The sequence below is a fragment of the Phallusia mammillata genome, chromosome 2 (assembly GCF_965637545.1).
Source record: "Phallusia mammillata chromosome 2, kaPhaMamm4.hap1.1, whole genome shotgun sequence".
Lineage (NCBI taxonomy): Eukaryota > Metazoa > Chordata > Ascidiacea > Phlebobranchia > Ascidiidae > Phallusia > Phallusia mammillata.
Window position 1 is genome coordinate 7037224 of NC_137253.1, and position 51977 is coordinate 7089200.

General features: G+C 37.4%; 5 protein-coding genes and 2 long non-coding RNA genes across 8 annotated transcripts; 2 read left to right on the forward strand and 5 right to left on the reverse strand.

The window, feature by feature from the left end:
* The first annotated feature begins 675 nt into the window (after window positions 1-675).
* LOC145215295 (uncharacterized) lies at window positions 676-1822 on the forward strand. 2 transcript variants are annotated; one of them, XM_080083988.1, is made up of 4 exons: window positions 676-777; window positions 1007-1090; window positions 1247-1407; window positions 1651-1822. In XM_080083988.1, the coding sequence occupies exons 2-4, from the start codon at window positions 1023-1025 to the stop codon at window positions 1728-1730; spliced, it is 309 nt and encodes a 102-aa protein (XP_079940114.1). In that variant the 5' UTR covers window positions 676-777; window positions 1007-1022; the 3' UTR covers window positions 1731-1822. The 2 variants fall into 2 exon arrangements, with proteins under 2 accessions (XP_079940114.1, XP_079940115.1); XM_080083989.1 differs by having other exon boundaries at window positions 1256-1407.
* A 1361-nt stretch (window positions 1823-3183) lies between these two features.
* LOC145212889 (uncharacterized) lies at window positions 3184-4244 on the reverse strand. The gene is made up of 3 exons (XM_080081136.1): window positions 4174-4244; window positions 3646-3797; window positions 3184-3279 (listed from the first exon to the last, which is right to left on the reverse strand). Exons 1-3 carry the CDS (start codon window positions 4242-4244, stop codon window positions 3200-3202), a joined length of 303 nt encoding a protein of 100 aa, XP_079937262.1. The 3' UTR covers window positions 3184-3199.
* A 1632-nt stretch (window positions 4245-5876) lies between these two features.
* LOC145215291 (uncharacterized) lies at window positions 5877-7523 on the reverse strand. Its single transcript, XM_080083983.1, has 4 exons — window positions 7501-7523; window positions 7231-7318; window positions 6575-6729; window positions 5877-6204 (listed from the first exon to the last, which is right to left on the reverse strand). Exons 2-4 carry the CDS (start codon window positions 7299-7301, stop codon window positions 5951-5953), a joined length of 480 nt encoding a protein of 159 aa, XP_079940109.1. The 5' UTR covers window positions 7302-7318; window positions 7501-7523; the 3' UTR covers window positions 5877-5950.
* Window positions 7524-10275: 2752 nt separating this feature from the next.
* Window positions 10276-10872, reverse strand: LOC145215307 (uncharacterized). The gene is made up of 2 exons (XR_013857256.1): window positions 10425-10872; window positions 10276-10361 (listed from the first exon to the last, which is right to left on the reverse strand). It is a non-coding gene; the product is annotated as an uncharacterized LOC145215307 (long non-coding RNA).
* A 4842-nt stretch (window positions 10873-15714) lies between these two features.
* Window positions 15715-18008, forward strand: LOC145215269 (uncharacterized). The gene has a single exon (XM_080083960.1). The coding sequence runs from the start codon at window positions 15802-15804 to the stop codon at window positions 17251-17253; it is 1452 nt and encodes a 483-aa protein (XP_079940086.1). The 5' UTR covers window positions 15715-15801; the 3' UTR covers window positions 17254-18008.
* Window positions 18009-19487: 1479 nt separating this feature from the next.
* LOC145215280 (coagulation factor XIII B chain-like) lies at window positions 19488-23738 on the reverse strand. Its single transcript, XM_080083973.1, has 7 exons — window positions 23166-23738; window positions 22654-22770; window positions 22143-22331; window positions 21825-22010; window positions 21489-21668; window positions 21016-21129; window positions 19488-20192 (listed from the first exon to the last, which is right to left on the reverse strand). The coding sequence occupies exons 1-7, from the start codon at window positions 23260-23262 to the stop codon at window positions 20005-20007; spliced, it is 1071 nt and encodes a 356-aa protein (XP_079940099.1). The 5' UTR covers window positions 23263-23738; the 3' UTR covers window positions 19488-20004.
* A 161-nt stretch (window positions 23739-23899) lies between these two features.
* Window positions 23900-28448, reverse strand: LOC145215299 (uncharacterized). The gene is made up of 3 exons (XR_013857250.1): window positions 26468-28448; window positions 26171-26255; window positions 23900-25930 (listed from the first exon to the last, which is right to left on the reverse strand). It is a non-coding gene; the product is annotated as an uncharacterized LOC145215299 (long non-coding RNA).
* Between the last annotated feature and the right edge of the window lie 23529 nt (window positions 28449-51977).

Sequence of the window (51977 nt, forward strand, 5' to 3'; positions counted from 1 at the left end):
GAACTCGTTGAATGGCTACACTAGCCAATGCGGTCGATCTCTCGTCACCAGCTGCACTGATGATACCTTATAAGTCGAAACAGTGTGCACTGTCTGGTGCAAAGAATTTTTTGCAAAAAATTTGAATATTGGCGCATGCAGAAAAGGTAAAAAAATTACTATACTGAACTTAAGTCTAAGTGCGCGAAAAAAGGGCAACAGCTAATGTATCATAAAACACAATGCATGGCATCTAATCTTCATGAGCTTTACAACGCTACCATGTTTGTTTAAAGTCTTTGTTCAAAAAAGTATAGGTGCTTTGGTTCACAGATCACGGTTTTAAATATTCACATTAAGACGATGCAAGTTTGTATCTTATATCTTCTTGCAGAAAATATAGATGCTCTTTTCAAGGCGCTCTCTTTCTTGGTAAATCCGGGTTTATTTTGAACTGTTAAGTGACAATAAGTTTGATCCAGCTGTTTTCCAGCATAGAATATTTGATATTTCATAATTGTGTGAGATAAGGCGTCGGATGCTAGCTTGGGATACGCCACTCAAAATCCCAAATCTGATAATTAAAACAATAACTTTGATGCGACAGATCCCAAAAGCGCGCACTGCTTATTGGCGAAAAACGCTTGACGGATTTTTCCTCATGTCATGCCAAGAACGATAGTTTGATTGCGTTCTGAAGGCATTTGTCGCCTATTGTCTGCTTCGCCATATGACTTGGTGAAATAAATAAGGATCAATTTTCTGCCATGGCACATTGCTTTCATTGCAAGCTACTGGGTGAGTCAGTAACTTGGTTTCTGGTATTTTGCCGTACCAAGCTTACGTTACTTAAAGTGTGGTTAAATGTTTTCTATTTGAGAATCGTAAACAGTAAGTTAAAAAACGTGATGGGGTGGGTATGTTCTGTTTTCAATGTGTTAACAAACCCCAATGTGTATGTGCTTTTATCCTGGCGTGTGGTGTTTTGCTTTATGCAATGCCTTATTTTTATTATATATATATTTAGATTGCAAGCAAGAAAGATGAAGAGTTCAGTGCTGTTGCTGCTTCTTCTGGCAATTTGCCTTTTGGTCCCTGATACCGAAGCTTGGTAAGTTTTTGTTCATATTGTGGTATTCCAGGCTCAGATGTGTTAAAACCTTTGTTAATTTTACATTTCGTTCTAGCAACTGATTGCACTTTGTATGAACTAATTGGGTGTCAGGCAAAAAATAAGCAAGCCCGCAATAATCTCAATTTGTCGCAGGCGCCGCAGGCGCCGCAGGCGCCGCCGATATTATTCGCGACGCCGATACTATTACCGACGCCGACGATACTACTACAGACGTCGCCGATATTACTGCGGCGATTCTGCTGAACCCGAGGAAGAGAACAATGAAGAAGGAAATGAAGGCGAAGGAGAGGGAGGTTAGACAAGCGTCTTATACTGTAATGATCTTTAAAGGATTCGACTCTGATATCTTACATGCAAGCTGCATAATCAACGCGTAATTTGAGGCCATGCGTCATAGAGCCCTTACATAGGCCAACGTTTACATGTCTACTTTAATTACAGTTTGGGTTATAGTAGTTGATCGTTTAAACTTAAATGATCCATGCGCTTTGTACATGAATGTGTATTTTAACGACTCTTTCTTCTCTCACATATAGACATGAACGCACCAGACATGAATGACCAGATGACCCAGGATTTCATGCGTGACTTGAATGAACCAAATACTGAAGAGTAAACTCTTATTGTTGATTATGCCGATTTGAAAAATAAATTCTTGTTGGTGCATTTGTTGTTTCGTTTATTTTGACTTCTCTAAACGTCTTGAAACAGTCTGAGTGATTTCATTATTACGGGAGGCTTTTAAGTCACTTTAACGGTGTGATTTGTATATCACCGACTTGTGTATTTGAGGGGATAACGCGTGAGAAAAAAAGGTTAAAAAACATCGATCGAAACATCTTTGACAGAAATTTTGGAAAATAACGTTTTTTTTAATAGACTTCCTTGATTTAAAAAAACAAAATTGCGTTACACAAGTCGTTTCTAAACTTGTCATACCGTCCTTAAAGCACAAAACAAAGCAAAAAACGTAACGCCTCCTTTCATGTCTTGCATGGAGTTAAATGAACTGTTGAAAAATGTTTTTTTATCCAGTTAATTGTGGTTACCTAAATGGTACACTATATAACATATCTCAGGTGCTTAAAATGTTAAAATAAACGAGTCAAGTCATAATCAAAATATGTACATATGTTTTTAGGTGATGCAAGGCACTTGTGCCATAATTACTCCTACTGTTGCATGTAGCCTATATTCTCGATATAAGATGTTTCCGGATATATTATCTGAATCTAGAAGGTACACGAACCATACTCAAAACCCCATAGTTGCGCGAGAGTAATAACAAATAAGAATCACTATAGGCTATTTCACAAGTTTATTTGGTCTGAAACTGTGGTTTTCAATTTTATACTGATCGCTTCTGACAACGTATTCTATCGCGGCTTCAACATGAACCTGTTTGGATGGATAGACCATGGGCTATAGGGCTAAACTAGCAAGGTTAGCAATACGAAAAGAATGTGCAAGTCTTGAGTTTGCCCAAACCTGAACTGATCAGTTAAATCATTTAAAATGCATTGTATGATTTGACTTGAAACAAGTTTATGTCAGATAGCTAGTCGCGTTGCACATTAAATCTCCGGCGTACCACAGTTTGAAAACCACTGCTCTATAACATTTGATTTTTCATAATTGTGTAAGATAAGTATAGGCGTCCGATGCTAGGGATACGCCACTCAAAATACCGGCTCTGACAATTAAAACAACACCTTTGATGCGACAGTTCCCAAAAGCGTGCATTGCCTATTGGCGAAAAACTCTTGACGCATTTTTCCTCGTGTCACGCCAAGAACGATAGCTTGATTGCATTCTGAAGTCATTTGTCGGCTATTGTCTGCTTCGCCATATGACTTGGGTAAATAAATAAGGACGATTTTTCTGCCACGCCACAATTCTTTCATTAGACATATGTCCGTTGGATTTGGAATTACAAGCCCAAAACCTGACCCAAAAAGCGCGTCCCGACTTACGACCCCGATTAAATAACTGCTTGTTTTCAAAATTTTGCAATACAAGTAAACAAAACTTTAAATGCATAAAGAAGAATTTATTTTTCGAATCCGCGCCACAAACAACGAATGTCTACTCGTCATGGTTGGGTTCATCCATGTCACGGTTGAAATCCTGCATCATTTGAATTTCCATGTCAGGTTCGTTCATGTCTGGTTTAGAAGAAAACAAGTCAAAATATTAAATCTTATATAACTGCATTTAATACGACAATACAATTAATACAATTTAATACAATATATCGTTACTTGTATCGGCCCTGAAGCGTTAAAACAGACCAGGTACACTTGCATGCAAATTATACTTCACCAGGCCTGTTTCAGACATTTTGTCGAGTCAATTTGCTAGTGCCAAAACTTATTTACAAGTTAATATTATAAATGTTGTTCAAAAACTTGTGACTCGTTTCAAAGTGTGTTAAACCGCGTTTGAATTCAATTAACAACTGAAACCAACGGGTTTGAAATGCCCATTAAACGTTACCTATCTTAAACATAACAAAAACACTTAACTCTTACCCATTTCTTCTTGGCCCTCACTTCCCTCTTCGTTGTTTTCATCTTCTGCGGGAGCCGAGTCGCCGTAGTAATAGTGACGACGTCTGGCATAATAATGTCGGCGTCGATGGTAGTATCGGCGACGTCGGGCGTAGTAACGGCGCCTGCGAAACCTGTGACAAAAGAGCATTTTACCGAGCTGAAATACAAATCACCCAAAAGGTAAAATTGATAAAGATATAATAAACAGTATGTACAGGTTTTTGGAACATGGCTTATATAAACCGTAATCACTTTAGATTTGTTTCATGTAGGCTTAACATCGGTTGCTAAACCCGAAAGTACAAACTCAATATCCGTTCCAAACCAGAAATATATTTTTAAAAGCCCACACGATTTTTTTAAATCTTAGCCCAAACCAAGCCCGTTTTCATATTGAAGCTCGAACCCGACTCGGAAAGTCCGGCCCACTTGCAACTCTGAGCTACCTCCACCAAACATCTTGAAATGCAATAAATGTTTCGAACTAAATTAAAAAACGAGACTTACAATCCGGCTTCGCTTTCGGTGAACAAAAGGCAAATTGCCAGAAGAAGCAACAACAGCACAGCGCTTTTCATCTTTCTTGCTTGTAATCTAAAATTAAAAAAACACACATCGAACTTACACATCATAAGCGTATGCGTTCTAAAATTCATCGGACCAAAATGCGTTCTAAGTTATTCCACATTACAGTAAGTTACGTTAATCAAAGCGAAAATCTCACACACCAAACACGCGAAATAAATTCAATCCACCAAGTCCTTAACTTACCCAGTAGATTGCAAATAAAGCAATGGGTGTAATGACAGCAAATTTGTCTGTATTTATGTGCACAATCATATGGGTAACAGACAATTACCGGTTACTGCCCTGAAATAGATTGACAAACGCTTTTTGGTGAATCGAATACTCTTTGTCGGAGAACAGCTGGTGTCCCGTAAAAACGGCCATTCGACATTTCAATTTGCACAGAAAAAGTTAAAAATATTATGTGCAATGTAAAAGTTCTAATAGCCAAAAAAGGCCGCATGTTTTGTTCTGTTACATTTCGGGAAATGCACATGTCATCATCGGTGATATATTATACGGCTAAATCAGTCACACTTTTTTATTCACCTTGGTCGCTAAAAACTTGCTAAAATGTGCGAAATGAAAAAGATTTGCTGAATTGTAGTAAATCGTTTAGGCTCACCTGATTCGTGCGTTTGTACATGAAGCAGTTATTTTGAAAAGATTTTTTGGTCTTGTTTTGAAACACTAGACACGAATTCATATTGAATAAAAACAGGAACAAAACTTTTTTCATGAAGCCTGTGTAAACAAATTAAGAACACCAATTGTGGAAACGCATGCAATTTGACGTATTACTTGTACATAAGCTGCCTGACAGTTTTGCTTTTGATTGAGCTACAGGTTTGGCTTAATACGCTGATATAGTTTTGTTGTTAAAAAAATGTGCAGTTCCTACTCATTCTTTGAACTTGCCTCATTTGTACGGTAGAACTACTAACACTGAGCTTGGGCTGGCCCCCGCTCTGAGAATTTCTGGTAGGTGGCGCTAAGGAGCATAGGCGTTTATGGTGCTGACTCAGCAATTATTCTTACCATAAACCCAAACTGCTGTAACAGCACCATAAACGCCTATGCTCCTTAGCGCCACCTACCAGAAATTCCCAGAGCGGGGGCCAGCCCAAGCTCAGTGTTAGTAGCTCTACCCATTTGTACAGCTGGAACAGCACTTACAAAATTTGTAAGCAAACCAAAAAAGCATAATATTTGATATTTCGGGTATTCTTAATTGCGACACTGACATCCATTAGCAAGATACGTCATCTGTATTATTATGCAGCATAATCATTTCTCAGTTAAAGATAATCTTGCGAAATGGATATCGAATTCAAATCGTAGCAAAATCATTTGAAATCTGTATGAGTACAACACATTTTCTATTACCGTATTTAAAAATATTTCCTCGACACTTGTTTGAACGCCGCCGTTGATTTAATAAATGCATTTTATGTACATTTTAAATTACCGTTTTTCAGTTGTAATTAACTTTTGTAATTAGCTTCTGGCATTGGGTACGCTAAAGGTTTGCTTAACTTTTCAAGATTTAAAAACTTGCTTCTCTAAGGTATACTGGACAAAAGTTATGTCGTTTAGATAGATGTTGTGAGTTTTTATGACCTAAATCAAAAATGAAACACCAATAGCATCAACAAAAATTTATTTCAAAATAACGTCATGGACAACAATGGGATCATTCACATCATGTAAGTTGCGTCTACTGGTCGCCCCAATCTTCTTGGCCCCAGTCGTTCTTTCCCCAATCGTTTTTACCCCAATCTTCTTTACCCCAGTCGTTTTTACCCCAGTCGTCCTTGCCCCAATCGTTTTCACCCCAATCTTTGCCCCAATCACTTTTACCCCAATCTTCTTTGCCCCAATCGTTTTTACCCCAATCTGGATTGCCCCAATCGCTTTTACCCCAGTCGTCCTTGCCCCAGTCGTTTTTACCCCAATCTGGCACTTTCATATCTGTAAAAACATTTAAAGTATAGTTAAAAGATCCATCTCTGTTAAAAAACATAAATATTTAATCCAACATATTAATTGACTTTCATACAAATAATGTACAACTATAATGAAATTGGATTCAATCTATTTAATTTTGTTTTCTTGCCCAAAGATATAGACATAAAAAAGGTCCAAAGATATAAATTCCCTCAATGAAACACATATCTCTAATGAGTTTTACGTATTAAAGTATAAAAGTGAATAAAATATGTTGTTAGGTGTTGAACGTATTTTCCTCATGAAAGAGTGTCGCTAAAACCTACCAGATGTCAGCTTATGATTAAAACATGCATGTTGACTCGACTTAAACAACATAAAACATATTTCTTACCCGTTTCTTTATCGTCTGGTTTTCCCTCTTCGTTATTTTCATCTTCTGCAGGAGCCGAGTCGCCGTAGTAATAATGCCGGCGTCTCGCATAATAATGTCGGCGTCGGCGATGGTAGTATCGGCGACGTCGGGCATAGTAACGGCGCCTACGGGACCTGTAACAAATAATATCATGGGTTTGAACTAAATTCTGTAACGCAACGAGATAGAAGACGGGACACGTGATGACCCGTTTATTATATAAATCTGAAATGGTTTGTTGCACGTAGAATTGTAAGCCAGGCTTGTCTTTGTCGGGTAGAAAAAAATTGCATAGGCTCTTTTGCAATATTGTTAAATCTAAAATTTAACGATCTGTCTTGTTACAGGAAAAAAAATAGGCAAACAAATGCAAACTGTTAAACATTTCCTAACACATGTAATCTTTAATTATTTTCTTTGAGAGGTTAAAATTGTAAAAAGTTTGCAATAAACGGGACTGATTTAAGCATGAATTACCATTTGGCCACTTGTGTGGCTAAATTTCTGATGGTAAATCAAAACTTTCTAGTTCCGTTTCGGACTTTTAAAAAATGAAGGAATAGGGTCGGACTTTCGACGTGTCCGTTGGGTTCGGGCCACATATTTAAACCATACTGCAAGCTGCTGGGACTTACCAGCCGGCTTCGGTTTCAGTGAGCAACAGGCAAATTGCCAGAAGAAGCAATAGCAGCATATAACTCTTCATCTTTCTTGCCTTGCAATCTGTAAGTACAAAAAAACTACCCATTGCATTAAGCAAAACAGCAAACCCGACCAGTGTTGCAGAAAATTTTCGCTTAAGCGATTTTCAGTATAGCTATTTAACATTCCTCATATTCCTAAAATTACATAACGTTGAAACAAAATCGTTGTAATTAATTGCTTAAATACAACCCACCACTTACCCAGTAGCTTGCAAGAAAAGCAATGTGTGAGATTGCCGCAAATTTTCTTGTATTTATCTGCCTAGTCATATGGGCGAGCAGACAATAGCCGCTTACTCCCCTTTGGTCAATCGGCTGTTCGAAGAACAAATCGATTCCCGAGAAATCGGCCATTCGATACATCAGCCTGCACCGAAGAATTCTAAATCTCGTGTGGTGTATAATGACCAAAAAAATCCCGTGTGGAGTATAATGACTCGCAAAAATGCGACATGCTGTATTTTGAAACATTTCGAAAATGCATATGCCATAATGCATGATACAGAATGCCGCTTTTGTTGGTCTGGTCATGGACTACATGATAGAAAGAAGAGGTCCCAAAGATTAATTAAAATACCTAATTGTTTAAAAGTAAATTGATTGAAAATGCATTTGTCTTTTTTACATCATACACCTTACAGGTCATCATCTGACGTTGTCATCAATCTTGCAATCCTGCACCATTGCCCATTGCTCACAACATGTCAACACGCATGACAAGCTCTACTACGCATAAATTTTATCTAACATGAACGATAAACTAATTGGAATTGATTTTTAAATAAAGTATTTGGCCAATTGACTCGTTTGTATAAAACTAATGCAGAATGGATTAATTCAAAGTTATGGACTGGTGTGAAACTGGTGTGCATCTACAGCTTACACGTCTAATGTTGGTTACAGTGGTCCTCGGTTCACAAAGTTTGAGCAACTGAGCTTGTCACTTATATGATTTTACGCTAAATTCGCAATAGAGTATTGTTTCAAGTCGAACAACTCCGGTTTATTTAAGGTCTTGGCATATTTTCGACTAAAGATACTGCTGGCTTCGTGATTGACGCGCTAGAATAAATCCACAATGTTAATATCCTTAAGACGTCAATCATCAATGCGCTAGCCTCAAATCAACTCAAATCGGTTCATAACAAAGACTGACACATTACGGAGAACCCGAAAACAGCCTGGTGCTTGCAATATGTTTTGACGCCTTTTATTGAATTGATTTGTCAATAAATCATTTAACAACGGATAGCAGTGATAACAAGCCGACAGTCGACCATATTTGATTCGAAATTCGACAACTGATTTTGGCAAACTTCAGGAAGCTTTTGAATGACAACTTCCGTTCTAAAGTTTTCAAATCATAATTCCTACTGACAGTTGATTCGCTCATTGTTCGTTATTCATGTGTACCAAAGTTGTCAATTCCATACAACAGGCTAAATATGTGACGCTTTTTAGAGCAAGGGGCATTGTTTTTAAACCTTCTGAAGGGCGACATTTTGAGGTCTCAATAAATTAACGATTTTAGAGACACTTTTGTTTGAAATAATTTCACTGCAAAGCTCATTGTTCATGGAATCTTATGCACTACAGCTGCCAATCACCTACACAAAGTTATAAGCACATAAATTATCAGAGTTGAATGAGGACTTTTATGCCCAACCCGATATTTAAAAAACATAAGGCCCGAATGCTGTTCTGAAGTGAGATTGTCCAAAAGGAAATTCACAAATGTGGTCAAGTGTAAAGTTAGACCTGAACCAAGCCCGTTATTTTCAATTTAAAGCCCAGACCTGATCCGCCTTAAAAAACTCACTAAAACTCACTAAAACTCACTAAAACTCACTAAAACTCACTGTACACTGTGGAAGTCATTGCGTAACAAAATTATTTTTAGAAATATACTTTTGAATTCCTACAAACATAATTTTACATTGTAAGGGAATTGGACGAAACAACAGCTTTTAAAACACCTAGGTGTCACCATAGTGAAAGTAATTTGTATGTGTGAAAAAAAACGTTTTTAATATGTTTCCTAATTTTTTACATTGAATATAATTTAAGCTTAGCCCCTGTTAGCTTATTTATTCATGCCACGTAAGGCAGCCTAATATCAGCGCAATAGTACAATATCTTTAGTATATTATATTTTCAGATGTTAATTCTCTTTGCCTGATTAATTGGGAAACGAATTCCATCTGCTTCCTGCTATTTAAGTGGGTGCCTTTTTTCGCGTTTTTGTATTTAGACTGTTAAGCTGTCAACTTCCAATTGAGACAAATTTATTTCCTAAAATTTAGAAATAATTGGTGTACATTGGGTTTGAGTTGAGTTGAGTTGAGTTGAGTTTATTTCGCTTGGTGAAAGACAACATAGCAACACAATTGCACTAAAACAATCACCAAGCCGGAAATAGCTGCGCAACGTTGAAACGTTATGAAGCGCAAAAAACTGTCGGGCACAATTGGTGGATAGTGGTACAACGCGCTGCAGCTACACCGTATTATAAGGCGTTATGTGTTGGGTGCTCACAAGAAAGTGAGTCTGGCGCAGAGTGAGTATAACACTACTGGGGGGAAACGATGGTGGGACCAGTCGCGGGGGCCCTAGAATCTAACCACCCGTGTTAGGGAAAGAGGGTGGCTTTACTATAATGCTTTTGAATTTTGCATACTCATGCTGGTTTGTGGGCAAGCGTGGCCAATGGAACTTCAGTCCACGATGCTAAATAATTTGTTTGTGTGGCTCGCAATTTGATTTAGGAACGTCTACAAAATAACGGACAACAAAAATTCGGCATTTATTTTGCTGCAATTGGCAAATACAATCACGTGATTATTCGTCACGAATGGGTGTGTAACGTCTACTTCAGTGCTCCTGGTGGGCACGGACGTCCACTCTGGTACTTCTATTTGATTCCAAAACGCGCCTGCCAAATCCCAACTACAGGCTTCTTCCCGCTAACACTCCACACAAGGTTGTAACAGTTTATTTGAAACAAAGCCTTTGATGGCTTCAATTAGCAGGATGCAGTTACTTCTAGACTGGCGGACGGTTTTCTAAAGTAAATATCATGGCATAAACACAATGAAAAACGCCGGTTTACAGTATAACACTCTTACCGAAACGTTTTTGACCAGGACTCTTAACAGTTTAACAGTTATTGTCGACGATCAAATCAAGTCAAACTGTAAATAACAGAGTACACTTTAGACCAGGCACATTGTCACAACAAAGGCTTAACAATACAACACAATGGCTATTGGCATAATGTTGACCAAGATAAACAAGCAAATAAAACAACACTTACCAAAAACAACTTATTGGTCACGAATTACTGGCAGACTTTATGTGCGCAGCAACACGAAACAAGTTACTTCAGATTTTACAGATAATTTACTTAATATTCCTGAAAAACAAACTACAGTAGTTTCCTAGACACAAGAAACGAACTACTGACGTTTCCAGCAAATTTGTCGAACACGAGGCGCGAAACTATCCACATGATAGCGCTATTTACACTGAAATTTACAATATGGGAACACGGTAGACAAAACAGTAATTTGCGATGTAACAGGGTGTATCCATATCATGATCGAAATCCCTCACAATGGCATCGGGAGTGTTCAAATTGATTTCTAAAAAACAATAGTAGATTTAGCAAAACAACAGAAATTTTCTGTATGTTGTGATAGACAAAACATTTTAACCATGCATATATACTTATGCAATGGACTTCGCTCAACATTTCCTACAAGAAAAAAATTTTCTAGTTTGTGACAGGAATTACCTTCCAGTGGTTCTCAACCTGTGGTGCGAAAAATTCATCAGATGGTACGCGATCAGTGCACGAGAACCACTGCCTTAAACTAACTTACAAACCAAGATTTCACGTTATTGGTTTGTTTAACTTTTTTGGCTAAGCATGTGCTTGTATTGTAATGCGCTTTGCCCATTGTGTTGCTTGTTTGTGAAGAACTATTTGTTATGTTGGATTTTAGTTATACGATGTCAAAAACGCCTAAAATTTTAATCTAATTATTCCCTGCAAAATTTCAAATTATTTCTTTGGAAATTGTAAAGATTATGATTTCTGTGTTTACGTTTTGGAGTCGAGATTACGTGAGGTTGTCGCCCGTTTGTCTCGTGGTGTGGCTAGATTGCTGTGTGTGTTTTGTATCTGTAATTATCGTGTTTAATCGTTGGATTCTATTTGAATAAGATCGTACAGGCAAACTAAGGTAATAATAAAACTGATTTGGTGACCTACAAAAAGTGTGGAACGTTACAGAAATCAAATCCAATAACCCTATGAATAAGAATCACTGAGCTAGAAGTTAAAGTTTTATTTCACGATTCCTATATTGAACCACAGCTCTAGTTTACTCCTAAGAAACCCACAATGGGCGACATTTTAAGGAGACAAACCAAATACGTTAAAACAATACCCCAGAAAAAAATCTAGGGAAAACCCAATCTAATTTGACAATCTTGACCACAACTGCATGTAAACTTCGGAAAATCTACTGATGCAAGAACTTACACCAGACAAGTTTGCTAAATAAAGCATTCGCAAAAATTTCAAAATCAATATGTTAAAAAAATGATAAAAATGCCGACTGTAACAGCGAGAACATGTTCCGCTTGGCCGATTTAAGCTCTCCTTATTCGTGACGTATGTAAATATTCATTCGTTAGAGAGCATGTGCTTTGAACGCCACGTTTTTGTGAGCTGCATTATTTGCTAGTTTTGCGTCAAGTTAAGTGAATTTACCCTAATTGATTGTGTCTATTTTGTTTATAGTGAAACTGTAAATGCTAACAGCAATAGCTAAAATGCTGAATTGTTAGTTGTGGAACCTCTAGCCTCGTGCAAGTAAAGCCCTGGTTACCCAACAGTTGGTATGTTTTATGTTTTCATATTATTTAATTAATGTGTACTTAAACTATAACAGGTTTTAAAAGTGATTGGAAGAATTTTGAATGTAAAATGTGACTGATTAATGTGGATTTAATTTAAGACCTGTGTGTACTGTTCAAACTGCTTATTGTCCGATTATCGTTATGACGTCATAATGTATACGTATGGCTTATCTGTGTTATGTATGGTTCTCGACTCTCGTTACGCATGAGTTAGTCTGACGCGATACCACGCTTTATTTCAGGACTTTGTAGTCTGTTTTGTCTGGAAAAGATCGAAATAATCATGGCAGTAGGCATTGCAGTGTGCCCGAGTGTATTTCAGGCAATAGAAATTTTAAAATTAGCAACGAACGCGAAATTTCTACTGTTTGTGTTCGGAAAACTAGCTCTTGCCAAAACCCTAATTGAAAAAACACGCAGAGAGCAGTCAACAAGGATACAAAAAAAACGTAAATTGCCGTAAATATGCTTAAAATCTTAATATCACTAAATGACATGCTTTTTTCTATACAGTGCAGCAGCCAGTTTGTACTTAATGCCCGCAGATATTGTTGTACATAGCAGATCTAAGACATCTTTGGCCATGGTGCTAAACCACGTTTGAATAAATGGATGAATATTTTGTGATGTCAGAATAACATGTTGACTCAACTAGTTGCTTGTATCAGGTAAAAATTAAGTCATGTTTGTCAAAAAAAATGTAATGACTAATCAGAATTCATTTTTTGCAATGTTGTTTTGAAAGCAAAAAATGCAGAGTATGTTGATTGGAAATGGTATCTGTGCCTGATGCTCAACAAAATGCACTATGTCAAATACTGGGTAAAATTCCAGTTTTTGCTTTGGTCATTTTATTAGTGTTTCTGAAAAGTGAACAATATCAATCTGTGTTGTTACTAGCTGCACTGTGAGACCTTGCTGGTTAAAAAGTGTGTACAGTCTATAAACAACTTATTATCAGGAACAAACTGTAGATTAATTGCTAAATGTATGTTTGCTAAATGTTGTCTTGTATGTTTTATCAAGATGTTGTGTTATGATTGTAGCTTGCAAAAAAACACGACATGCCCTGAGTACAAGTATGTTGAAATTCAAAACAATTTGAATATGTGATCCTTCGCACATTTTCATAGGATGTGTTGGATGATTTTTTTGAGACAGTGTAAGTTGATTTATTGCTTGTGGGTGTATATGTTTGTATGAATAACAAAACAAATAGTCACACAGTTTGTAATTTTATGTGAAGACAACTGGAATATCGATATTAAAAAATATAAGAAGGAAACACCACATTTGGAAATGAAAATACCTAGACAGAATTGTCGGATAAACCACTCCTAAAGTTGCTGACATAGTGGGAAAGACAAAAAACTATCACAGAATCAAAATTAAAAGTGCCATGTTTCTTGTTACGTTCCTTGCTAAATTTAGGTACAAATAGCCTGTGAAGAATGTAAACTGTTCTGATGCCTGTTTAAACAATCGCCATTTCAAGCAGAGGAATGATGAGTTTATGTCATTGACATCGTATAAATGTTGAATAATGGTTTGTAGATGTTAATTTTTTTCTTCTTTGTGTGACGCACAATTTTTTTCTGTCCTGATGGCGCACAATGACGTCTGCAACCTTCAGTTGTTTTGCTGCTTCCAACTATGACATATTTATTTGAAAATAAACCATGAGCGTAATTGCGGATACTCATTGATGATTTTGTTGGGATGGTTGCATTTGGTATCCACGCCTAATCATACTTTAACTTCGTTAGGTAAAATTCGTTTTACAAAATCGAGAGTCTTGTCGCTTGTGGACTGCATGGCAAGTTCTGTGTCAAGTCGTCCTGGAATGTCAAACAGTTCACTAAGCAACTTATCAGTAATTTTACTGCCCGACATACTTTGTAAGGTAAACCTCCTGCTGGGAAATAAAAAAATGTTATAAAACGAAACGACATCACAGTAAAAATCACAGTAGCCTATTTGTCGCCTGCCGCTGTTGATATTTTTCCTCATCGTGTCAGTGTTACTCAAGCGTGACGAAGCCTATTGGTTCTATGTTGTTTAGAATTTTATGGTTACAGGCTTACAGCTATTAGGGTTGGGGTGAGGTTTCAGGTATAATCCACTGCTAATAAAAAAAATGCGTTTGTTCCGCTGTTTACCGTCATTAAGCAAACTTTTTTGTTGTGTGTTGTTGTGTTAGTACTGAGTAGCTTTGTCAAAAACGTGTTGAACCAAATCTCATCGACGAGAAAAAGGCAAGTCACGTGGTCGTCGTCACGCTTCATGTCAGTCGCGTGTCAGACTTTGTTTCCTGAACTTTCAAGAGAAAGGGTCTGTCTGAATACTGGGTAAATATTTGACTTTGTGGAGCCAGCTGGCTGGTTATACAGTTGTTGTATTGAGGTACAAGCCTAATGGACAGATTCAGTGCTACACAAGGGAAATTTAACGTGTCAGGCTGTTAACTGCTAGTAAGTGTATTGTTAGTTGGAACTTTTGGGAAGTAAATAGTTAAGTTTTGCTTTAGCTGCATGATGTAGGTTCTCAGTTGTAACAAATATGTTCTGGGCTACTTGACTTGGAGGCAGAAAGTGAAATATAATAAGATAACCGTTTGCTTGTTTGTGCTTAAGCAATAACTTTATGAGGAATGTAATAGCCTTTAAAATACTATGTTAGCAAAGGCTTATGCTATTACCATCATGACGCACTTCCTGTGTTTGTTTGTTTAGTTTGAAACTTGTTACTTCAGCATGTGATTTGGGCCTCAAATTAAATTGTTTGTGTTGCTTTTTTATGCAACGTTGGTCGTCTTACTAAGTCTTATTTGCATCTTAATTAGAGATAACTAATGCATAGGTACGTTCCAAAGGCGGTTTGTAACGTCACAGACAAGAACAAAGAATAGTATTTGTTCACGAACAATTCCCTTCTTTTGTTACTTGTAATAGAGCAAAGGGGCATTAGTTGGTAGTGGACGCACTCATCAGTCATCATAAGGCGCCGAGTTTTGCAAAAAAGCAAGTTGGGAAACTAAGTGTCACATTAAGTGACGAAAACTCAAACCCCAATAAAAGTCCAATAGAATGCAACGTTCGTCAAAAGAAAAGAATTGAAATGTTTAAAAAATATTTAGTTTCAAAATAGTTGCTGTAACGATTTTAATTGGTTTATTAACGTTCAAAAATGTTTCGTCAAGTTGTTGTTGCTTTATATCACCTAAGATAACCAATTATTACAGATCATTATTGTACATCGTACACTTTAATGGCAAAACATGCTTTACGTCACAAAGTACTAACGAAAACAGGCTGTTTTCCAGTTTGGGGAAATGCTGCGTCAGGGCTTGTAAGGCATGTGGCCCTCGCACGTGATTATTAAGATTATCCGGCCTCAAAAAGTTTGGTGACCCCAGATCTAAATGATAATTTGATACGCCGGTCCTATTTATGTATTTGTTATCTTGAAAGACAACCTATAAACTTAAAAATTCAACGTGTTTATCACAGGTATGTGTATCAGTATGTATGGGTAATTTTGGTCAATTTTTACTACAAACTACCCTAGACCTAAAAAATGGATAGTAACCTGTTGATACACAACAACCCAAGCACAGAGCATGGAGATACGTTAATACGAGAAACAGACCTTGGACAAAAAGCTGTCTTTGTAAGTTTAACGAGTCTGTCTGCAAGCACTTTGGAAAGAGAAAATTTCTTGAGCTCTGTTTGTGTGCGATCGGAAATTTTAAGTTTTCTGGAAAAAGAAACTTTCCTTGTCTCGGAAGATGATCAAGAAAATGGGTTTGAACTTCGTCAGATTGGTTCCCGAAAAAGTACAAACAAAACCAATAATGAAATTTTGCTTAAGCCTGTGTTTGTACGACTCGAAAGACTAACTAAAGGCACTCTCGAAAAAGGAAACTTTCTTTTACCTCATTCTCATCACGATGGTAAGGACAAATGTTTAGCTACGAATATTTCCGAGAAAGGTATCAACATTTCCAGCAGTTTGAAAATCTTTACATGTGATGTTTGTGAAAAAGCATATCATCAACCAGGCCTATTAAACGTTCATATGAGAATACATACTCGTGAAAAGCCTCACCAATGCCAAATTTGCAACAAAACATTTAGGACAAAAAGTATGTTAACGGCTCATATAAAACTTCACAGCGACGCAAAACCCTTTAAATGTGAATTCTGCGGCAAGACGTTTAAACAGGCATCAAACTGCAAAATTCATAAGCTGATTCACAAGGAAAAACAGTTTAAATGTGAACTTTGTAATAAATCGTTTCGCCATAAACAGTACCTACACACTCATTCGTTAATTCATACCGGGATTAAACCCTTTGAGTGCGATTTATGTGACAAACGCTTTAGTACAAGGTGCAATTTGAAAATTCACCAGTCGGTTCACACCGAAGAGAAGCCGTTCCAGTGTGATTTATGTGGAAAAACTTTTAGCTCAAAGCCGGGCAAAAAACATCACATGATGATACATACTGGAGACCGGCCTCACAAATGTGATGTGTGTGACAAAAGATTCGTTTTGGCCGGAGCTCTCAAGCAACACCGACTGATCCACACTGGTGAAAAACCATTTAAGTGTCATGTTTGTGGAAGACAATTTCGTAACAAACACCATCTAAAACGCCACTCTCTGACCCATTCCGGTGAAAAACCGTTTGAATGTCATATTTGTAAGAAGAGACTAACAACGAAGATCGTTTTAAGAGACCATCTCAACATTCACGCTGGTGAAAAACCTTACGCCTGTCATATTTGTGAAAAACGTTTTAGAACGAGAGCCAACCTTCGTGTACATTACGTGGTTCACAGCGACCAGATGCCCTTTATGTGCGAGATTTGTAAAAAGCGTTTCAAAACGAAAAAAGAATTGAAACGACATGCAGCTACACACAACGAACAGAAGAATTACAAATGTAGTGTTTGTAACAAACGCTTCAAAACTCCTGGATATGTGAGCAAGCATATGATTGTACACACCGGCAAGAAACCTTAGTCCTAAGTGTAATGTGTGTGAAAAACGTCTACGTACTCCCCTCTCAACTCGCGAATGACAAATGATTCTGACCAGAAACAATTGAAGTGTAATTTTTTTAAAAAGCGATTCAAACGAAATAAGATGACAAAACTGCACATTATTGTATCTCATAGGAAAATGAATCACAAATGTGATGTATGTGAAAAACGGTTTATTACTGCTGGACTTCTAAAGCTAGATATCATGGGAAGGACAAACTGTATTAATGTGATGTATGTGAAAGAATGTTTCTTAAAAAAAGGTGCATGTTAGGCCACAAGCAAAAGTCACTTGAACCACTTAGTTCGTTAGATAAAGCTGCCAGGCCCTCTTATTATTTTTTGCATCCTTCTGTCTTTATAGTTTTGGTTTCACGATTCGGGTTTAATGCCCTTTTTTTCTTTTAATGCCATGATCCCTCTTTCCAACACACCAAAACCACCTGACGACGTGGTCGCACTGTCAGTGTGTCTAAGAAGAAGTAAACAATTTTCTTCTTTAACTGAAAAATTGCTGCAACTTTACAAATGATGCAGCAAACTTTTAGTTTTCTCCATTGCACAAGATTAGGGGCCATGCATGTATAACCTGCTGTAACCTCTTTGACCATATGGCACGAAAAAATCCAATCCAGACAAAACAATTGAAAAACAATTAATGATTTTGTTTTATCTTGTGTATGTCGATAAATTTGTCATAATTGATGTTCGAAATATAATTTAAGCAGAAGTGTGCTTTTGTCGTGTAACAGAATTGTGTTTTTTGACAAACCTGTATGTATGTTGCTATAAAACAGCTGTTCTCAAACTGGGGTCCGTAAGGCAGTTTTGGGGGGACCGCGAAACGGTTGAAGTAATTCTATAATCTTATTTAGCGTTAGTTTGTGCCACTGAATAAGTGTAAATTAAAATTAGAATTGAGAATCGACTGTCTCCATTGCTAAACAATAGCCTAAAAACATTCCAGCTAAAGGACCGCGAGCCCTCGAAATAATGGCAAAGGGACCGTTTTGAAAAAATAATGAACAAGTTTGAGAACCACTGCTATAAAACGTCCTGAGAATATTCTTTGTGATTTTCGTACTGTCTACGAGATAAACGCCAATACCGTTACACTTTTTTTGTGCCAAGTTCAGTTACTTTTTTCTGTTCGTTTTTAATTTTAAGTTTATCACACGTTTTTCTTTATTTGTTTTAACCAGGAGACGACATGGTAATCGTTTATCGGTCGGTCGACACAGTACAAGAATACGGATCGATTACAGTCAATAATGTTGTTTAAAAAAAGGTTTTAATGTTAAAGCAGGTATTTTGTTTAATTAATTTTAAAAGAAGTAGCGGCACTTAGTGGTAGGCTGTTATGATTTTTGCATCCGCGTTGTTTCGCAGCATATGGAGCCGCTAAATCTGTCGGGCACGTGAAAAGAGAGCTTACTTGCAATCATCCGACAAAACTAGACAATAGTCTAAGCCAGTGGCTCTCAACTTGTGGTCCATAGGACGTTAATCATATTTTGTGCTGAATTGAAAATAGGGGATAGTTGCATATAATTTAATGAATATTAATGAAAAAAAACTTATTCAAGTTACAACTTGTTGTCATCTGTTGTCCCTCCTTAAAGCTGAATTATGTATTGAAATGAGCTTGGCCGAATGATCCGGCGTGCCACACCCATACGCATACATAAAAAAACCTGATCGGGATTCGTCCCCGGGAGCATCCCAGGTTCAAACACCGTGAAAAAGAAAATATTTAAGCAACATGCTTGTGGTGGACGCTTTTTTATTCAACAATGGATACGTCCACGAATTAGTCTGATGGTTCATGGCCTGAAACGAGTTGAAAACAACTAGTCTAAGTTATAATGCTTTTCAAATGTTGGGAGTGACAATTTTCTAGAAGTCTTATCTATTGAAAGTTCCTCGAATAATGCAAATAGATCCGAACAGTTTGTTAAACTTCCGTCGCCTACTTGCATGTTGCTAGCATCAAATGAAGATCCTTAATGAGTAGGCCTACATAGTCAAAATTATTTCGTGTATGTTATGAAAAAGAACCGAAACATACGTTCTTATCCTTTTTCTCGCGTTTGCTTCTTGGTTAATAACAGAATAATATTTTTCTTACAATGCATTTTTACAAATCTGTATGCAAAACAAAATTCGAAATAAATTCCTGTTTACTCTAACAGCTGCTGAAAACGCAAACTCACATTTCACTTCGGATAAATATATTTTTTCGCCAAACTCACCAAAAACAATGACAATTATATGATGAAATCATCCAACAGTATACACCCAAAATGTGTTATTATGCTCATGTTGTACGTAACTTTGTTGACAACATAGTACTGACGAGTGAGCTTAATATTGTTCAAAACACTATGGATTAAATAACACAGTAGATATACTAAAAATACCTCATGTTGGTCCCACATTTAGCTAATTCCTATAGGTGGCGCAAAGAGCTAAAATATTGATTATGCATCTTGAAAAGCTTTATTTGGTTTAGCCTACATGGAAACTTATTTTTATAGTTAATTTTAATTTTAAACAAAGAAAATACCTCACCCACACCCACGTAGTTCTAACCGTCAGGATTTTTAAAGATATACCGTTTTCAATAGATATTCGTGCCTTTGCGCCACCTTTTGAAATTAATCTGAATGTTCGGCTTACGTGAGGTATGGTGTTAGTAGAATAACCCAAGCCTTTATTTATCTTGGTGTACTCAGGAAAAAATAAAGGAACACAAGCAAGTTGGACTTTCATTCGACCACTCGTTTTGGCCAACACATATATTGGAGCTTTGTCCGCTTAGTTTTCCTTCTGCGCAAGTGTAATCCACATTACTGCCTTGCTCGAACGGACCAGCAGGGGCTGAGGTGGCAGATGGATGCTCTGGAGCTTCATCGCATGCTGCACACGAAAACATTATGAGTTAAGATCAATGCGTCAATGTTAATCTTACAAACAAATTCGTGTGGTAAACGCACGAATATAGCAAAAACACGGGAAAGTTGAATGAAAACGTACTAACACCATACCTGTCGGCAACCTCACTTTAAGCTAAATACCGATGGGTGGCGTAAAGAGCACAAATCCGAATTAAATCAATATACAGTAAACTTCGGTTAAATCGGATTCGGTTAATCCGAAACTTCGCCTAATTCGGACAAAATCTGAGGTGCAAATGATTTGTAATGTGGTAAGGCTTTAACTAATCGACATTTATTAATTTGGATCTTTGCCTAATTCATTATTTTTGCTTCGATTAGAATTTTTGTGGGTTGGGATAAGGTAAATAAATCAAAACAAACTTTAAAACTTAGTTCATAAAATAATTTTTCAAAAACTTTCTGACCCTACCTTCTTTAGCTGCGAAATAAGTTAACCTTTTGCGCCACTTATCGGAGTTAAGTTAAATGTGGATATACCCTGGGGTGTGGCGTTATTAGCTCTACCGCAGTTAAAGACATGATTAAATAGCAGAACACATGATTTTCAACCTTTTAACTGCTGAATTTATTTTGATAAAAAATTAACGTTTGGACATTGTCTTGCTCTTTGAGGTTTTGATAAAGATGGGAAAAATTGTCTGGGAAAGTTGTTAAGTATAAATTTTTCTACAATTTAAAAGTTAAGATTTAATGGAGTTCCATTATGAAATCAAATTTATTCAGGTATTACGTAGGACCTTTTTTGTGTTTTAGCTATTAACATCACACTTGTTTAGACTTACTGCCACACAAGTTGCAAGATTTGAGGCAAAATTCCATACTGGTATATGTGTAGCTCGGGTTAGTGCAGTATCTAAAATCCACATTATCCGTACAGTCTTGGTGGTCAACACAATCTGAAACCGAAACAACTAGATAAGTCATGTGGTATTGACAGCTACTTGCTAAGAGGTTACATACCCACAAAATAGCTTATGAATTCGGTTTACTAAATTGCGAACGCAATTGTGGAGCTTCAGTCGTTTTTAGATTGTAGTAGAGACGTTTCGTTTCAAATGTGTCATACAGTTATCTCCTATAGGACGTCAAAAGTTTGGTTGCTTGGCAATAAAAATCTACTGTGACTGCAATTATTGCTGAAGTTATTGAAAGATCATTTCATAATGAGCAACATGACAAAAACTTTGGATGCGTCAAGGATTTTGTAAGTCGAATAGTAATTAGTCGAATAATATAATCTGCTTAATGGAGATACCTTGGTAGCAGACGGGTGCTGGATTACACCACACATTATTGGTGCACAGGTTAGTCATAGATCCACCGAGAACACGTCGCGGGTTGCACTGATATGTCACATTGCTCCCTGTGGCGTAGTCTCTGTTTTCTGGGTTGATACCGTCGCTTACAATCATGGGAGGTGGACCGCATGCATTAGCTGCAACCAAATTAGATTAGTTATGTATTTATCATACAAGAAGCTTACGCACAACGAAAAAAAAGCATTTGATTTGCGTTCGTTCAAGATCACGCTAGCCTTTAACTAGTACGTAGTTTTTTGATCACTATAGTAATGATTTACAAATTCACTTACATGTGTTGCATGCAGGAAGAACAGTCAAATTCCAGTAAGGGCTTCCGTTTGTCATGCAAGTGCTCACTTTATCGCCTATCTCCTCAGCAGATTGGTCGACGCATTCGTACGTGATCGTGTCACCCACCTTGTAAGGACCATCCGGGGTGATAGAAAGAGAGGGATCAGAAATTGGATCAGGACATTCTAACAAAAAACCGTAGGTCAGCTATTAAACACATCTATTTTACGAAATTATACGACCAATGTGCCATGCAGTAGGTTTGAATTTGATAATCATATTTGATAAAATCGGAGAATTATGGTTTATAAAGCTACCTTGTATGCATGTAGGTGCAGTATCTACAGCCCAGGAGCCGTCCACCTGACAAGTATTGAATTCGGCACCATCCAGAATGTAGTTTATATCACACGCATACGTCACAGTGACACCTGCTTGATGGGTCGTTCCGCTTGGGTCGTTTCCACCATTAGAGGCAATCGTGGGCATTCCAGTGCAGGGGGTGTCTGGGCAGAAACAATAATTAACGTAAGGTGACATTAAGTTCCAAAGAAATCAGGAAACGTATTTGCAACCTTGTTAAGTTGATTGCTCCACAAAAGTTGTGTTAACGTTGTTATAATTATTAGATTTCAACGACATATCTTGGGGCCCATGCCCAATATTACACTTATATTTAATACTTGATTACCGTATTATGGTAAGTCCAAATTGCGTGCCAACATACTTAAAGAGTGTAACAAACTGCATAAACACGCCCTGAAATCCGGCTATGTGGCATAAAATTATTACTCATCGAGGGAAAAGGAAAAATCACATTTTACTTACCATCACAAGATACTGGATTACATGTTTTGTAGCAAACACTCATAATGTTAGCTTGGACGCACCATCCTTGGTTTGAGTAAGCTGCGCAAACGGCCGCTGAATTTGTATCCACACACTCTGATAAAAATTATTAATTATGTCACAGCGTCACACAATTTGTAAAAAAAGAAACAAGACATATATTCTTAATTTTAACTTATCATGTAATTGACTGAAAGCAAACAAACTTGTACAATTTGTCCTCTGCATGTTAAAAACTACTATAAATCTTTTTGACAGATCAACTGAAGTATAATTATCTATAAATTATCACACCCCACAAAATATTAGCCTTGTTGACCACAACGACGAAGTGATATTTAAAAACGTGGTGATATTTAATCCAACTTATACAAAAAAGCCAAATCAAGTTAGTTTAAACTATAATTTCATGTGCACATTCAAACGTTTGTTTGCGATACTTTAATGTTTAACCTCATCAGTGACTGTATGTTAGACATTGTGATACATACCGTTACATTGACTAACACTAAAGAAAGTCAGGAGCACGAAAACAATGATCTTCATAGTGAGATTGTAAGCAATTGACTTCACCAACAAGTTAAACATATACACATTCAGAAGTACGTTGACAAAATGCTATTGTTTTGGCAAATAAAGATTGTATTAGCGTTTTTAAATGGCACTCAAAATATATAGTCCAAATTTATGACCATAAAAAGACGAGCAGCAGTATTCTAGTTTTTAACAAAGCCTGTCATTTCATATATTATTCCACAAACACTCAAGGGCGCAATGAAGCTTATAAATAACGAATCTATGTTATTGCTATAAACCTTAGCTTACATTTGTTGTTTAGTCAAGCTCACATGTTCTATACATTCTTAATATTCCCGTAGCTTATAGCAGCTCACAACCAAGCAATCACACAATGCATAACACTAAACATCGGCTCTACAGTGACGATTTGCATTGGAGGTATCTGATTGGTTAAAATCCTTTGCAGTGCGGAACATTGCTTCCTCGGAACAATCACAGGACGTTGTTTGTCCGCATTAATCCAGTTAGCGTCGGTATGCCGTGTACATCTAATTACGATTATTCATTAATGTGACGATTGCATCAGAACGGTTGTGGGCGCCACTAGGGTGTGTCAAAGCAAAATGTGGCAACCGCATTCTAATTATGAAAACAACAATTTTGGTTTGACCAAAAACTGAAAATATTAATTTCTATTTAATAAGTTTGGTTGGCTAAAACGACAACCAATTTTAACATCAGAAGACTTTCTTCGTAATTCTCTTAGCTGTTTAAGTTCGACTATGATCGTTTTCACTATCACTGTCTTGTCACTAGCAGCTCTGATTGGACCTTATACTCTGAAAATTTGTACATTGTCTGCAGCTTACTTATTATTGTACCGGTACATTGAACACTAAAGTTTTTATTACTTTGATGGAAAAAGCTATTATATTTGAAACGTCTACTTTAGTGCTCCTGGTAGATACAGACGTCCACTCTAGTACCTCTTTTTAGATTTAAAAACGCGCCTGAATATGCTAGTGGCAGTCAATTCTGGGTCCCTCTTTGAACCCTATAGTCAGGCTTAGAATAGTTTATTTAGTTACGCTGTAGTTGATACGCTGATGATTTAATGTACAAGCATAAAAGCAAGTTGGCCATAGGAACTTTTATGAAACTTATTTTTAATAACGACAACACACAAAGCATTTAAAATGTCACATGTCTATGAAGACTAATTGACAGGACTGGGTCACCAGTCCTATTAGTCGAGTCTCAAGTTAAGTCAGTGGAGGTTCGAGTCTCAAGTCAAGTCATTAGTGGTTCAAGTCAAGGCAAGTCTTAAAAAGTTCTTAAAGCGATGTTTTCAAAGGTTTGCATAGCCATTCTCTTGGAATGGTACAGCGCGAATTTTTACCACAAAACTTACACTTCTTCATTACAGCGAACATAACCCAAAAAATTTGATCCAAAGGCAGTTTGTTACGTAACAGACCTTACTAAAACTATCAATGCCTTCATTATTGTGAGCGAACAAACGCCTTTTTAAATGCGTTTTGCCTTTAGACTTTGCTTGAAATTCTAACCTTGTTGATTCCAACTATTTTGAGCATCAGTAATCACTTCAAACGATTGGCTACGCGATATTAGCCCTTATTTTATAATTTTAGGTTTAGACCAGGGTTTCCCAAACTGGGGATCGCGACCCCGGAAGGGGTCGCTTAACAAACTTGAGGGGTCGCAGAGAGCTGTATTAATTTTCCATACACTGGCTTATAGCCTTAGAGTACGGGGTGCCGCACACCCCCGGCCTTGACCTTTGTATAACGTCACAATGTCATCTTTGTTCAAGTTACGTCGGTTTTATAACGTTTCCAGCTAAGAGCAAACGGGCTCGTAGTGGAACCATTGATCAAACAGACATCGGTTGAAACGCAACAATTGCAATTGTTTTGAAATACACAGGCATTTAATGCAACATAAACATGACATATAGAATTATAGACTAAGAGCAGGGGTGGAGAAACTTTTTGTTTAAAAAGGCCACCAAACGGTTTATCGACACTCGTTTAGGCCGCACAGACTATTTCCTAGACAAAGTACAGTGGTGTTCAAACTTTTAGACTTACATATAATGGTCGTTTTCCTAGAGTTGTAGGACCTACGGTCTAAGCTAAATAAAATTCCTCACTACATTTCCACCATAACTACAACATTCAGTATTTATTATTTAACCTAGAAACTCGCTTGTTTACAAATATCAATGATAAAAGAGCAGCTTGTGACATCACAGACGACTTTAAGAAATTTGATTATGCGCAAACACTTTTTTTTACAACACAAGTAAGATTGTAGAACCTTGGGTTCTTGGTAGCCCTACGGAAATCGCTATGGGACCATTTGACTTTAGTTTGAAAAGCGCTACCCTAGAACTAATCAAGTAGTAATGGAAAATAAAGTTTAAAAAATACGTTTCTGTCTATTTTTCAGCGCCTTGCGCAGTCCGTTATATCAACATCTTTAAGATTTAAAATTAAGATTTAGGTTTTTAGAATTAAGATTGAAAAATGTAATACATTCATGCATGTGATCATAATACAATCACGTTGTACATGAACCACGTTCGATTGTAACGTCATCAATCGCTATGTCACCCTCGAAAGACACGTTAAGACCGGATGTGCTAAATCCAACTGTTCCCTCGAACACAACCTGGAATTGTTCCGTCGAAGCAATGGTTGCATTTCCCAACAACCTGATAATATTTTTAGTTAAACATGTAACACATATATAATTTGCAAGACCTAGTCCTATATCACTAGTGAGCAACTGGTTGGTCATGAGACGTTGCTAAGTGTGGTGTAACTACCTATAACTGGACAAACCTTCTATGACAAATTGTTGCAACGGAACAGTTGAACAAATCCACTATAATATTGTACATTATTCTGGGGTGAATAGGGTGAGCATTTATTATAACAGTCTCTTTCCTTACCTTGTTCTCCGCTCAGGCTCCATACTACTTCGTTTGGAAGAGTTGTTTTCTTTAAATAGATTTCCAAGGTCCCAATGCTGCTCCCCTATGAAAATAACATGAAAATAACAATTTTTTGACTTATTTTAAAGCCAACAGTTTTTGAAAGATGGCAATTTACTATTGCATTGTCATTACAAAACAAATAAAAACACGATTTGTTTTTCAAACAAACTCGTAGATTTGTCGGTCTCTAAAAAGCCCCAAATGTTACTTGTAATAACCTAAAGTTTTGTTCGTCACCCCTGAAGTATTTACATGCATATGGTAGTAAAACTGAAGGCATTCACCTACAAATAAAAAAATAGTTTAAAAAACATACATTTATTCCCATTTAAGCACTTAGATAACTTAAGACGCTGCAGTAGATATAAGCTACGTAAAAGCCATTTTTGTCTTAAGTTCCAAGCAGCGCTATTTAAACATATTGGCTAATAGTTTACATTTCACCATCCTCTCCACCAAAAGAGAGCTGTGGTAAAAGCGCTAATTATTTTAGCGGCTAATAGATAAAGCTCGACGTTTAACCACAGAATTCGGAAGGCTCCAAACGGAATTGCGAAGTGTACACCAGGCTCTGCGCTTAGATGGTTACCCGAACTGGTTCCTCCGTAACCGAAAAACCACGGGTGCACGGAAAAAGATTAAGCCCAAAGAGCGTGCTTTTGTCACTTTGCCATACATTCCCAAGTTAACTGACATAATCCGTCGCATGTTAACCGATTTTGGGGTCTCGGTAGGGATTAAACCAGTAAACACCCTACGTCAGATGCTGTCGCATTCCAAAACCCCATAGATACAAACGCGGCAAGGGGGGTGGTGTACGCAATCCCATGTGAACAGAGCAACGAGATTTACATCGGCGAAAATGGGAGGTCTTTGAATACGAAAAAAAAATCGGCATGAGCACAACATGCTACTGTCCTCAATCACACCATTAACGTTTCTGCTGCCAAGGTGTTAGCGAGAGAAACCGACTTTCACAAGCGAGGTTTCCTGGAGTGGAACATACATACTCACACCAACACGATGAACGTTAAAGCGGACGTTCTACTGCCGATTATTTATCGTTCGCTTTTGCACCATTGAGCTAGGTGCAGTGGCGGCTCGTGCCCAACATTTGTGGGGGTACTGCTCCAAATTTTAGCCTTTATTGAACATATATAAGTTGGCAATATATCGAAAAGCTACATTTCTAGTTTTCTAGCCATTGTTTTGTGTAGAAAAAAAAGTCATACAAATCTTAATTAGCTACTCCAGTGTGACGTAATTTTTGTTACGCAATAATGTACACGAGTGTAAACAGCTGACGGTATCATTTGTGTATTTTGTTTACTTGCACAGCCACGGGTCAAACACCATGACATGCAGTAATAATGTGGAACAAAAACACACGTGACACAGACTTGAAACGAAGCGGTTGTAAATACGGTAAAACACAACAAGAATATAGAAAAAAAAAAGTAATGAGTCGAAAAATGTCGAAGTATTTCAGTTAGACAACATTTAAAAAAATGGTCATGTTTCTTATAAGTAACTTATAGTCACAGTCAGCGTTTTCAACATATTCTATGACATTACACAGATTATTGTCATAAAAAAACTAGCTATACAGCTGTTTCTTGGTATCATAACTGACAAATTTAACAACTACAACCATATTATTAAACCTTGTGCTTCCTTTTTACAACCAAAATGAATCATAAAGTTATAGTTTGGGCATGATAATTGATAGCTTCTTCCTTGATTCCAAATGACAACTTAGAAACTGTTTTTCCCTTTAGTAATAGCACTGCAAGTGCAAGTCTTTGGAAATAATGGTGTTCCTAACAAAGATTTGCATCCTTTTCAGCGTTAAAAAGAACTGTTTTGCCTTTGAAGGACTCATGGAAACAGTAAAAAGGATTTTTCATCCTAGTAATTTCACTTGTCAAAACATCATCTAGATTTTCAAAGTAATCATGAACATTAGATCTACAGAAACATTTTCATTTCAGTAACTAGCTTTTCTTTGTCAACAATAGAATGTGCTTGGTGGTCACTACTATCTTGTCTGTAGAATGTTCATTCTTAAGAAACACTTCCTGTGAATCAATTTAGCAGCTACTGTTTAGACAAACAGTACATGTCCATTATATCAATACACATGACTGCACTTAATTGCAAAGGCATTTCAAAAAACCTGTTGCTTCTGCAATTGTTTGTTCTGCATTTTATATTGCCTGAATTTCAGTGAGGCATTTAACTTTACAGTCACAAATTATTTTTTTCTTTAGTAGCATTAAGAACTAAAACTGAGTATTTTTTGTTGTTGCTTATTTCTGCATGACATTGGAGTAGCAGATGTTTTATCCCATAATTACTTAAAATCCAGTTATTTATTGTAAAGGTTAATCGTGACTTATCAAGGTGTTAAATGACCCTTTTTTCTTTTTCAAGGTGTTAGATACATTTATTTAATTTAATGATAACAGCAAAAACTGAAACCTACTTACAGTCATTTTAAAAAGTCACGACTAACCTTCAAACGAATAAGTTATAAGATGGCAAAATAATTGTTTAACTGTACTCACTGCCGAACTTAAGAATATAGTACACGGGTGTGGCTTTGGAGCTCACTGACGCGAAGCAGACAACACAACTAGCGCTACGTCACGGGAGGTGCTGCGCGAGCCACAGTCCCCTGTCGCCTATTTCTCCCGGCATGCAGCTTTCCCAAGTGCGCATGCGCACAACTGCAAAACGTCATGAAACGTCACGAAACTGAAGCTGCAGCTCCACCATAGATAGCATATTAATGCAATACTTTTTTTAAAAGGAAAAAATGTCGATCAGGGTGAAAATTATACTTATTATATATTGCTGAAGAATCAAAAAAGAATGTAATGAAAGTTGTCTGTAATATTGTGGTAGGAATATTAGGTAAAACTATCTATGGGGTGCTGCAGCTCCGCAGCCCCCTCGCACGAGCCGCCCCTGGCTAGGTGTTGTCACTCGACCAATGGTGCACAATGCGTTTTTTACCACCGCCCCTTCTTTGTGTTTGTGTGTGTGTGTGTGTTTCGCCACCCTTTCGCTTCATAATAACTTGTGTTTGCAATTTATGTCATTACCCTAATAAAGGTGTCATCGCATCATATATTTGTTACTTGCCCAATATCTTTATTTGTCAAAGTATGTCATGTTAATTTTTTTGTGCTTTTGTGCTTCAACTTTCTAAACTAATATGCTACTTTGTTAAGATATAAAATTGAATCAGTTTTTACCAACGGTTGGTGGCAATGTTGGAGAAACAAGTCTTGCTTTGTCATTCAGCTCTCGAGGAGTGCTGTTTTCTATGTACATGTAGTGACCTATGAAATAATATGTATTAATTAAATTAACAGTTCTGTACGTTTCTGGTACCTTTGTTCGTTAATTTTCAAAACTTATTTCCGTTGTTTGTTTTGTTTGAAGTATCAAGCTAATTTGAAAAGTGTTTAATTATTCTATTTTATCCTGCCACGTGTAAAATGTAATAAGACTCTTTGTATGCATCTGGCTATGTAAGTACTAAATTTTGACTTGAATTTTGAAGTTCGTTAGGATTATTGTTTTGATGAATAGTTTTAATTTTCTGACATGATACTTGAGTTCTAACCTTCATGAGTTCCCAGTGTATGATCTGCACTTGGACCTGTAGCATGTGAAGGCGTGGACCCGTTATTTAATGTCCAATTGAACTCAGCGCTCAAATCATCAGTAAAGTCACATAAACCACTTTCGAAGTCACAACTCAAAGATAGCGGTACTGAAAACCAAGTACAGACGAATCCGGTTAATCGCATACCGGTTAATCGCATAATCCGTTTAATTGCATCACAATTAAAAATCCCAAACCGTCGCCCATCGTTTGTTAATAAAATCGTCCGGTTAATCGCATACCGGTTTATCGCATAAACCGGATATTCGCATCGATTTTCAACGAAATATGCGATTAACCGGATTGATAATCTCTATGTGAAAGTCGAACAGACCGAGTTTTTCCAATAAAAAACGACGATATGATAGTAAAATCCTCCGGAGATAATGTACGCGAAAAAGACGTAGATGCGCGTTTGCATTCTACACCAAATAAAGCAACTAATTTCAACGTTGAAAATTACACGTCTCGATCATAAAATATTTTGGAAAAGTTATTAGGAGATTAAATCGGCGTTCCGTGTACCGCTGTGCGATAACAAGGAGTCGTTATCTCAAAGCCGTGCATATTGTTCCTTTTTCTTGGCTTATCTAATCGCCAATAATGATATAACAAGCGTTTAAATAAAGAGTTCAACGTGTTAAAATTATTAAACTGGTGTTCCGGCTAAGACGCTGATTGTAAAATTTTCTATTTAAACAATGTTAAATATAAAACAAATGTTTAAAAATGCTTTCTGTTATATTGTTCATGACCCGCCAAACACGTAATGGTTGTAAAAAATGTTAGATCGCAAGTAATCACTCTATGTTGTTTAGATTCACGTAATTGGTAACGTGCCAATGATTACCATATTTTATATCTTCTATTCGTGACCTTGCGCAACTTATCAGGTAGAACACCGATTAAGAAAGACATTGATTCCTCTAGTATTTGTTGCTGCTTTAAATTTTCGAAGCAACGATCACACGTTGATCACGTGACAGTCACGCTAGTCCAGCAGCTGCAGTTTTGCTGAGTAAGCTATATTTCTATAGAAAGTAGCGCCACAATCCGAGCCTTTGAAGTTTTGCTAAAATCAATTATTCTTTTTGTCAATAGGATAACGGGTTATAATAGAAACTGATGCAGCTCGCCTTAGCGCCCTTGCGCTGTAGAATGTGCCAAAGTTATAAGTTTGACCCGGTTTCGGTCGTGTACTTTCGGGTTTGGGCTTACTTACAAACATGCACCTGGCACTTCGCCGCTTAACGCGTTGGTTTGAACTAGAAAACGAAATAGGTTAGAAACAACAGGCCATTTTACGTGTATATTAAGCGGGAGGCTTAGTACATTTACAAGGGAAACTACCCAAAACAAGACTAAAACGTCATAAACCGTCTTCATAGGGAAGTTTCCAAATTTAAATGTTGGGCCCCTTGGCTACGATGCGATGTAACATATCTTTTCAAATAAACCTGACTGCAAGAGAAAGCACAAATCAAGCGAACTGTGGCGTGTGCGCCAATTAAGTGTGTGTGTGCGCGTTTCTACTGTTTCACACTTAGGCGATTGCACCATAGCCGCGACAGTTAGGAAGCATGACGTCATGCGTTGCGCTGAGAGAAATAAATCTAGTTTTGACTTGAGAGTACTTTTTTCAATTCTCGGCAACCAAAGGGAGAAAATACTGCTCCCTTGCCATAGTTGAGCGTCACTGCAACTCTATTTTAGCTGGGGAAGTGAAAGCAAGCACTTTTGTTAACGGCGTGTTCTGTTTACATAGCAACCGGATTATCGCATAATCCGGTTAATCGCATCAAATACCCTTGGCAAATCAATGATGCGATTAACCGGATTCGTCTGTACAAGAAACCTTGGTATACAAGAAACCAAGATCTGTTAGTGTAGTCTAATTTATTTTAAAGCTTATATTAACCTATACCTTGGTAGCAGACTGGAGCCGGGTTAGACCAAACATTATTAGTGCACAAGTTAGTCATTGATCCACCGAGAACACGTCGCGGGTTGCATTGATATGTCACAGTGCTTCCTGTGGCATAGTCTCTGCTTTCCGGATTGATGCCGTCGGTGGCAATCATGGGAGGTGGGCCGCATGCATTCGCTGCAACCAAATTAAGTAGGTGTGTTTTAGCACAAGTAAAAAATAAATTGTTTGATTGGTGTAAAACAACTGTTTAGAACCAGTATAAAACCATTTGACTCATAGTAATTGCGTAGAAATAGATTTGCAAATTCACTTACATGTATCGCATCCAGGAAGAACATTTAGTGTCCAGTAAGGGCTTCCATTTGACATGCATGTGCTCACTTTATCGCCTATCTCCTCAGCAGATTGGTCGACACATTCGTATGTGATCGTGTCTCCTTGTAAGGCCCATTCGGAGTGATAGAAAGAATAGGACCACTAAATGGATCAGGACATTCTGTGGTAATGAAATGAAATTGCTGTCAACCCATAACCAACCTCGAGACTAACTGTTTAATATTTCACCAGAATGCCCAATTACTTTGCTCCAATCAGGGCTATGTTTGCCACATCGAAAAAATCTATTACACTAGTGTGAGGCTTTTTTGTTACACTACGACGTACGTTGTATGCAGGTTGGTGCAGTATCTACAGTCCATGAGCCGTTCACTTGGCAAGTATTAGAATCAGCACCATCCAGTATATAGTCAGTGTCACACGCATACGTCACACTGACACCTGCTTGGTGGGTTGTTCCGCTTGGGTCGTTTCCACCGTTAGAGGCGATCGTGGGCATTCCAGTACATGGGGTGTCTGGGCAGAGATTTGGCCTGGTTATTTTCGTTGTTTTATTTAAACACAAGCAAGATGGCATTGATGGCTTGAGTTTACACTTTCTAAGTTTAATTGATGGCTTAAATAAGCGCAGAAAACTAGATGTACACCTTAGTATAATCAAAGTAAATTTGTTATGGTGTCATAAATATGAAAATATATTGAATGTACCGTGTAGTATTTTGTAATCTCTTCTAAGAGCGATGAAACTGTGTGAAATTTTAACTTACCATCGCATACTACTGGGTTACAAGTTTTGTAGCAAGCGGTCATGATGTTAGCTTGAGTGCAATATCCTTGGGCTAAATAAATCGAACAAGCGCTCTGTGGCAACTCATCTACACATGCTGAAGTGCCTGAAAGTAAAATATATTACATAACCACTCAGTTACCCACAATCACACGATCTTGCATACATTTGGAATCATAATCCTTGTCGTCCGAAAATCTTTGAGATTTCAAAGGCGCCAAAACGAGTTTAATTGTGATTGCAACCTTGTGTTAAAACTTTACTATTATACTTAGGTAAGAACATTCCGTCACAGCACTTTTATTGATTTTAAACATAAGAACTACTTCGACGACTTCGACAGTTAAACAAATCTGTTTCACCACAACAGTGTAAATTATTTTGGGGGATGAGCAAAAATAGTTGAAAAGTAAGATTTCTTTGCACCAAGGGGTGCCGTTAGTGTTTATTGTACAAAATTTAAAGATGTTTTCTGTAGCCTTAACGTTTTTCATCAAACGGTTTAATCTCTTTCCCTACCTTGACTACCCCTCAGGCTCCATACTACTTCGTTTGGAAGAGTTGTTTTATTTAAATAGACTTCCAAGGTCCCAATGGTGGCACCCTATGAAAACAACATGCGTCGTGTTTTGTTCTATTATCTTAGTTTTGAATTTGCTGACTTTGTTTTGAGTGTGCAGTTTAAAATATGGGCAAGTTACTGTTGTATTGTCATCACAAAACAATTAAAAACACGAGTTGTTTTGGAAACAAACACATAAATTTGCCTATCATCCTATAAAACAGTCCCAAATGTTACTTGTAAACAAGTTTTGTACGTCACCCCTGAAATACTTACATTCATATGGTAGTAAAACAGAAGGCATTCACCAAAAAAATGAAAAACAAACATTCACGAATTTGGACAACCTAATACGGTGCAGTAAATATAACTTAAGTAAAAGCCAATTTTGTCTTAAGTTGCAAAATAATAGAGAAAATGAAACTTATGGGTGTTTTTTCGTTTCCACCGTTAGAGGCGATCGTGGGCATTCCAGTACATGGGGTGTCTGGGCAGAAATTTGATCAGGTTTTTTTCGTTCTTTGTTTTTACACAAGAAACATGGCATTGATGGCTTGAGTTTGGCCTCTATACATTTGATTGACGGCTAACAAAAGTGCACAAAACAAAATGTACATCTGAGTGCAATCAAATGTCTTTAAGACAGTACATTTCGAATTTTTACGAATGTTATTGATTGAGTTCGTCCAAAGTCTGTTATGATGTCACAAATATGAAAATATATTGAATATAGCGTGTGGTATTTTGCATTCTCTTCTAAGACCGATAAAACTGTTTGAAAATTTAACTTACCATCGCAAATCACTGGATTACTTTTTGTAGCAAGCGCTCATGATGTTAGCTTGGTTGCAATATCCTTGGGCTAAGTAAATCGAACAGGCGCTCTGTGGCAACTCATCTACACATGCTGAAGTGCCTGAAAGTAAATTATATTACATAACCACTCAGTTACCCACAATCACACAATCTTGCATACATTCAGAAACATATCACAGAATGCCAGGCCCATTAAAGGCGCCATACCGAATCAGTCAGGCACAAGCATTCAAGACCATATGGCAAGGCTTAGGCTAGAAAAATCTAGCGTATGGTGGGATTCGATCCGCTGACGTAAACGCCAGTCTTTCGGCGGATTCTCCACTGAGTCTGCGTAGCTCAGTTGGTAGAGCGCGAGTCCGGGAAAGACTCCTGTCGTGGGTTCCCACCGCAGGCTAGATTTTTCTATTCTACGCCTTGCCATATGGTGGTGAATGCTTGGTGACCGGCTAATACGGTATGGTACCTTCAATGGGCCTGGCGTACTGTGATTTGTATATGAGTGTGCCGTGATCGCTGGTCTGCATAGACGCTTCAGGGCTAATCCCAGTTATGAATTTATGTTCATCTTAACATTCAGAATCATAATCTATTTTGTACGAAATTCTGAGATTCAATGAAATTAGTATGCGAGAGATCAAAACAAATTAGTATCGGAAGGCTTCAAAACGAGTTTGAATGCGATTGCAACCCTATGTTTTGAAACATTTTATTTGTACTTAGGTAAGAACATTCCGTCGCAGTACTTTTATTGATTTTAAAAATAAGAACTACTTCGATCTAAAATTGTTTTACACTGCGTTATGAGTCAGCTGAAACTAAATTTCTATCGGCAAATGCATGACAATGCGGTTTGTTTACTCTGTTTTCATCGCTGTGTTGGGTACATACCTTGGCATAAACCGATGCAGAAAGAGACCAAGAGCACGAAAAGAGAGATCTTCATTGCAAACTTACTCTCGAAAAACTGTGCTTACTTATTTTAATCGCTATGATATCGAAAGAAGTTGAAATGATGTTTCTAGGCAAATACTTTCTATGTATTTGCGATTATAACCTAGATTGATATTCCGTTTTTTTGCAAATAGCCTAACATCCCCTTTTCGAAATGCCAACGCGGCAGTGGCAATTTGCAGCTTCGGTTTCTGATTGGTTAAAATCCTACGCATTGCGAAAGATTGCCCGATGCAGTGCGTACTCCGTAACCGACTACAATAGTTATGCAATTGTGTTTCCAGGAATGATTATTCATTTACCACCCGAATGCAGCTAAAGAGAGGGGCGTGATTAAGGTGTGTCATTGAAAAACGTGCGAACCGCATACTAAGTACTCATAAACGTACAATTTGGTTCTACTAAGAACGCTTTTTTTTTGTAATAAGCTTACCACCGTTTGAAATACTTTTCTGTTTCATATCTTGTTTGTTACCGTAAAGCGCAATTTCAGCTTGAGTTTTACAAGCAAAAATTGCAGTTCCGAATTTTTTTTCGTTGCCTGTTCTCGGTGTCTCATAGCACCTGCAGAAATTTAATTATGAAAGCTACATAGGCATCAGCTGTTTTATAAGTGACACATTTTCATAATTTGCGTAATTAAAATGGCATCATTTGTATTCTTGGTTTTAAAAAAGATTTAAAGAGAAGACGAAAAATATACAAATGGGCCCTGGTTATGAACCACTGATCTAGATTATATGCTTTAGTATAGTTTACTATAATCATCGTATAACATACATCAGCTGAAATACATAAAGAGGTTGACAGTTTAAGTTTAGAATTTTATTTCAGTTAGTTCAATTTGATTTACTTCTGTCACCCTTTATGATTAGAGGTAAAGGAAAACGTTACAAAACTAGCGCAATTGTAAATTACTGCCCACTTAAGCTCCATTAAAAAAGCACGTGCCTTTAGAAAGCAAAGAAAGGCCTCAGTAATTTTTCAAAAATTGGATTACATTTTTATGTTTGAAATTCGTTTTAACCACCAAAATCAGAAGAGAAAGGCTAGACAACAAATTGGATCCATTGTTTTTTAGCTTCTCTTCTAGTGATTTTAGCTTTTGGTCTACACTGTAGACTTTTGTAAGGAGTAGATTAACTTCCAATGTTACAAAGTTATTGATACAATTTGGCAACCTAAAAAATGTGGTCGCGGGCCTGATGATATGACCTCGGGCCGTAGTTTGGTGATCCCTGGTCTACAGTACCATAAACTTTTTGACAAATCGTCAATAAAATCTTGCATTTTACAAATAGTCCATTTTTATTCTGGGTAAAACGGCAAAAGACATGCACATAAAATACTAATTTCACAGCAGTTTACGTTTCTATGATTTTTAATATTTGAGCTTCTTGGGTTTTGTTGTGGAAACTTTATTTGGAAATTGTAAAATTTTTGAGCTGCTTTTAATGCAAATATACTGTAGTATTCATTAGAAGATTTTCTTTGTAATTCTCATTGCTGTTTAAGTTTAAATATATAATAGTCTATACAGCCAACGTCTTGTCTTCAGCTGCGGTGATTAGACCAAACGTGTAATGATATTGCGGAGGCGGGCCGCATCGGTGCTCACGCAATAAAATATCAGTGTAGGCAAAGTCAAACTCACAACGATATATTTTCTTTATAATAAACTAATAACTACCAAATGTTTAACGTAACAACTGATTGGTACAAACATGAGATTTAACACACACACATTCCGTCTGGCCAATTAAAATAAAATTCAAGTCCGCGAGCCGTAGGTTGCCCAGGATTAGACCTTATACGTCGAAACATTGCGCATTGTCTGCAGCTTACTTATCATTTCACCGACACATTGAATACTAAAGTGTTTATTATTTTTATGAAAAAACCTTTTATTGTTTTGATGTATCAGCTTTTTTTCTGTGCAGTAAACCATTTTGCTCCGCTGCGCCACCAGGTGTATGTCTGGTCATTGTTGCACATTGTTGTGAACATATATTCTGCTCTAAACCAAACATACTCAATCAACACCAACGTTTCTAATACTACGTGACCAAATGTATATTGATATTTTATTGTTATTGGATAAAAAATAAAAATACCAGTGCAGTCTTATGTACTAAACATCGTGATCAAGTTAATATACTCCAAGTACTTTAATTTAGAAACAACAAAATCACGTAAGAACCTCCAAGCCAGGGGTCACCGAACTACGGCCCGCGGAAGCAGTTGGTCATAATATACATATCAAAAAACTGAAGCTTAAGTTAACTATTTAAAGATAATTTCATGTAAAGTATTATGCAGCAACATGTAAGGTACCTGCAGGTATATAGACCGGAAGGTTATACCGCTCATTTTTTTAATATACAAGAAAAAATGATTCCGTTTTGATGTAAATTTAAAATACATGCGTACTTACGATGATTTGCAAAATTTTGGACCTGTACGTTATGTGTAATTGTTATTATGACCAATCCAAATTTAGAAGTTTTTGGTTTCAACTTTTTATAATTTTTATTTTAAATTGACAACAAAAATGGAAAGGTTGTGTTGTCGAAATGAAAACGTATTAAAGATATATGAATAATGGGTCATTTTAGTTTAAACGAAGCATTATTTCTTCTGGAAAAAAAGAATTACGTAAAATAATTTATTGCAGTTTTGATTGACAGCCATTGCTTGTAATAAGTTCCAATAATTTTGGTCATTTTTTGTAGTGTCTTTCATAGTAAAGGCGACTGATATGCACAAAAATTGCTTTTTTGCTTTCTTGGGGGAGATAAAAAGTCCAATAAGAAGTTTGTGGAATGTAATCTTTAATTTAGGTTTTTTAGTTATCGACTGTCAAGAGGTCGTTTATTCTTTGTTGTTATGATCTTCAGATTAAAAGTTATATGACTTAACAGTATATGTGTTATATACGTTAGTAACGTTGCTTGTTTGAACTTTATTTTTACCGAAGCAAAATAGAATGAGTCTGATTGGATTGTAGACTTTTTTTTAAAAGATCATGAAAATATTGGGCGCTATTAACAGCATAGGTATGTATTAAGGCCCAAGTTATATTTTTTTTGTCATCCCACAAAAACAAAACTTGCTAACGTCCCAAAAATCTGATGGATGTTTAATATCAATCGCGGTAAGCATCATGTCAAAATTTGGCCTGAAACTCGTAAATGTATTTTCAGTTATACGCAATAGTTTTTTAAGAGGCCTTGTTACCTGCAGGTACCTTAGGACAGTGGTCGTCAACCTATGGGTCGCGACCCCAAGTGGGGTCGCCTAAACTTTATCTGGGGTCGCAATAAGTCGCTTTAATTTATTGCATTTTAAAATTGATTACAGAAAATAAAACTAATATTATGTTCTTTTAGATCGCAACTTTTGCTCTTGTTTTGTGGTACAGCTTGCTACCTCATGTTGCAATTAAATCGTGGTAGTGAAAAAACACAAAATGCCTTCATCGCGTAACAATGGGTTTGGACAACGGGTATTATGACTCAACACTATAAGTTTGTATTATGTAAGGTGACACCAGAACGAGTGAATAGTTATTTATGTAACGTACCCAACTATGTCAAATTTTTCTAATCCCGTTTTCAACCACGTGGCTGTGTGAAGCAGGATTTAGTGCAACGAGTGTATTAGAAACGAAACATCGTAATCGATTGGAATTGGAGCATGACATGCGGTTAAGCTTGTGCAAAGTCAAGCCGCGGCTTCAAAAACTTGTGGACAGTATACAGGCGCAACCATCTCACTAACAGTGCAAACTAAATGTTGAACAATTTGACAAGTTTGTGTTCCGAAAATTGGGTTTGTGTCTTAAATGAAACGCCTTAAAAACTTTTTTCGTAATACTTTTGTATAGCCATTTTTTCGGAATATTTTTGTATCGCCATATTTGTTTGTAATTATGTATAGTTTGTGTACTTGTTCTTTCGTTTCAGCATTACTTAAAACATATTTCTTAGTGTTGATAAAAATGGGGTCGCATGCAAATTCTGATTTCCTTTTCCCTTAAATTGGGGTCGCCTATAAAAAAGGTTGAAGACCACTGCCTTAGGATTAACCTCACTTAGTTTGATCTAATGGCAGTTTGTTACATAACAGACCATATGACAAGATTTTCTACTCTTATTAAAGATTTCGGATTTTTAAACGATTCTACCCCTGTTGGTTACGCACAGACGCTTCCCGGACTACTATTGGGAATTGCACTACGTTAGGGCTTGTAACCTATGTGGCCCTCGCACGATATTGTTATTGTTATCCTGCCCGCTGTGAAAAAAGTTTGGTGACCCCTTTTCTAAGCAATATTGGCTTGATTTTTTTATCTCTGCGGACATCGACTATTCCGAGCGCCAGTAATCACCTCAAACGATTGGCTACACGTCTTTAGCCTTTCGTTTAACATATTAGGTTCATATTGATTACCAAATACTTTTGTTTCATATGTTATTTGATGAGTCAAATACCTTTGAACAATATTGTTTATGATTCAAATATACCTGTAAAATAATTCCCTAGTTAAACAAAGGCAGACGTTAAATTACTAAAAATCTTAATGATTGCAAATTTCCGACACTAAGAAACATGCAATTCAATTGCCCAAGATCTGCAGGTTTCTTTAAACTCTGATTTAAAACATTCTAAATGCAATTTTTACGTCATCAATTTGATTGAAATTATATGTTTTGAATTCTGTTTTATTCAACTCTAAAATTCAAAGAAAAATGAGTAAATTATTCTTTTTTGCTTCTTTTTTAGTAATTTTAGAGTTTGCTCAACAGTATCATAAAATGTTTGATAAGTCATCAATAAATTCTTGGGTTTAACAGATAGTTTATTTTTATTCTGAGTAAAACGACGAACACCATGTACATAATATATCATCATTCAATACCCAAAACATCTTTGGTTTATTAGTACAAACTTTATTTTAATTTTAAATGTTCATGCTGCTTTCTAAACAATTATATTGTAGCATTGAATATTAGAAGTAAAACAAAACGTTTTATTTTAAACAACTTTTTAAAAGCAAATTAGGTTTGAGTTATTAAACATAAAATCTAATACATTAGTGCATGTCGTCTTAATACAATCATGTTGTACATGCACCACGTTCGGTTGCTATGTCATCAATCGCTATGTCACCCGTGTAACGTTAAATCTATTTCGGCAATCAAGTCAAAGCTGTAGATTTGTATGTCATCCTCAGAAAATGTCGCAAATGTTACCTAAAAAGTGTTGTACGTCGCTTATCAAATACTTACATTCATATTGTAGTAAAACTGGAGACATTCACCTGAAAAAACATCTCGATTTATAAACATTCATTCATTCTCATGTGCGTGATGAAGCAATAATTTAGGTAAAAGGCTTTTTAGCCACTTCACGCTGCTTTTTTCAAAAATATTGGCTAACAATTATAAACTAATAGGCGGTTATACAGGCGGTTAGTTTGAGCAAGCTTGTATAAAAACTGTAAAAACTTAAAAGACCCCATCATACATTTGTTACTTGCAGAATATCTTAACGTGTTAAATTATTGTCTGTTAATTTCTTTGTTAACTTTGTAAACTAGTTTGATATATTGTTAAAATTGTGTCAGTTTTATTTTACCAACGGTTGGTGGCAATGTTGGAGAAACAAGTCTTGCTTTGTCATTCTCCTGTCGAGGAGCGCTGCTTTCGATGTACATGTAGTAACCTATGAAATAATATGAATTAAACTGTTTGTTTCGAAGTATCATGCTAGTTTGAAAAGGATTTTATTTCATTCTATTTTATCCTGTCAGGTGTAAAATATAATACGACTCTTTGTATGCATCTGGCTATATAAATACAAAATAATGACTTGTTCTTTGGGATTATTGTTTTAATGAACAGTTTTAATTTTCTGGCATGGATACTTGAGAACTAACCTTCCAGAGTTCCCAATGTGTGATCTGCACTTGGACCTGTACCATCTGAATCTGTGCGCCCTTTATTTAATGTCCAATTGAACTCAGCACTCAAATCATTAGTAAAGTCACATAAACCACTTTCGAAGTCACCACTCAAAGGAACCGGTACTGAAAAAAATCCCAAAAAGATTCTTTTTAAGGTGTAGGCCAAATGAGTAACCCTAAATAAAGCTTTACTTTGAAAAAGCAAAGTAGGACTGTACCTGAACAGTTGGGACTTTCATTCAACCATTGGTCTTCACCGAGACAAACATTTGAGCCTTCGCCGACAATGGACCCATATTCGCAGGTGTAATTCACACGTTGCCCTTGTACGTATGGACCAGTAGGAGTAGAGGTGACGTTTTGACTTGCTGGGGCTTCACTGCAAGCTGTACGAACAAAAACCTTTATATTCAGAAATCAGTACAATAATGTCAATCAAATTTGTCTTGTTAACTGACAAACCATAGTACTCCAGGCCTATTGAAGGTGTTACCGAATTAGATGGTCTCCCAAGCAATACCATATGACAAGGCATAAAAAAATCTAGCCTGCGGTTGGATTCCAACCCACGACAGGCGTCTTTCTCGGACTCGGGCGGCAGATCTGGCGATCCCCCACTACGAAGCTGATATGTAAAGCATACAAGGCGGGCAACGGTGCTTGTGATTCGACTTTCGGCGGATTTATCGCTGAGTCTGTTTAGCTCAGTTGGTAGAGCGCTAGTCCCGGAAAGACTCCTGTGGAGGGTTCAAATCGCACCGCAGGCTAGATTTTGCTTGCACAATGCCTTGTCATATGGGATTGCTTGGGAGACCGGCTGATTCGGTACAACGTCTTTGACAGGCCTGGCGTACTATTGTAATGTGCGCGTACACACATTGTTATTTTCTTTGTTTTCTTGCACAACATTTCTTGATGTTATTTTATGCACTTTTATTAGTTAAGGTTTAATAGGTTTGTTGCTTTATTTTCACAGATGTATTTCTGATGATTGTCCACACTCTTTGTTTGTATGCAACTTGTTTTGACACTGTTAATATTTGTTTATATGTTGTTAATATTTACCACACACTTTTGTTATTATTTACAACGCAAATTTTTGTTTCACTTTGTATTTGTTTGTATTTGCATTTGACTTTTTGTATTGGCACGTTCTCATGTACCGCTCCATTCGCTTCCTTAATCAATTGCTGTCTCGCACCAATGATGAGACATCGACGTGTCGCGCTGGTACAGTGTAATTGGGTGCTCGGATCACGTGACTCTAGGACTGCCATGCTTCGTTTTCGTTTGGGGGCAGTTCTCGCTTGGGCCTCGTGTTGTACGCAGTGTTGTGAGTGCAGTGGAAAAACGTGGTAGCGTTGTGATTTTGTGTTGTATCGTACTGTATTGAGACGTTGAAAGGCGCTTTGTTGTAATCTTATGTTATCGCCTTTGTATATTTTATTAAACTTGTTTTAGTTGAGGCCCGGTTCGGTGTGACCATCTCAATTTTGACTTTAGCGGTAGGCCGTTAGTACAGGGTGACCTGGTTTTTACCAAGTTAGGGGCGGTGATCCCGCTGTAATTGTGGTCAGAATTGGGTAAGCTAGTTTTATTTAGTAAAAGATAACTATCTCGCCTTTTCCCAAAATCTTAGGCCAAATTCGGGATCACCTAACTAATTTCGGTTACACTGTGATTAATTGATAAGTAAGCCGTGAACGCTGGAGTGCATTGACGCTTCAGGGCTGATCTCCCAATATGATTTTTTTCATAGTTAACTGACAAATATGGAAAACTCATGGTAGAATAACGAAATAGGCTGTGATAATAATTTTGCTCAAAAAAATACGCGCATTTAAAGTATGACAAACAAACAATTCAAAACTGCATTGTAATTTTAGCTTGTGACTGTAACCATGGTACTGGAATTTGACTTACTTGTGCAAAGTCCGCAAGACATTATGCAATATTCCTGATTATCTTCAATGTAGTCTGGGTGGTTGCATTAACCAAACTCCACATTCACTGTGCAGGTTTGATGATCTACACACTCTGCAAGGACAAAAGTTATTTTTTGAAAAGTTTCTTTAATTTTAAAGCTTATTTTAATTAATACCTTGATAACAAACTGGTGCAGTATTCGACCAAACATTTATCAGTGCACAGGTTTGTCATTGATCCACCGAGAACGCGGCGCGGATTGCATTGATATGTCACAGTGCTTCCTGTTGCATAGTCTCTGTTTTCCGGGTTGATGCCGTCGCTTGGAATCATGGGAGGTGGGCCACATGCATTTGCTGCAAACAAACTAGAGAGTGGCGTTTTTGACACAATGAGATAATAAAGCGTTCCATATCCGTTTGTTCAGAACAAAACGGTTTTATCAGAAAAGAAAATGATTTGCAAATTCACTCACATGTATCACATCCCGGAAGAACATCGAGTGTCCAATCAGGGCTTCCATTGGCCACACAAGTGCTCACATTATCGCCTATCACCTCAGCGGATTGGTCGACACATTCGTACGTGATCGTGTCACCCACCTTGTAAGGACCATCCAGGCTGATAGAAAGTGAGGGATCAGCAGATGGATCAGGGCATTCTGTTGAAATAAAATCAAAATGCAGTCAACCCATAACGACACCTGAGGGTTAGCTTTAAAACAAGTTGATGGTCATATTGAATAACATTATAACATTATGTTTCATAAACCAACCTTGTATGCATGTGGGCGCAGTATCTACAGTCCGGGAGCCGTTCACTTGGCAAGTATTAGAATCAGCACCATCCAGGATATAGTCAGTATCACACATATACGTCACAGTGACACCGGCTTGCTGGGTTGTTCCGCTTGGATTGTTTCCACCGTTAGAGGCGATCGTCGGCATTCCAGTGCAGGGGGTGTCTGGGCACAAACAATTAACGTTATCAATGTATGGTGACTGTTCAAAAAAAATATATATTTGCCTTTAACTGTCCTCTACCTGTAAAGTTGATTGCTCCACAAAAGTTGTGTGAACATATTTTAAATTGTTAGATTTCAACGACATATCTTGGTGCCCATGTGCTGCTTTACAGCTATAATTGATATTGGATTATCGTGTTACGTTTAGAAGTGTAACAAAACCGCACAAACACGCCCTGAAATCCGGCTATGTGTATAAAATGATCAGAAATTTCTTTCCTCATCGAGTGAAAAGGAAAAACAACAACATTTTACTTACCATCACAAGTCACTGGATTATATACATGTTTTGTTACAAACACTCATGAGGTTAGCATGGACGCACCATCCTAGGTTTGAGTAAGCTGTGCAAATGATCTCTCCATTTACATCCGCACGCTCTGGTGGAAAAACATTAATTAGTCACAGGTACACGAATTTGAGAATAAAACAATAAAAAAACAAATATTCATAATTTTAACTTATCATGCAATTGGCCCAAAGCAAAAAAAAAAACTTTTACAACTTCAATTTGATATATGCTGAGATAAAAATATTTAATTCGTTGCACATTCGTTGTTGACCGCAACTAGTGGATATTTAATCCAACTAATGCAAAAAATGTCGAACCAAGTTAGTAGTTAGCTTGGTAATCTGCAGACAGTGCACACTGTTTCGACCAAAAGTTTTATCATTGCAGCTGGTGACAAGACCTTTACTGTACACTGGCTAGTGTTTTCACCTAAAGCAGGGGTTTCCAAACTTTTTGGACAATGGACCCCTATATGTCAAAATGTTTTTTCGCGGACCCCAATCTTATGTCGCATCAATTTTCCGCCTAACCAGCGATAAATGTTAATACAAATAAAAATAAGTAACACTGAATCATGTTTATTAATCGAAATGACAACATCAATGGGATGGATGTGATTGCTTCTTACTGCATAACTTGTCAATTCTTGGAGTAATTTGTGACAAGCAAACTCGTAATTCAGAGTCTATGATAAGTCTGGACCGGTATTTTGTCTTCATATTTGTAAGAGCTGAAAATGCTGTCTCACACATGTAGGTAGTGGCAAAAGGTAATAACATTTGGGTAGCCTTTTGTGAGAGCAGTGGATATTCGTTCGCAACACTTAACCAGAAAGATGCAAGAGGTTTTTGATTGAAACTAATCATTAAAGTTCGGTCAGATGACAATTCAGCCAATTCTTCTTCTTTGCGTCCTGACAGATCAGTTTTTGCAACAACAAAGGGGTTTAAAATCCAGTCAAAATTCTCATATGTCTCTTTTAAAAAGTACTTCGTAAAATGTACAGAAAGCAATTCCAAATGTTGTTGAATGTCAGAGAAAATCAAATCTGTATTTATTAAAGGTTTGTTGGCAATGTAGTCACACAGAACAGGAAACATATCCACAACATTTTCATTTGTTCTCATTTTCCATATATTGAGTTTCTTTGTGAATGCTGTTATTTTGTTTTGACTGTGTAAAATGTTCGCATCTCTTCCCTGAAGTGACAAGTTCAGTTGATTGAGAAGGTTAAAAATATCTGCCAGATATGCAAGTTTTCCAAGCCAAATTTCATCGGCTACTAGTGAAGCTAAGTCCGCATTGTGCGCTCGCAAAAAAATTAAAACCTCCTCTCGGAGTTCAAACAGGCGTTCTACAATTTTTCCTCGCGACAGCCATCTAACTTCCGTATGGAGCAAACGGCTTGAATGTTCTGAGCCTAGTTCATCGCAAAGTTTCGAAAACATTCGGGACTGCAGTGGGCGAGCTTTGATAGAGTTGATAACTTTGACACATAAAGATAAGACATCAGACAAAGATTTTCCTAAATGTTTCGCAACAAGCGCTTCGCGATGAATCATGCAGTGCGTTTGTATAATGTTCGGTACTTTTTCCCTGATACGAGCTACAGCCCCGGAGTGCTTGCCGGTCATTGAAGCTGCACCATCGGTACATATAGCCACACATCGTTCCCACGACAGTTCTGATTGTGAAAAGAAATCACAAAGTACGTTGAAAACGTCTAAACCGGTTGTTCTGCATTGCATTTGATGACAAAACATGAAATCTTCTATCATTTCATCTCCCCATGAATATCGAACATAAACCAAGAGATGTGCTTGGTTGGCAATGTCCGTACTTTCATCCAATTGGATTGCAAAATTAGTTTGATTCAGTCTCTCAAGCAGCTGTGTTTTTATGTCATTCGAAAGTTCATCGATTCTTCTTGAAATCGTGTTGTTCGACAATGGAATTTCTTTAAGCTTGGCTGCACATTTGCCGTCCAAAACTACTTCACACATGTCAATTGCTGCTGGAAGAATTAAATTTTCCGCAATTGTGTGAGCTTTCTTGGCTCGAGCCACCCTTAGCGCCACTAAATAAGATGCTTTCATTAATTTTTCGTTCGACACCAAAGATTGTGTAAAAGTTTTTTTTTGCTTTAAATATTCTTTCTTCTTTCTGTCAAAAAAAGCCTGTGGCTTTCCAGCTAGCTCAGGATGTTGAGCCATCAAATGCCGCTTTAACTTGGCTGGTTTCATACATTCATTCGACAATGTTTTGTAGCATATTAAACACTGAGGGTTAGTAACATCTGAAGGACATTCAATAAACCCGAGCTTAAGATACTCCTCATCATATGTTCGAACCTTTTGTCTCTTCGTCTTCCGGGATGAAACATCCTGAGATTGCTGGGCTTCACATTCTGAATCATTCGACTTATCCTTTCGCTTCAAAAATTTATCCATAAGATTTGTACATGTTTGTCAAATTTATTCCAGCACAAATTTTTGCAACAGGCTATCGCTTAGCCTCAATTGTTAGCCTCAATTTTTGCAATTGCAAATCTCAACTGACTTTGTAGACTACCGGAGAAAAAGCTGCGCAGAAACATATTTGAAAAAAATGTTGTCAGCTGCAGTGCTACCTTTGCTATTCTACTAAAAGTTAACACAAATGAATTATCTGATAACTTCGATTCGTTACTATTCTATCGTCCCTTCGCTACTGCTACTCTTATACCTAAACCAAAGTATATATAAAACACAAGTAGTCCAACCCATTGTTACGCGATACAGCCGCATGGACACCATTTTGTGTCCAAATTAATACAGCAGATATAGGGAAAAACACATAAATTGTCGGATTTTTACAAACTGGTGGGATTTAACGCGAGTTTGATAGGTAAAATTGAATAAAACTTTTGGGTTCTAACATTTGAGCGTGATAATGCACGCTGAACGCAAATATTTAAAGTTTACATGAAAATTAAGCGGCCAAATTTACATGAAAAACAGCAATTTAGCTTTCAATATTGCGTTGAAATGTTAGAACCCGAAATTTTCATCCAATTTGGCGAATCAAATTCGCGTCTATGCTCTCCAGTTTGTAAAAATCAGACAATTTATGTGTTATTTTTCTCCACCCACAGTATCATTTTGGACACAATCTGGCTCCAAGGTTCTATTGCGTAACAATAGGTTGGACAACTTGTGTTATAGACTTTGACCTAAACATCGTCCCTTCGCATTGAGTTATTTCTATGTTTTTATGTATTATTTTGAATTATTAAGCTAGGCCTAAGGCCAATTCGAACAAAAATTGAAACTTCAGAACTTCATAACCTTACCACCTATGGGGTTATCTATTTTAATGCTCGGACTACATAGACCTACAGGTAGATAACCGAAAAACAGTTTAGCCTTGTAGCTATATGGCAAACCTTCCCGACTGCTATACACTGTACTATTAATTGTTGCATCATAGATGCCGAATGTAATTTTTAGGTAGAGCAACTACCAAGACGTACTAATTCATTTCAAATATTTAAGATTGACACGGCCTAACATTCATTAAATAATTCATTTTAGTTACGAATCACGGAAACATTCATCTGCGACAATGGAAGTACGGTACCATACAATGTCAAGCCTGTTTTTGCCATTTTGTCATATCGTCAGGGACCCCCTGTGCAGTCTTTGCGGACCCCCAGGGGTCCGCGGACCCCACTTTGGGAAACCCTGACCTAAAGCACTCAAGTTTGTATCAACGGGCAGAAAAAGGGAATGTTTCTGTTTAGTACTTTAGTGTTTAGCCGTATTAGTGACAGTTTGCTAGATATTGTGATACATACCTTGACATTGACTGACACTAAAGAAAGTCAGGAGCACGAAAAGAACGATCTTCATAGTGAAATTGTATGTGATTGACTTTACATACAATATCTATACACCTAGTAGTATACTATAAAAATCCTGTTGGTTTGGCAAATATAGATTGTATTAATTTGCAATTTCGTATGCCAATTCATTGAAACATATAGTCCAAACTCAAAACCATCACCCATAAAATCAAAAGGGAAAGGCTCCACAGCAAAATAGAGAAATTGTTTTTTTGCTTCTTTTCTAGTAAATTTGCTGTTTACTTAACAATATCATAAATTGCTGGATAAATCATACATTAAGTCTTGTGTTGCCCAACCTGTTTACTTTAATTCTGGGTACAACGACAAACGGTATGCAAATAATATATTATCATCAAACTAGATTTGACATTTTTAACGTTGCCAAACAATAAACAAAACATCATTAATTTGCTAGAGTAGAGTAAAACCCATGGACGATAAAATCCTTGGTAAAACAGAATCAGTCGGTTTAATAAAGGAATATATATTTCGCCTGTGTGGCATCATCAGTTCCTGGAAATCGAAATACAAATCGATAAAAATGAGTGCTAAAACAAACACGCTAAACTGAATAAAATAAACTAAAAGCAGTAAAACAGTGTAACAAAGAAACTCAGGGGATGCTAGTACTAATTGCCAAAGCTAACTGAACCAACCCCAAACCAAAACAAAACAAGCACAACTGTGGGCACCGGATCGAGCGAGAAAAAATAAAGATAAAGATAAGACGCAAAAGGTAGAACAGGTACGCGCATACAGGGAGATAACAACAGCGGTGAGTGCCGAGGGAGTTTTTACCGTACTCGAGGCAGGACCATTTCTTGAATATTTATTTTGGCGTCTAATATCCTTTTCCATTTGGCCTCGCACATGTCTAAATTTTCTTTTTTAGGGCTTTCCACAAAGGTAATGCAATAACAAGTTGCGATGTCGGGTTTCCTTTTCAAAATATTGATGTGTTTGCTTGCGTAATGTCGCAGTAATGCTGCTTTGTCATTCCTTTCTGTGTAATTAAATGTTTTCCAAGTCGCTCTGTGTCCGCGCCATCGTACAGAAAACGGGTTCTTGGTCTGGCCAACATAGCAAGCATTGCATTCATTGCAATTAGCTACATAAATACCGTAGTCGCGACAACTGAGGTTTTGTATGAGACGGACTTCACCAGCGGGCGTGTTGATTGTGGTGGTGTCGGGCACCATTGATTTAAACTTGCTGTAATTCCCACAAAGGCCGCAGTGATTACATGGATGGGACCTCCCTGCTGTATTCGAGTCTCTATCTTCAAACGCAATGCGCCTGTAGTTGGTTAATATTCGTCCAAGTGTAGCTGACCGTTTGTAAACCACGCACGCATTTGGTTGCAGGTTTCTTTCCTTTCCTGGCAACTTTAGGGACTTAGGGAAAACAGTTGGCCAAACAAGTCTTGTGGTATTGTTGGTTTGTGACTTGGTTGCCTTTGTCATGTCCCAAGTCCAGGTTTTGGCAATTTTAAGGTTGTTTGTTACAAGATTTTTCGGAAAGTGGGACCGAATACATTTCTGCTGGAGTCTTTCCAAGCTGGTATTATAGAGCTCGTCATTTTCGTTCAGTCTTCGCAATCTCCTCGCCTCCCCAACAACAATTGACTTGAATATGTTAAGCGGATGATGTGACGTTCCGTGTAAAAAATGCCGATTGATTGCAGTTGGCTTCACAAAATCAGTCAAAATAAAACCGAAAGGATTTTGGGGAAAACAGATATGCATTACGTCCAGAAATTCCACCTGCTCATCTTTCTTTGCAGTGCACAGGCTGCGAAACGTCAGCCTCAGATTGTATTTCTCTAGCCCCATAGTCAGCGCGGCTTGTATTTGTCGGTTTGAAGCAGGCCCGCTTGCAACCCAAATGATGTCGTCAATAAACCTTTTAAAAATGAGTGCTTGTTGCAATGTGCCTTTTAAGCTCTTTATGATATAGTGAAGGGCTATATTGGCTATGGATACCGAATGATTGTCTCCGGTTATTATTCCCTCGGTTTGCTTGTAATACTTTCCATCATACTTCGTTACGACATTGTCGATGGTAAACAGTGTTAGGTGCAGTAGTTGAGTCTGTCCCTTACTGTTGAAGTTAGCATGTTCCAAAAGCGCTTCGGAAACTGCATCTTTTATCAGTGACCTCGGAAGGCTTGGGTACAGTGCAACGACGTCTGCAGCCGTTATGATAATGCGACGTCCTATTTGTTCAGCTCTTTTTAGGTTTGCTTCTTTCCACTTTTTCACGGCATCCACGTATTGCGTGCTGTCCCGACAGTATTCGTTTATTCCCGATTGACAGTATCTCACTGCAATAGGTTGCAGGATGTATTGGATCATCGCTGTAACTCGCGACGTCATTGTGTGACCAGCCGCTTGCACCAATCGTACTGGAATGTCGCGGGCTAAAACAGTTTTAAGCTCGCTTTGTGTTAGCTTGTGCGTTTTTAGAAGTGGATAAGCATAAGCAGGGTTTCGGTTGTCAAAGTATTTCGCGCGAGCACCTGAAACTCTATGGTAGTTGTGTCCAATAACCTTTAAACCAACAGCACACAGGAGTATTTCTTCTGATATTACCGCTTCAGTGTACAGTTCTTTTGCTTAACATTCACAGGTTTCTCTAATTGCACCACACTGTTTTGTAAAAGTGGTATCATCAATTGGCAGGATATCAAACTTTTCCAACTGTTTCTTCATCATGTGGTCATAGTCGTTGAAGTCCAGTACCACAACTTTGCCATCTTTGTCAGTTTTGCATATTACTATGTCTTGTTTATTGACTAGCTTTCTTAACTCTTGCAGCGCTTTGCGTTGTGAAAGCGTTAGACTGTTTCTTGTATGGAATTCTTTTCGAGCTTTTTTGTCTAAGTTGCGTAGTTTCGCTTCAGCAAGGTCGACGTAAATGGATGTTTCCGCATCCAGTTGTTCTTTGTTTGGCCTGGAATTATTTGGAAGCCTTAGGTTTGGAGGCAGCGATGAGACATAGTCTAAAGACGGTTTACCTTTGAAAACATGTGCCCACTCGACTCGTCTTATGTGCGAATGAAAGTTTAACCACTCCTCGTCTCTAACACGATTGTTCCAATCCGGAGTGGGTGCAAAACCAAGCCCACGGGATAGTAGTGATGTAGTGTTATCGCCGAGAACTTGACTCGATTTATTTAAAATTGTAACTTCCATGTCGTATTGAGCCTGATTCTTTTTCTGCCAGAATTTACGTGCCCTGTACCGCTGTTTGCTGCATTTATTTTTTATTTTATTTGCAGTACATGTTGGCTGTAGACACTGCCTTTTCTTTCTTTGCTTGTTCCACAGCCACCAGAATTTACTCTCAAACTTTAAGCGCTTGTCATGCTTGTGAAGGAAAAGACTCGTTTTGATTTTAGCCGAAATGTTTGTCCAAATTTCTTCAGCAATTTTTGGTTTTGGCATCCCAGTTATCTGTTTTAAAACGCGCCGGGATTGCTGCAATAAAAGAAGATCGAAATCCATTCCTCGTTTTTGGTTGGACGGTAGCAGCACATTCATTTTAACGCATTTTCGCAAAAAGGCGATTTTGGGCCCCGTTTCAACAATTCTCATTAATGCGCT

Excerpts from the sequence above, each read along its gene's own strand:
- LOC145215269 (XM_080083960.1), top strand. The coding sequence starts at position 15,802 with ATGGATAGTAACCTGTTGATACACAACAACCCAAGCACAGAGCATGGA.
- LOC145212889 (XM_080081136.1), bottom strand. The coding sequence starts at position 4,244 with ATGAAAAGCGCTGTGCTGTTGTTGCTTCTTCTGGCAATTTGCCTTTTG. Across the intron at positions 3,798-4,173 it reads ACCGAAAGCGAAGCCGGATT|GTTTCGCAGGCGCCGTTACT; the intron begins GTAAGTCTCGTT and ends CTTTTGTCACAG. Across the intron at positions 3,280-3,645 it reads TGAGGGCCAAGAAGAAATGG|ACATGAACGAACCTGACATG; the intron begins GTAAGAGTTAAG and ends CTTCTAAACCAG.
- LOC145215295 (XM_080083988.1), top strand. The coding sequence starts at position 1,023 with ATGAAGAGTTCAGTGCTGTTGCTGCTTCTTCTGGCAATTTGCCTTTTG. Across the intron at positions 1,091-1,246 it reads GTCCCTGATACCGAAGCTTG|GCGCCGCAGGCGCCGCAGGC; the intron begins GTAAGTTTTTGT and ends AATTTGTCGCAG. Across the intron at positions 1,408-1,650 it reads TGAAGGCGAAGGAGAGGGAG|ACATGAACGCACCAGACATG; the intron begins GTTAGACAAGCG and ends TCTCACATATAG.
- LOC145215280 (XM_080083973.1), bottom strand. The coding sequence starts at position 23,262 with ATGTTTAACTTGTTGGTGAAGTCAATTGCTTACAATCTCACTATGAAG. Across the intron at positions 21,669-21,824 it reads TCTTCCTGCATGCAACACAT|CTAATGCATGCGGTCCACCT; the intron begins GTAAGTGAATTT and ends ATTTGGTTGCAG. Across the intron at positions 20,193-21,015 it reads ATCTTGCAACTTGTGTGGCA|CATGCGATGAAGCTCCAGAG; the intron begins GTAAGTCTAAAC and ends TTTCGTGTGCAG.
- LOC145215291 (XM_080083983.1), bottom strand. The coding sequence starts at position 7,301 with ATGAAGAGTTATATGCTGCTATTGCTTCTTCTGGCAATTTGCCTGTTG. Across the intron at positions 6,730-7,230 it reads ACTGAAACCGAAGCCGGCTG|GTCCCGTAGGCGCCGTTACT; the intron begins GTAAGTCCCAGC and ends TATTTGTTACAG. Across the intron at positions 6,205-6,574 it reads ACCAGACGATAAAGAAACGG|ATATGAAAGTGCCAGATTGG; the intron begins GTAAGAAATATG and ends ATGTTTTTACAG.